General features: G+C 47.0%; 1 protein-coding gene across 1 annotated transcript; it reads right to left on the bottom strand.

Moving 5' to 3' along the window:
- Positions 1–16,073: 16,073 nt before the first annotated feature.
- Positions 16,074–54,286, bottom strand: LOC130484777 (palmitoyltransferase ZDHHC11-like). The gene is made up of 9 exons (XM_056857861.1): positions 53,968–54,286; positions 46,337–46,584; positions 27,195–27,373; positions 25,317–25,418; positions 24,145–24,269; positions 20,665–20,820; positions 19,087–19,208; positions 17,562–17,620; positions 16,074–16,128 (listed from the first exon to the last, which is right to left on the bottom strand). Exons 1-9 carry the CDS (start codon positions 54,284–54,286, stop codon positions 16,074–16,076), a joined length of 1,365 nt encoding a protein of 454 aa, XP_056713839.1.
- Between the last annotated feature and the right edge of the window lie 9,402 nt (positions 54,287–63,688).

Raw genomic sequence — 63,688 nt, forward strand, 5'->3', positions numbered from 1 at the left:
GGGTCCTTGGACCCCTGGTTGGGAACCAGTGCTGTAAATAGACCTTTTTAAATTCTGGGGTCCTAAGGAATCACTCAGTGGGAGTTCAGTGAGTCAATAAGTCAGCAGGAAATGGCCAGAACATAGGCGCATGCCTGTAGTTTAAGAATCTCGGTTATTTATGGGATAAAGTTATAAACTGATCACAAAAATCTAAGGTTTAAGCGCCCACTTCGTTGGTTGGAAGCTGGGGTCCGGCTTATGTTGCCAAAGAGCAGGAGGGTACCATAACACTTTTCCTTATACCTGAATAAATAAATAGGCTAGAGCCCTACTTTAAAATAAAAGCTAAACACAAGGAAGAGGATGGATCATCTCGGAGGAGATCACGCGCCCGCACAACTCCCCTCCCTGCAGCGAGGGCTTAAGAGAGCTTGTTCATGGCAAGGATACTTGAGTCTGTGGATCTTCCATCTTTGAAATCCAGCACTGTTTCATCTCAGCATGCACATTTTTTTTAGACCCCAGCCCTCCAGCGGCTCTCCCCCGGCCGAAGCCGCCTGCTTGCTCCGAAACGCCATCCCTGGAGAGCTGCAGCCCAGATCACGCGCCCAGAGCCCGGACCACAGTGGCACGCTGCTGACGAGCGGGGTAAACAACGCGCGCGCTCTGTCTCCCAGCGAGGCGCCCGCAAGCTGTGGCCCGAATGCAATCAGCCGGTGGCACTGAAGTCACCCAGGGAGAGGCCTGGCACAAATGCCCCCCCCAAAAAACTCCCCCCCTCTCTCTCTGACAGGGGCCATTGCATTGATGCGATGGGGAGGAAGAGGGGACCCTGCTGAAGGATCCACCTCGAGGTTGCCCACCGGCGGGTTCCATCTTCCTGGTCAGGCCAGATGCGGGGGCCAGATGCCCTGCTGCTGCTGCTGCTGCCCAGCTACAACCGGCCAACCTCTGCCGAAACCGAACACTTTTCCCAAAGGGAGGGAGGGAGGGGGGCACACGCCATAGTCTAATGTGGAGGAGACCCTCCTCAATGCGACCCCCAAGGAACCAGTCCCAGTTTCCTGGCGATGTTACGTAAGGCAGAAGCACCTAGAGGCACGCCGGAATCGCAGCCACAGGTCTGGTCCTGCGCCCCCCCTTCCCGCCCCCCGCCCTGCAAACGCACCTTCCAGCGTCACAACCCGGGCCGAAAAGGCGCGCGCGCCGCCCCGGGACCCCCGGGCTGCCTGCAGGGACGAGGCGGACCCGACGCCGGCGATTCCCAGCAGCCGCTCTGCACACCGGGGCGGGGGCGGGGGCAGCCAGTGAAGCAGACCCGGGGGGGGGGGGAACGAACCCTGCACGGGAAGGCAGCCAGCCCCGTCCCCCCGAGGCCGCCGAAGGGTCCCCGGCGCTCCAGCGGCGACGCTCCCTGCAGAGCAGGTCGGACGGCCCGGCCAGCCCCGGAGACGAAGACCCGGACGCGCCCGCCCACCCCTCCACCCATCCCTCCACCCCGCCTACCTCGCGGCTCCCCGGACGAGGACGGGCGGCTCTGCTCCGCTCGCCGCCGCCTCCTCCGCGCCCGGCCCGGCCCGGCCCGCCTCGCCAAGCGGCCCCGCCGGCTCCGGCCGCCCGGCCCGGCCCGGCCAGCAGCGGCACGAGCAGCAGCGCCAAGCGCCCAGCCTCCCTCCGACAGCCAGGAGCCGGAGCCGCCTTTTATATGCCGCCTTTCTCTACCGCTGCAGGAAAAACCAAAGCGCCTTACCATCGCCTTCCCCTCCCCTGCGGGGTAGGCGGGGCCGAGAGCCGCGGCTAGCCCAAGGTCACCCAGCTGGCTTGGTGGGGAGAAGTGGGGAAGCCAACCCGGGGCTCCAGGCTAGCCTGCAAGGGTCAGGCTTGTTTCGGTTCTAACGTCTCATTCTGTCCACGTGCATCCAGCGTGGCCGGCAGTTCCGGGGTCTTCCAGCGGCCAGGAGCCATGCTGTGCAGGCAGGCTGCTGGCATGAGTTGGGCCCGTTCATGTCCCCATGTCATTCCTTGGTTTTGATTCTCTGTCCGGGCTATTTCCCCCTGTCCCTCCCCCCTGTCCTGGCCTTGAAGTCTGTAGCAGACAACGACTGTATTTTGGTTCGCTCGCTCCCTGCTTCCTACCAGGCGCTGTCATCGCTTGTTCCCAAGCCGCTTCGCTTTGCACCTGGGATGACTCCATGCTTAAAGTTCTGCTTTGTCGTTTGAATTTCCATTCGCAGCTTTGAACCTGTGGATTGCTCATGCTGTATCCTGCGGTTCCCGAATAGACGTTTACCTGCTCTTGACCTGCCCGTCGGAGCGAGTGACTTTTCGGGATTGCCGAGGTTGGCTGGAGAACCTCACATAGCCTCTGCCGCATGGGTTGCCAATCTCCAAGTTATGGTCAATAAACGTTAGCCTGCTATATAGTTAGTTATCAAATCCAAAATAGCAGAAAATCAAGCATTCAATAAATGCATGGTACGTCTTTGTTCAGTTTAGGCGTATAGTTAACATACAATTATACAATCATTGTCTGTGCAATACTAGGCAGGTTAAATCATAAACAACTTGTAATTACAAATGTCTGAATCACAATCAAAAAGTCTTTTATGCGAGTATCTCGCCAAACTTGCACCAAGGAGACGTGGATATACTCTCAATAGCGTCCAGACTTGGTGGTGGAAGTAGCAGGTATCTTTCGTTGCTGCTGTTTGGAGTATATTGACTCCTAAGTAGGACGAGTGGCAATAGTAGATCACGTATATATATATAATACAGGGTGCCTGATATTCCCTGTTTCGACCACCTGTACCCTGTTTCGATTGATATTCCCTGTTTCGATCTCTAATGGCCAATCAGAAGCCCTGCTGGGCAAATGCCCCACCTGCCCCTACCTACTTTTAAAAAACACTTGGCAGGTACCAAGAATGGTGTCAGTAGGTACCATGGCACCCATGGGCACCACATTGGGGACCCCTGCTCTACAATCTCACTTGTACCAAACGTGTTCATTGCACCAAACTGTCGGGGGCCTGGCTTGTTTCTGAGCTGAACCAGACTGACAGGATTGAATGCCACCTGCATACATTTTTTAAAAAATCTGCACATAGAGAGCTAGTGTGTGAGGGCAAAGGCTAGGTTACAACTCTTTGACATCTTTTTCTGCGTGGAAGGATGCATGAGCCTCCTTCCCTGGGCATTGTGGTGTGGTACACCCAGACAGATGTTTACCATCACAGTGAGAAGGAGGCCTCTGTTTTTAATTAACTTTGAGGTGGGGGGGGGGCAAAATTCCAATCAGTACCGTGGCGTGCAAGGAGACAGACCTTAAGCCTTCCATCCCATGCCGTTTTCCCCAACCTGAAACAGCCCTAGGGAGCTGCTGTGTTTCTCCCCGCTGGAGAAACTTGTGTCTACCAATGCGCTACCTGGAAGATTCTCTGGCAAGGCAAACAGCGGCTCCGGAGGGCCTTTTCTGATTGGGAACATAGAGTGTGGGGTGGGGGAGCTTAAGCCACCTCTCCCTGGGCATCATGATGCTGGTCTGAATGGGGCCCTCTCACACCTGGTAACTAAGTTCTGAGCACAGAATTCCCAGTGCAGGTTTGGTCACCTGGACTGGGGTAGATGCGAGGGTGGATGCGAGGACAGTGTCCAGTTAAATCCTCAGTAATCCTTATAACAGCGTTGTAAGTTATCATCTCCATGTTGGCTGGCTGAGATTAACTAAGTGGTGCTCGCTTCCAGAAAAGTTTCAAAGCCAAGCCCTGGATCAAGGCCACAGCTGCATCTTTGACAACCCGATCCTGTCCACGTTGAGGCAGAACTAAGTCCCATCCAGTTTAGTGGAAGCCGCTTCCTTTGGAACATGTTTAGGATTGCAGAGAGTCCTGACTCTCAAGTGGAACGCCAAGCCCAGCCCACGCAGCCACTCTTCCACTGCTGGAAACCAGTTAAGTTATACATCCATCGGCCCAGTTTTGAGAGAAAACATCTGCTTTTCTGATACCTGAAGACAGTCCTGAAGCGGTACATCAAATCCTTGGCACCCACAGTGGTATTTAATTGCTTGCTTTCAACTAGATGAATAGAACAAAGTGTTGGCACAGCCAAACACCTCCAGAAAATGTTTACGCCCTTTCCAAATTTACCATAGGTGCACAAGGCAGGGCCAGGCAGGGGGATCCCAACCCAAGAACTTGGATCCAGATTGGATCCTCAAGCCTAATAAGTTGGCCCAGGCGTGGGGAGGGGGTTGCAGTTGTTCCAGTTTCCCCAGAACAGTAGTTTATAAATAGATAGTGATCCTAAAAGCTTTTGCTTTTAGTGCAAAGATATTGAACATTGCTGACAATTCTCCTTTAATCATTGATTTCAAAAGTGTCAGGCCCCGGGTGATCTGACGCAGAGAAAGTCAGGGCCAATTTGTCCGTTGGCAGTAGCTGTCTGGGGGGCTTTTCTGTGTGGCTGGGCCTCATGCCGCCAGAGGGCAGGAACACAGCATGGGCAAATGAGGGGCAGGGGGAGCGGCATTACATGTATCAACGGCATCCACACATTCAGCGTGGCTCTTGCATCGCAGGCCTGCACAATTTCTCACTCAGCATCCAGGCAAGGGCCAGTGCCAGGTTTTGGGACCCTCCTGGGAGACAGTTCCCAGGGGGCCCCTCCCCTCTGCCCACCACCAGGTCTTCGTGGCTCCCATCAAAGTGAACTAGGACTCTCTGCAGGGTATGAGGAAGGAGGGTTTCCTTTGCTGGTCTCAGTTGTGTCACTAGGGCAGGGGGTGGGGAATGGATCTGTATGCACCCAATCCTAGCAAAACACAGGCACAGCTATGAAACCGCCCAAATGTTACTGAACAGCGTTAGAAATGGAGTTGTGAATTACTTTTATTTTTATTTAATGTACTTCCTTTACAGCCCGCTTTTCTCCTTGAGACCTATACATCTTCCAGGAAGTCAGGGGTGCGTTTCCCCTGTAGTTGGCCACAGGGTAGAGTTGCCAGCTCCTGGTGTTTAGAGGTGAATCCTGGGAAGGGCAGGATTTAGGGAGGGGAGGGATCTCAGCAGGGGGTCAGGTTCAGTTTTGCTGCATTTGGCCAAAGGCCGTTACCAGAACTGATAAAAATACCTATAATAGTCATTGATAAAAGTTACATTTTGGTAACAGATTAAAACTCAATAAATAAATCTCTCTAACCCACCAGAATTTATCAAAAGACCAGAGAATAACACAGAACGTTCTTTAAATAAATGTAACATTGGAAGTTAACTGGGAATACCCCAACATTAAATAAACAGCAATTCCACTCCAGATTTACTATGAAACAGAATAAACCCTAATAATTAGGTATCAAGCCCAAACTTTAAATGGTGTTCACAGTTATAAATAGTAAATCCTACTTCTCATCAAAAATCAAGTTTACTCCTCAGTTCTTTTTTTTTAAATATTTTTTTATTTTCCTTCATTTAATATATCCATAAAAACATTATAATAATAGTAATAGAGAAAAACAAATAATATTCTAATTTAACAATCAAATGACTTCCCCCTCTCCCTCTTCCATCTAAAATTAACTTGTATAATCTTTTGCTAACAGAACGAATCCCAATATTATTTTAATTAATCCGTTCTTGTCCTATCCAACATTATAAAATCAATACCTAATATAAAAATTAATACAAACATGAATAAGGGATTAGATCAATGAGTATCCTTTAAATGATCCCGTTAAAAAATGATTTTCACAGTACATTCTCCAAGCCTCCCATTCCCCCCAAAATTGTTCATTATCATTCTGATTTATCTATTCGGTATCACTATGTTGGACCAGCCTGGACCAAATTTTCTTTGCTGCCAAAGCAAATAGAGCAACTTTATGGGAGACTATTGGCTCTGTATCTGCAAGGATACACAGTACATTGGACCAAACTGGCCAGGACTGACTCCAGAAATTTTTGCCTTGGTATAAGATATAATGGACAACCCAACAAGGTAGTGACACAGATTTTCTGGTTCAGAACCTCCACAAATACATAGATGCTGAGCGACTGGTCTTTTGATATAGCGTCCTTCAAGCATAGTTTGTTTGCATAGTTTGCAAACAAATGGAAGTAAAGGCTGACTGTAATTTGAAAAATGTAATCTTAGACAGATAGCGAGCCCTGGAATTATCTTCTTGATCTCAGCAGGATATAATGCCATAGAGTCCACCCTCCAAAGCAGGCATTTTCTCCAGGGGAGTTGTCATCTGGAGATCAGTTGTAATTCTGGGAGATTTCCAGGCCCCACCTGGAGTTTGGCAACCATATGCCAATGGGATCTGTGTCCTCCTTCTGGGGAAGTCTAAGTCATGCCTGCTGGTGAGGAAGGCCAGGGGGTAAATTTGGATGTAGGAATAAGTTCAGTTTGGATGCCTTCAGGAATCTTGTATTGCTTTTCCTTGCCTGGCAACCTCCAGCCCTCATCTGTATCTGCTTGTTTGCTTTTGGCCAGAACCTCATTGCTGAAATTCAGCCCAACAGATGCTGCGTTCCTGCTTTCTAGTACCAGCTAACCAGCTGCTCTGGCCTTTGTGCAGAGATGCCCATTTCAAGACACTGGCTTTTGGGGGAAGGCGCATCTCTTGCCTTGACCTGACGTTTATGCAAACAACCCATTTGGGATGCCTTCCTTTCCATAAAAACAGTGGTTCCCAAACTTTTCAGGCCACTGCCCCCTTGGTTCCACACACTCAACCCCAGCACCCCAGAACCAGGAGTTTGAGTGGTAAAAGGCCTGCTGCTATGCAGCGCTTCCTGGTGTAAACCGGAAGTGATGCGATTGTGTTGGTGTGGCTGCACGCGCAAGCAATCCCCGCTTCCGAGCCAAGCAATTGCCCGCCAATCTAAGCAACCTGGCAACCCTAGGAAGGGGGGTGATCGCGAGGGAAACAGCCATGCATAAAAGGCCATTGTCTTGGTAGAAATAAAAACTTTATTGCATGAAGTGAATATAGAATTTTATTTTCCTGATTCTTTCTGCAGTTTTCCAAAAAGGGAAGAAGGGGCAGATGGGAATGCCTCAGCCCTTCCCCTTTCCCGACATGTTAAGTTATTCAATTGTCTGGGTCATGTTTACTGGTCATCACAGATCTCTTTGTTAAACAAAGCTACTGTTGAGATCATTCCTTATCCCGAGGAGATAAAGCTCTGTGTTTTCTCTCGACATCTGACATCTGCATGGGGCAAATCTCCACGATCCAGCTCTTCCTCCCTTTCAGAAAATGTTTGTTTTATGAGGTTTCCAGCAGGACTTGTTTACTTTACAAAAAATAACGCCCACCTATCTACTGCATGAGTGCCAGATGCCCTGCCTTGAAAGCAAACAAAGAATTCACCCTGATGTCCAAAGGGATGCTTTTTCCAGCTGCTGTTTGTAACTTGTGGTTGCTGCTATCAAAGGTCTAACCAAGCACAGTTACACACTACATCGGCTTTCTATCCCTGACAACCGGGGTTAAGAACTCTGCCCCTTCGCTATCTGTTGAGAAGAAGCCGAAAGGGAAAAAAATAGAGGGCTTTGAAACTGTGAAACAAACCCAACCCCCCTTTTTGACCATTTAATGAAAATTAGGATCTAGCAGCCTATCAAGTTTGACAGGCAGGGAAGGAGATCGAGCAGGGGTCAGATTCTGATTTATTATTAATACAGCATAAGTCAGCAGGGGTGTCCAACATAAGGCCAGCAGAGGCAGCAGCCACCCTTCCCCACTCTCAATCTGGGGTGGTGAGGCATGGCCTGGCCCCACCAAGTGACATTTATATCCGGCCCTTGTAAGAAATGGGTTCGACACCCCTGCGATAGAGACTCTCTCTTCCCTAATACGCTGGAACAAGAAGCGTAGGAAGGATGTTGCAATCCCCACCCCCCGCATATCCAGAGGGGGTGATTACTTTCCCCCCTTCGCAACACTATTCAAGCATGGTTTACTTTTTTTGTCTCACAGCATAGGATAGGTAGGAAAGAGTAATGGGGTGCATTTGGGGATGCCTCTGGGGGTGAGTTCCCTGCCGTTAGTGACCCTCGTAAGAATGGAAAACATGACCAAAGGTTTGGAAAAGTGGGGCAGACCATTAGGACCTGGCCTTTTTCAATATACCCGTCCATCTAAAATAAGTGGCAGCTCCCTGCATTCTGCCACACGTGCAACCAAGAAGCAGGACAACGTGGGACTATGGAGAGGGAGGGGTGGGGCTGTGCCAGAAACTGATCACATGTGTCTCTATGGCTCTTCCTGAGAGCCACGCTAAAGATGATGGTGTCCACAGCGCCACCACAAATGACACTTTGTGCCATTTTAAAGTCATTTTAAAATGCCATGAGGGACCAATCCTGGGCCCATAGTAGGGTTGCCAACTTCCAGGTACACTGATCTTCAGGGGACAGAGATCAGTCCCCTTGGAGAAAATGGCCTCTTTGGCCATTGGACTCTATGGCACTGAAGTCCCTCCCTTCCCCAAACCCTGCCCTCCTCAGGCTCCGCCTCAAAAACCTCCCGCCAGTGGCGAAGAGGGACGTGGCAACCCTATGTGCCCACAGTGTGGCAGGCAGAGGTGTTCTTGTCTACCCTCCCCACTCCTTTAGGCTTGCCAGCTCTGGGTTGGGAAATGCCTGGAGATTTGGGGGTGGAGCCTAGGAATGTTGGGGTTTGGGGAGGGAAGGGACCTCAGCATGGTTCAGTGCCATAGCTTCTACTTTCCAAAACTGCCATTTTCTCCAGGGGAACTGATCTCTGCAGTCTGGAGATCAGCTGTAATTCTGGGAGATCTCCAGGCCCCACCTGGAGGTTGGCAACCCTACTTATCAAGTACCAAATTGTGCTTCCCCTCTGAAGCTGTTAAGGCACTTGAAAAGTTACACGAGGGAAGGGAAACGAGAGTGTCATGCTGCGGCCCTGATTGGGGTTGGGCCCTCCCAGCGTTGTTAAATTACTTTAAAGTTGTAGCAGTGTCCTTGTGGTGGTCAAAAGGAAACAATCACATCTACTTTGGCCTTACAGTTCTCTGGGACAAAATAAACAGGCTGCTGCGATCTCGGACATGGCTAAGAATGGTCCAACCTGCTGCATCTTCCAGACACTACAAAAGTTCATGTTACATTCTGGTAGGGTTGCCAACCTCCAGGTGGTGGCTGGAGATCGCCCAGTATGGTGTAATGGTTAAGAGAGGTGGTTTGGAGTGATGGACTCTGATCTGGAAAACCGGGTTTGATTCCCTACTCTTCCACATGAACAGCGGAGGCTAATCTGGTGAACTGGGTTGGTTTTCCCACTCCTCCACATGAAGCCAGCTGGATGATCTTGGGCTAGTCACACTCTCTCAGCCCCACCTACCTCTCCATTGTGTCCATTGTGGGGAGGGGCAGGGAAGGTGATTGTAAGCCGGTTTGATTGTTCCTTAAGTAGTAGAGAAAGTTGGCATATAAAAACCAATTCTTCTTCTTCTTCTTCTTCTTCTATTATAGCTGCTCTCCAGGCAACAGAGAACAGTTCACCTGGAGAAAATAGCTGCTTTAGAAAGTGGACTCTATGGCAATGAAGTCCGTGCCCTCCTCAAACCCCGCCCTCCTCAGGCCCAAACCCCCAGATATTTCCCAACCCCGAGTTGGCAACCCTACATTGTGGGGAGAGTGAAATGCACATATGTAGGAGGAGAATGGTGTCCATGAGCTCTCCCCTACTTCGACACACGCTCAGCATAACTTGCACACAGTGCTTCACCAGGGCTGGTGCCTCGGTTTGGCATGGGCAGTGGGCACCCTGCTTTTCCCAGGTTTCCCGATCAGATGGAGAAAACCGATGGTTGTGCTCTGGGCTCTTTTCACAAGTTATACTGAGCAAGCAGCGGAGCACAGCCCCACTTTCTCAGCCTGCTCAGCGCCCCTGGAGATCACGTGTGAATCCCCTTCATTGAAACACTGAGACTCTGCCATGTGGATGATCTGCAGAGCCACAGGCCTGTTGTGAGAATGACCAGGCGATTTTGTTTTATGTATTCGTGTAGTATTTCTATTCCACTCGCTCAAAGCGGTTTCTATATGATTCCAAGGCAGTTTTCCACTCTAGAAGAAGAAGAGTTGGTTTTTATATGCTGACTTTCTCTCCCACTTAAGGGAGAATCAAACCAGCTTACAATCACCTTCCCTTCCCCTCCCCACAACAGAAGCCCTGTGAGGTAGGTGAGGCTGAGAGAGTGTGACTAGCCCAAGGTCACCCTACTGGCTTTGTGTGTAGGAGTGGGGAAACCAACCCTATTCACCAGATTAGCGTCCACCACTCATGTGGAGGAGTGGGGAATCAAACCCAGTTCTCCAGATCAGACTCCACTGCTCCAAACCACCGCTCTTAACCACTACACCACGCTGGCTCTAGGCAACTTATTAGAGAAAGCCAGCCAGCTTCACTTCAGTTGTTGAGTAGCATTATGTTCCAGTTCTAGTGCAAAAAGAGTGTCTATCTATCTAGTACTGCTCATACAGCTATAGCCTTGAGCAGGAAATAAAGGAATAAAAATGCCTTACTTCGTGTTATTCTTTTGGTATTTAATTATTGTCCCTATACATTTTGCCACAGACAAGAACAACAGAATCATTTGTATCTGATAGTAGCCACGTCTCCTGTGCCCTCGTACTGCCAGATGCCTGGTTAGACAGTTCCATATTTTTTAAATAAAGGAGTAATTAAACTGGCCCTCGGCTCATTAAATATAGGACACTCCATGATCATATGTCTGATAGTTTGTCATGTGAGCATCTACATGTTCTATTTGAGTACGGCATTTTTTTATACCAAGGAGAGCCTGTATGCAAATAAGCATTTAGTCATAATTTGCTTATAACTTTCAGCATTTTTTCAAACCAGCTGTTAAATAATAAAGTACAGGTAGAGTAACAGCCTTATCTTTACCAGACAGCAGATAGATTAAATGATAGTCATGAGAACAAACAGGAAAGTGTGAAATCAATGGAGTAATCTTATAGAAAAGTATAAATCACAACTGAATAAAAAATAGGTAAGCGTTTCTGTCTTTGCTTTCCACACGGGCAGACTTCTCTGTTTGACTGGGCTATCTAGGAATCTGCCAAATAGTTCATTGAGGATAAGGCATTGTGTCTGGCCAAGAAGAAAAGTATTTGAAAGGTTGGAATGGTTAAGAATTCTAGATAGTCTGGTAGCACTGGAAAAGATGGGGTACTCTGTCCCCAGGAAGAGGGTGCGCATCATGTACCATGCTCTAGAGGAACTAACCAGTCGGTGGTCAAGATCCCTGTAGCCTCCTTGGTTTAAAAGCTGCCTTGATTTAGTCCAGCATAAATGCATTTGAATATATATTTTTCCCTCTCAACTCCTCTTGTCATTCATCTCTGCTGACTCTACTGAGAAAATAATCATTCTATACTTCCCCCACATTTGCTGTGGATGGCAGTGGGCCATTTTTTCTATGAAAGAGGCAGTCTGCAGAATAAAGGCCTTTCTTATTAGTATCTGTTTTTTTTCAATGCATGTGTAATCTCTTTAAAATGCTTGCTATGATTTCTTTATTTACTTCATTTATACCCCATCTTTCTTTCCAATGGGAACCAAATGTGGCTTAATGTTACACTCTCCCATTCTCCATTTTATTCTCACGTCCATGAGGTTAGGCTGAGTGTGTGTGACTGGCCCAAGGTCACCCAGCCAGCTTCCATGGCAGAGTGGGGATTCGAACCTGGGTCTCCCTGATCTTAGCCTGACACTCTAACCACATGGCCTAGCAATTGGTGTGTTACACCAAGAGCCAGCGTGGTATTGTGATTAAGAGCGGTGGTTTGGAACGGTGGACTCTAATCTGGAGAACCGGGTTTGATTCCCCACTCCTCCACATGAGCGGCGGATGCTAAACTGTTGAACTGGGTTGGTTTCCCCACTCCTCCACATGAAGCCAGCTGGGTGACCTTGGGCTAGTCACAGCTGTCTTAGAGCTCTCTCAGCCTCACCTACCTCACAGGGTGTCTGTTGTGGGGAGGGGAAGGTGATTGTAAGCCGGTTTCTTCCTTCAATGGTAGAGAAAGTCGGCATATAAAAACCAACCCGTCTTCTTCATTTCGGCTACCGTTTTCACAGAATGCTCCGTGGTACATGCCATGAGTTTGGGTTTGGGGGCTGCCTTGTTCCACGACGGTTTAAAGCCAGCAGCAGAGTGTGGATTTTTGTCAGTTCAGGCTGAGTCACTTGCGTAACTCTTGGCTCAGCCCAGATCTGTTTTTTATCAAGTAATCTCAACTGGATCCTGGTAAGCGATCACAATGGAGTGCCAAAATGTGTGAGCCTTGCCCCTTCTGACTAGGATAATGGTTGGTGTTGCAGCCTTCTATGCGCTGGAACTTCAGGCAGTTTAAGAACAGGGGCAGCTTAGTGGCTGTGCTACAAATGGTTTGAATTTCACTCGGCAAGGAACTCACTTATTTGGTTTGAATTTCACTCAGCAAGGAACTCATTTAGGTGGGTAGAGGACAGCCACTAACTCTTTTTATTGCCCTGACCTGGATGGCCCAGCTTAGCCCGATCTCATTGGATCTTGCAAGCTAAGCAGGGTCAGCCCTGGTTAGTATTTGGATGGAGACCAACAAGGAAGTCCAGGGTCACTATGCCGAGGCAGGCAATGGCAAACCACCTATGATCGTCCCTTGCTATGAAAACCCTACTGGGTGGCCATCAGTCAACTGAGACTGGGAAGCACTTACTACCACCATACAGGTACATTATTCCTCTGAGAGCCGGGATTGGTTCTTCCTCAGTGGCAAGTCCGGATCTGTAATGGATACAACAGTCCTTCACAGGCCCATTTCAGAAGTTCTGTATCTCCCTTAGTTATTCCTCATCCTCCACTTGTACCGTTCTGTTCGTATGCATTTGGCAAAACAGCCAAAGAGTGGCAGGAGACAGCCAGGGTTTTTCAGAGGTTGGAGAATCTTGAACATTTGCAATGAAGCAACTTACAGTTAGGATCTGTAAGATATGGCACGGTCCCACACATTGCCCATATTTTGTAAGTGACCCATATTTGCAAAACAAAAATGCAAACGTGTTTAATGTCTTTAATAATGTATACGAAAAGACGGCCAAATGAGCATATCGCCATTAGAAATCTTATGCTTTCAAAAAAAACATCTAGAGAATTCCCCTTTGTTTAAAAAAGCTCCCCATTCCCACGTAAACTGCAAATCTGAAGTACCCATCTTGAAAATTTCAGTGGAGAAGATTCAGTTTTAACACAGGACATTAGTACAGACAACTCACCCCATTGTGTTTTGTTGAATTCATTCCTACTATCTAAGCCACCAAAATTGTACAAATTATTATTTAAAAAAGGTGATTTAAAAAAATAAATGAGAAGATCACAATCAATTGCTTACAAAAACTGGTTTTCACAGCAAAGATTAAACTTGAGAAAAGTGACGTCTTTCCCAGTTGGACTCCCGATAAGCAGCCCTTATTGCAGCAACCCTTGATACAAACTTGGCAGAACGCTGTAATTCTGGTCTCTCCCACTGGCAGCCGCAAAAGATTGTCCATATCCAGCGATCTTCCACTGCGTACTTTTGCTGGTCTCTCCATGAGAAGTGCCTCCAGCACAAACGTAGCCATTACTGGTTCCGTCCAAAGAAGAACTTGGAAACAGCTGCTCTCGCCTCTGAGCTGCTAATTCTCCAGCTGTTCAAACCTGGAGTATAAACTGAAGAAGAAGCTCCTCTTAGGGGCCAACACTGAGTGCAGAGAAAGCATCAGTGTGGGCCTCAGAACAACTCCTAGGCCCTGGCATTTGTTACCTGCCCACCCATTGACTCAACAGGCAGCCAGTTAGCTTAAGCCCTGCTGGCTGCCTTCACATATTCACCGCCAGCAGGCGGAAAGCTCGTCACAGCTCTACCTTATCACAGAACAGGGAACTGCAATGTCCAATTTGCACTTTGGTCAACAGCACCAAATCAGTCGTTATCTTGACATCTCAGCATTGCAGAGTCTTCGGTATTAACAGCACCCTCTCAAAGGTTAAAAGGAGCAAGCTTGCTTACGCTGCCAAGGGATGAGCCCCGCTTGTCTTGTCCGACTGTGTCTTGTCCGACTGTGATACAGCCAGCAGATCTCTACAGAACTAGCGGTCCACCACTGCCGAAAAAGTGCTTTGTCACATGCATCTGGTGGTGTAACTCAGTACTGTCCCATTGTGAAATTCCTCTAGAAACTCTTCACAGGTAAGACCATCTCGGTGGAAGCTGGCCATTCTTGATGTGGTTCCTCTAACTGCAGTTATGGGCCGAGTGTTCTACGGAGCAAATAAAACCAAAAGTCAAGCCTTGGCATTATTCCCTGCAGAGATGCTTTCCGTAAAGCTAGAGAGAAGGGCACTCTGCCACCTCTATGAGATCCAAAGGAGCCACCCTTTTGAGATTGCCGTTAGCCCCACCCTGACTCATGACCTTGGGTTGGATTACCCAAGCCCTTGGTGTGTGTGTGTGCCAATTATAACTTGGGAAAATCCTGGAGATTTAAAAATAAAATTAAAAATTAAAAACTAAATATAAACAATCCAATTACCACCTTCTTTGACTTACAGTTTTCTATTTTCTGATTATATTTGCATATCTAACAGTACGTTTCTTACTTACATTCTTACATTCTATTTCTTTTATTGGTTATCAGCTGTATATTCAAAGAATACTTTCCATTTTCAGAGAACGCAGAGGTTGACCTGTTAAGCACTAAAGATGTTAATTTAGCCACAGTTGCATATTCTGAAACTTGTTTGCCCATTCAGTTACATCTGGATATTCCTCTGCTAACTTGTTTGCCCATTCAGTTACATCTGGGTATTCCTCTGCTTTCCACTTTCTTGCATAGACTACTCTTGCCGCTGTCACCATATACCTAAATAATTATTTGTATACTTGTGGCATATTGTTTGGCGAAATGATTAATAACATGCTTTTTGGATCTAGCATAAACTTAATTTTCAGTATTCTTTGCATTTCATCATGTATCATTATCCAGTATTTTCTCGCCTTTCTGCAAGTCTCCCACATATGATAAAATGTTGCTTCTGTATTGTGGCATTTCCAACATTTCCCATGAGAACCCTTGTTAGCCTTTGCTATGTCATTAGGTGTTATATGCCACCTAAAATACATTTTATACCAATTCTCTCTTAACATTTGGCATTCTTAATTTCTTTTGACCATAGATTCTCCCACTGAGTCATATTTATAGTTCCTCCGAGGTTTCGCACCCATTTTATCATACAGTCTTTAACTTGCTCTGTTTCAGCTTCTTACTGTAACAACAGTTTATAGATGGGGAAATCCTGGAGATTTGGAGGGCAGGGCCTGGGCATGGAGTAGCTTGGGGAAGGAGCTCTGTGAGGATATCTTGTCACTCTACGAGTTCAGTTTCTCCTAGATACTGTATCCTAGGATATGCTATATCATAGAGTCTGCCCTATGAAGCTGCCATTTCCTTCACAGAAACTGATCTCTGTAGTTTAGAGTTCAGTTGTAATTCTGGGAGAGTTCATAGAATAATAGAGTTGTAAGGGACCACCAGGATCATCTAGTCCAACCCCCTGCACAATGCAGGAAATTCACACCTCCCCCCCACACCCCCAGTGACCCTCCCTACTCCATGCCCATAAAATGGCCAAGATGCCCTCCATCTCATGATCTGCCTAAAGTCATAGAATCAGCATTGCTGACAGATGGCCAACTAGCCTCTGCTTAAAAACCTCCAAGGAAGGAGAGCCCACCACCTCCCGAGGAAGCCTGTTCCACTGAGGAACTGCTCTAACTGGCAGGAAGTGCTTCCTAATGTCTAGACGGAAATTCTTTTGAGTTTCCACCTGGAGGCTGGCACCCCCACCTATTGCAGGTCTCCTGCAAGGGTCAGTTTAACGTAGCCTTCCTAGATAGAAGCAGGGCAGAAACAATTTTTCTACTTAGTTTTCAGCCTGCCTGGCAACAGATATATACAGATGGGCCCTTTAGGAATCCATGCCACAAGACCTATTCTGAATGGAGGCTTATGGAAGATGCTGGCCGGGCCCAGAATTGTCCACCAGGTAGAACGGGTGGCGCCTAGAGGGTCATAAGAGGAAGGAAGAATTCAACGGTCACCAGGATTCCAGGCGAGCCGCATGCTCACAGACGGAGCAGCCAAGGAAGGTGGGAAGGAGGCGAGGTGCTGCCTGTTTTGGTTCTTCACCAAAGAGAGAAGATGGGAAGAGAGAAGATGGCAGATTGGCTGGCCGAAGAAAGGAACAGAGCTTCACAAGGTGACTGGGACAAGACCAGCACAATAAGATGGGAAATGAATTTTGTAAATAAGATTATTTCTTCTCTCTACATTAACACCATAGGAGGAACGTTTTAAACCGAGGGAAAATGTTACTCTTCTGTTGATCTTTTGTCAGTGAGACATTTTTGCTCATAGTATGTTGTTCCTAAATGTAATCAATGGATTTAATCCCGGTTCAATATTTCTTTGTTTTGAAACTCGGGCCTCACATCAGTCATTCTGCCCCCTCCCAAAAAAAACCCTCAGTGGGCACATGTTTGCCAAGGTACGAAGAGAAGGGGGGTGGGTGGCGGAATGGCTGTCTGGATTAAAACTGAACACACGTGAAGCTGCCTTGGACCCTTGGACCATCACAGTCAGTACTGCCTACTCAGACCGGCAGAGGCTCTCTAGGGCATTTTACCACAGGCCAAACAATCCCAGGCCAAACATTGAGTTCTAGTGGTGGTCAGTTCCCTTTACAGTTCAGTGGAACTGGTTCTTAGTGATTCTTATGAAAATGGATTTAGAATCCAACCCAAAGTGAGATTAATTATGCAATGGTCAAAAATCTGTCAGTCAAGTCTCATGTGGCCCTTTTGTTAAAAAAGGTAAAGGTCCCCTGTGCAAGCACCGGGTCATTCCTGACCAATGGGGTGACGTCAAATCCCGACGTTTCCAAGGCAGACTTTGTTTGCAGGGTGGTTTGCCAGTGCCTTCCCCACTTTTGTTTACTAAGCAGTTAAAGCCTGAAAGGGGAGGAGGCTGAAGTTGGTTCCCTATTCCCAGTTTGTTCCCTATTCCCAGTTCCTTATTCATATTGCCTAGTTCCTGAATGATTTTGAGGACAATTCAAAAGCTCTGCATCCCAAAATATGGATTGGACCACCATATATCATACACCCCCACATTTAAGGTGGTGGTCCAATCCATATTTTGGGGTGCAGAGCTTTTGAATTGTCCTCAAAAACATTCAGGAACTAGGAAATATGAATAAGGAACTGGGAATAGGGAAGGAACTGGGAATAAGTAACCAACTTCAGCCTCCTTTAAAGGAGTGATTCAGCATCAGAAGAACAGCTATTACGGAACCACTTTGTAGATCTTACTACTATGATTTTCAGTATCTCAGGTTAGCATTAAGGCCAGATAACTAAACTAAACTATTGGTTGTCCTTTCCGGCTGCTGACCCTTTGAACACAGGACATGGTAAATCCTAAATTTGTCACTTACTCTGATGCTGGCAGCACTGCAACTTCCAAATGTTTTGGTTGTCTTACTTCAGATAAATCCTAAGAAAGAGGAAACAAACAGGGTGAACTTGTATTAAAAACAGAACTCTTATTAAATATTAGAAAGAATCCAATGGCAAAAAAAGTCATAAACAAGTGATGCAAATCATCCAGTTTCTTCCCACAGGAAGTGACGCTGTATCTTTAACTGTACTTACAACATGAAATCATAAAAGAAACAGAGGATTTCATAAGTCACCAATTGTACATCATAGTTTAAGAGCTTTCTACTTCTTGTTTACAGTTTAAAGTGTATCTCCCTTATTTTCTGGGCAGTCGCCAGGTTTTCTCAGCTTATTATGCATTAATAATCTTATTAATACAACGCAGAATGCCACCAAGGAAAGGTATGGCTCCGTTTTCTTTCCACTCTTTTTCTATTGTATAGATTCTGTTTATTTAAAGAAACAAGTCTACATCCTGAAACAGGAACCAGTCTCACAGTGGTTAGAAAAATATACGTGGTCAAATCCCATCTTTGTACTTATTATAAAGTCCAGAGCCAGCATGGTGTAGTGGTTAAGAGTGGTGGTTTTGAGTGGTGGAGTCTGATCTGGAGAACTGGGTTTGATTCCCCACTCCTCCACATGAGTGGTGGAGGCTAATCTGGTGAACTGGGTTGGTTTCCCCACTCCCACACATGAAGCCAGTAGGGTGACCTTGGGCTAGTCACACTCTCTCAGTCTCACCTACCTCACAGGGTGTCTGTTGTGGTGAGGGGAAGGGTAGGTGATTGTAGTTTTGTTAAGGGCAAAAGTGTCTATGCTAGTGACTATCCACTAGAAAATAAGTAATAATGGCCAGGATCCTATAAACTGCAGAGGGCTTGGGTGGGAACATATATTTTCCCCCTGCAAAAGTTGTGCCAATGAGGGTTGACTCAAAAGCCTAACTCCTTTTGGGCTCAAAAGGCGCCATTTTGCAGGCATCAAGATATGCCTGCAAAATCACTGCTTGCTAGGTAAATGCTGGACTTTAATATGCTATATTTTTAATGTCTCAGAGTTAGATAGTATGAATGATTTTTATACTTTTATAATTACTTTTTTAGATATATTATATCGCACTTGATCAGTATTTAGGCTTGTTATATGTTACTGTAATTGACCAAGTTTATCTCTCAATTGAAATTGCCATATTGTTTTTGTATATCAAACGGTTTACCCTTCCCTTTTTTCCTTTTTGTATCCCCTTAATTATAAAATAAAACTTTTTTTAAAAAAAGATATGCCTGCAAAATCATGGTGGAGCCCCGTGGAACTGTATGGGGAGTTCCATGGGGTTTAAGAAATGGCCACCTCCGGCCACCACGGAACCACCTCCACCCCCACTCAGGAATGGGCTCTTAGCTGAGAAAAACCTCATGTGTTAGTTGGGGCCTTTGTGAAGGAAAGGCCGTGCCATGTTTATTTCTAAAGACTACACAGAGGAGATGCTCCGGAGGACAGAAAATGGCAAGATCTTACCTGTAAGGGTTCCATTCTGCTAGAGCCATCAAATGTTCCTACCACGTTCATTTCTTGAGATGTAGTACTGCTTCTGGGTCGATGTCGAGTCATGTATTCATACGTGCTCAGCTTCTTAACCACTGTGCACAAAGAAGTTATTTGTACTTTTTTTTAGCTTGAAAAAGCCCAAGTTCCTTAGCATGGCAACTTAGAGCGGTGACACTAGGGTTGCCAACCTCCAGGTAGTAGCTGGGGATCTCCTGCTATTAGAACTGATCTCCAGACTACAGAGATCAGTTCACCTGGAGAAAATGGCCTCTTTGGAAGGTGGACTCTATGGCATTATTCTCCACTGAAGTCCCTCCCCTCCCCAAACCCCACTCTCCTCAGGCTCCACCCCCAAAATCTCCAGGTGTTTCTCAACTCCAGGTGCTGGCAACCCTAAGTGACACCAAATTCAGCAGAAGTGCCCTTAATTAGGTACAATCTGAATGAAGTATCCCTTATGCGGCCTGGCAATCTTACTCAAACTAGCAAGACAGCTGTTGTTGTTATGCGTGTGGGGGGGTGCGTATATGCAGGAAGAGCTTCCCCAGCAGCTGGAATGAAAGGCGACATTTGCTTTTCCTGCAAGGGAGTCTCCAAATGGGGCAGTTTACACCCACCCACCCCATGAACGGCATCCTAACTGCCCTTAAGAAAGATCAAGTGAAAGGGGCATGCACCCCAGACTCTGCTAAGATGGCTTGCTAAGAAAGGGAATCCAGCCCTGGAGAATCCATCCTGTGCTTATCTGGAGACCCAACGTCTCTGTTTGTGTCTGGCCTCTTTCTTGGCCCTGTCAGAATGGTGGGAATTGACGTTTATCAAGAGAGAGGACTGGGAAATCAAAGAATGAAGTAGAAAATCTTTCTGCGCAGTGTACTGGTTAAGAGTGGTGGTTTGGAAGTGGTGGGCTCTGATCTGGAGAACCGGGTTTGATTCCCCACTCCTCCACATGAGTGGCAGAGGCTAATCTGGTGAACTGGTTTTGTTTCCCCACTCCTACACACAAAAGCCAGCTGGGTGACCTTGGATAATCACACTCTCTCAGCCCCACCTACTTCACAAGGTGTCTGTTGTGGGGAGAGGAAGGGAAGGAGATTGCAAGCAGGTTTGATTCTCCTTAAAAGGTAGAGAAAATCGGCATATAAAAACCAATTCTTCTCCTTCTACATTTGCAGGTTTTAAGCACATGGGCCTTTGGGCATATTATGCACAGAGGTAGGCATCTGGCTGCATCAAAGGCATGATTGTGTGCAAGGTGCACAGGGAGGGAAGATGTGCTCTTAGTTCCCCACCACACAGGAGGGAGCTGCCCAGGAAGGGCACCCTCCCAGGTGCCCCAGAAAGCTTGTAGACTCACTTCAATGAGGGAACGGCTATCTGGCCTCAAGCTCTCGGGGTTAGTGTTGGGAAGCTAGCTGAGCTGCAAGGGAGGTCAAGAACAACTCGCCAATTAATCGACAGCAAGCTTTGCTTAGATGCAGTTCCACGGTGGGAAACGAAGTAATGCATTTTCATGACATCACGGGCTCTTGGAAGCATTTTACTCACAGAGGTAAAGATGGAACAGTAGCAAATGTCCAAGCAGAAGGAAAGAGGCAAGCCCCAAAAGCAGAGTTAGCACTGCTATAGACATGATTGCGACTGCTGTCGTCTCTGCTGGAGCGACAGGAAGGAAGACCAACCAGGTGTCATTCCCACCAACACCTACGGGAGCGAAAGAGAGAGGGAGGAAAATCATTCCACTCTAGTTCCACATTTCCCCTAGCAACATGGGCGGGCTTTTAAAACTTCTTTTCTATGGGCCTATTTGGCCCTATGGGCAGGCATAACTGAATGAAGGCATTTCTGCTGAAACGTTAGCAATGCGTGACTGATGCCTGGGCAGCTAAAAGGTTTTTGCGAAGGCTTCGTCCAGGACAGTATCACGGTAGGAAATAAGCATGTTAAAAGACTTTTAGAATGGCATGGGGACAACCCTTTTCAACACGTCTGCAGAAGAACAGCCAGATCTGAGTCCAGGACGGAGCACCTTAGAGACCAACAAGATTTTTGGAGCATCTGAGCAACAAAAGACCAACGGAAGAATGGAAAAGAAAAGGGAAAACTTACTTGGATTATGTGCAACTGTAATTTTTAACTGTAGCACATAATTGTTAAATTGAGTAGCAACTTAATAGTATAGTATGTTATTATAATCTTTATAATGAATCTATATATAGATAAAAATGCATTGATACCATAGATTAGAAGAATAATACAAGTAAGAAATAATCATGTAATTTGCTTTTATTTAAGTACTAAGTAATTGCAATGCAGGAGCCAAGGTGGTGGTATTTCAGTTTCTAATAAATACTAATAAGCACATTTACAAAGATAGAAAGTAAGGCTGAAATTTAGAGTAATGCTTTAACAGATAATAGATCAGATTAAATTGAGGCACACTTGATTTTATGTTAGATTTTGTTTGTATGTGTGTTTTTTGTATTTTGTGGGGGGGGGCAAGAGACTAACAGAGGCAAGAGACTAACAGAGGTGGTTTGCCAGTGCCTTCCTCTGCACAGCAACCCTGGTATTCCTTGGTGGTCTCCCATCCAAATACTAACCAGGGCTGACCCTCCTTAGCTTCTGAGATCTGATGAGATCAGGCTAGCCTGGGCTATCCAGGTCAGGGCTTTTTGTATTTTACATAATTTTAAATAAAAATATTAATTAAAAAAAGATTTTTGGAGCATGACCTTCCAAGAGTCAAAGCTCCCTTAATCAGATACTAGAAGGAATGGAGTTCCCTGCGTCCTTATGTAACAGTCTGAAGGGGGGGGGGCTGCATCCTGACTCCCTCCTTTGCAACACCCCTCCCACCTGTTACATAAGGACCCAGGGATCTCAGCTTCTAGTTGTATCTGACGAAGAGAGCTTTGACTCTTGGAAGCTCACGCTCCAAAAATCTTGTTGGTCTCCAAGATGCTACTGGATTCAAACCAAATTTTTTAAAACAACCTATCTATGTTCTGTTCATTGACAGCAGACCCAAGAACTTACGGTTTATTTCTTAAAAACTGAGGTTCAATTCAAGGCAGAATGTTGGACATCTTAATACCGACTTTCTCCTTTGCTAATGCTTTCACCTAATGGAAATCCCCATTGAGACTGAACACAACAAGCTCTCATGCTAGCTAATGGATGGGGTGCCTTTGGTAGATGGCCAGGGAGCAGAAGGGAAGCAGCTGGTACAGTCTCGCCTGGCGGGTGTAGGTTGCTTGGGCTCCCCTTTGCAGAGCCGTCCAGCTGGCCTTTGCTTCCCTGCATCCTGATCCTACCCCTTATAGGCCATTTATGCAGGGCTGTTTCCTCGTGGTCACCCCGCCAACTTCTTTGTGGCTTTGCTTTGATTATGCTTGCATTTTCCGACCATCAGAGATCACCTCGCTCTCCCCATGTGTTTTTCCTGCGTTTTCTGGATGCTGGCTAAACACAAATCCAGAAAATGCGGGCAAAACATGGGGAAAAGTGTGGGTAGAGCAAGGCAACCTCTGACGGTTGGAAAATGCATGCATAATCAAAAGCATAGCCCTGAAGAAGTCGGCAGGGTGACTGTGAGGAAACAGCCATGCATGAATGGCTATACAGGGTTGCCCATGCAGACAGGTGTTCTGTGTAGTTCTCATCAATGTAACACCTCCCACAATCAATACCATTAGCAGCAAATTCTGGAGGAAATTTGTGCGAGACTGACCATGCACTTCTATTAAATGCTGCTGCTGCATTAAATTCAACATTGTTTTCTTTTGAAATTCAAATTATGATTAATATTTTGTCATCAAGTCGCAGCTGCCTTCTGGTGAGCCTGTTGGGTTGTAAAGGCAAGAGACGTTCAGAGGTGGCTGGGCATTGTCTGCCTCTGCGTAGCAACCCTGGACTTCCTTGGCAGTCTCCCATCCAAGTCCTAACCAGGGCCGACCCTGCTTAGCTTCTGACATCTGATGAGATCAGGCTAGCCTGGCCCATCCTGGTCATGGCCATGGAAGGATGCACAACTTTAATTATACCAAAATTAAACACCCATTCCAAACCATTTTCAATACAGCTATTGTAAGGGGTGGGGGCACAGCTCTGTGGCTGAGCATTAACTTTGCGTGCAGAAGGTCTCAGGATCAATCCTCAGGATCAGTCCCATTGGAAATGATGAAGCAGAGGGTGAGGTGAAAGACCTACTTGTGAGGCCCTGGGGGGGGGGGGCACTGCCAGTTAGGCAGAGTAGACTATACTGACGCTGAAAGGCCAAAGATGTCATTCGGTAATGGGCAGCTTCATGTGTGTTCAGGGGAGGTTGGGGAAAATAGTCAAATTAAATTGTGATTAAGAACATAAGAACATAAGAAAGGCCCTGCTGGATCAGACCAAGGCCCATCAAGTCCAGCAGTCTGTTCACACAGTGGCCAACCAGGTGCCTCTAGGAAGCCACTAACAAGACGACTAACAAGACGATTTTATCCTCTCCTTTATTTTTACAGGCACTCTCAAGGGAAGGGACAATTTTACAACCTCATTAAAACCACAGGTAATTTTACCACTTTGTTGGTAAATCCCATACATTATAATGGTTGTGTGGATCAGCTCTAATGTCTATGCATAAAATTTCTGGAACGTTGAGCTGTAATCCCAAGTGATGTTCAGAACCAGAACTCTACGAAATACAGTAGCTTAGCTTGTTAAAGGTCAAACTCAAAGAAACCAGGAGAGCCTTCATTTCAGAAAATACCACCATCCACCACCACCACCTGAATATATACGAAGAACACAAGAAGAGCCCTGCTAGATCAGACCAGTGGTCCATCTAGTCCAGCATACAGTCTCATACAGTGGCCAACCTGTTCCTCTGGAGGGCCAACAACAGGGCACAGAGGCCAAGGCCTTCCCCTGATGTTGCCCTCTTGCACTGGTATTTTTAAGGTTGACTGCCTCTGAATGTGGAGGTTCTACTACTAGACCATTGAGGTCAAAGTGATTTTTAAGTCAGTGGAACAATACTTTCAAACTGAGGAGATGTGCGGAGCTCTGCTGGATTCACAAAATACTGGATGACGACATACAGGACCACCAACATCAGCAGAAAAAGCCCAAGCACAGCCGAAGCCACCGCGTTGAAGAAAAACCTACACATGAAGAGAGTCATGAATATAAAGGTCACCGAAGGATGCACCAGCAAAGGATTATGAAGCTTTTGTGTATAAAAGGTACAATTATTCAACTACAGACTTACAACATTTCTGCTCACCTAGAATGAAAGACGGAGAGCCCTGGGCTCTGTCAGACAAGAGAGTCCAATATCCCAGCATGTGCCAGTCCAATTCAGATTTTAAAGGCTCTGAAAAATGTTTTATGCCTCTTCCCCCCTGGCAATCTTCTCTTTGCAAACTCAGCTCCCCCAGTCATTTTAACATGGCTTCACACTTGCCAGCTTCCCAACACAGTAGGAAATTTATAGGCAGTAGATGTGCCATTATGTGTGAAAATCATGCAATTCCCTTTTTTGTTACGGGCCCTGGCCTGGGTGGCCCAGGCTAGCCTGATCTTATCAGATCTCAGAAGCTAAGCAAGATCAGCCCTGGTTAGTACTTGGATGGGAGACCACCAAGGAATGCCAGGGTCGTTATGCAAAGGCAGGCTACGGCAAACCACCTCTTGCCTTGAAAACCTCATGAGGGGTCGCTGTAAGTTGGCTGTGACTTGATGGCACTTTACACACACACACACAAGATTGGGTGGCTACTGTGGGTTCCAATCACACTGCATCACAACAAGATAGATCCTTGCCCAGTTTTTACACATGATGGCACAGGCATGCACGTTCCAGTATCCTTCCGGAGCAGTGGTTCTCATGCTATATTGCAGGGAATCCTGGGATCCTTCAGAAGCTTCTTGTGGGCTCCTTAGTGAGACAACAAGCTTTATGGGAAGACAGTTTGTCCTCTATTATGGAATCTTCCTCTAAAACAAGGGTCCCCATAAACATAGTGCCCATGGGCACTCTAAAACATAGTGCCCATGGGCACTATGGCATACGCCAACACTTCTCCTGGTGCCCATCACATGTTTTTAGAAAATGGGTGGGCCCAGGTGGATCTTTTGGCCAGCAAGGATTCTGATTGGCTATACAGATTTTTTTTAAAGGTTGCTTTGGCTAGCTGCTATTAACTTACCAGTAATTTTTGCTTCCCACGCAGTTATTTAACCAGTTGCAATGGTGGTCAAAGTCTGCAATACATTTATTGCAGGTACTACAATGTTTGACTTTTGGCCCTCTAGGAGAAAAAAATGCATTAAAGAAATACATTCAGCTGCTGAAAGGCCACATGAACAAATATCATAGACTGATAGCCAGGCTTAGTATTTATATAGCTGATACACCAGGGGTCCCCAACGCTGTGCCCATGGGTGCCATGGCACTCATCGTCACCTTTCCTGGTACTCGCCAAGTGATTTTAGAAAGTGGGCATGGCCAGGTGGGGCTTTTGCCCACCAAGGATTCTGACTGACCTTTGGAGATTTGATTAGCTGTACAGATTTTTTAAAACGTTGCTTTGCCAGCAGCTGCAACCACAGCACAAAGATCTTCACCGTGTGATTTAAGGAAGGCTGCGGCAGCCATTTTGTGGCCGGCCCCACCTCCTGTGGCAGCCATTGTGTGGCAGCCATTTGTGCCTGTGCCCACCACATTGTGCCAGCATTCCAAAGGTGCCCAGAGGCTCAGAAAGGTTAGGGACCCCTGTCATAGACTATGTACGCAGAAGCGATGAGCCACCTAGGATCTGCAACCAGAGAAATCATGTACTAACTTTAGAGTTTAGTCATGTCCCAACTTTTAAAACTGTTGACCAAGTGGAGAACTGCATTGTAAAGGCTAATCACAAGTGCAGGGATATCTGACTGCGGTCAGCAAGTCATCTGGGATAAAAACTGCTGGGAGCTTTCCGGTCTGTTCCTTAAAATCAGGATTCCAAACCGTCTCTCTCCTGCTTTCTGTTCCACACAAGCACATTTGCCAAACCTCCTTTGAGTCTTATGGGCTCCAAAGTCTATCTTCTAATCCAAAGCAGCCTCGCCTTCTATGGCCCAGTACATATTCAGCAGATTGATGTGGTAAATGAACTTTATCTATTTAGTCTGCAAACGTGGAATGCCATTTTTAAAATGCACACCCATATAAAAACCCAGCAAAAAGAAATCAAGCGGGGTGGTGTGTGTGTGTGTGTGTGTGTAAGCCATGCCTTGCTATGCTCAGTTTCTATCATTAGTCCATAAGGTCACTATTGTCTACTCAGACTGGCAGCAGCTTTTCAGGGTCTCTGGCTAGGGTTTCCAGGTGGGAGGCTTTTGGATCGGAGCCTGAGGAGGGCGGGGGTTGGGGAGGGACTTCAATGCCATAGAGTCCAATTGCCAAAATGGCCATTTTCTCCAGGTGAACTGATCTCTATCAGCTGGAGATCAGTTATAATAGCAGGAGGTCTCCAGCTAGTACCTGGTTGGCAACCCTATCCCTGGCAGAGGTCTTTCTTATCCCGTTATCTGGACCTTTTAACTGGAGATGCCAGTTGAACTTGGGACCTTCTGCATGCAAAGCAGAGGCTCTTCCACTGAGCCGCAGCCCTCTCCCCTCTTATTGGCCTTCTCAGTACAGAAAACCTTCTAAGTTACCAAGGAATCTCAGGTTTCCCCACCACACAGTTTAGAGACCACTGATCTAGATCCATCCTCATTTTCTTTTGTTGCCCCTTCTCTTTTCTCATAGATCCTTCCCTCCTCTAAGCTATGGCAGCCGTTTTGTGGCTGGTTCTATATCCTGTGGCAGCCATTTTGTGGCTGTGATGGATGTGGCACTATTGGTATATAGACCAAGAAGGGTTGGTTGGTTCTCCAGACCAGAGTCCACCGCTCCAAACCACTGCTCTTAACCACTACATCTCCCTGGCTCTCAGGAGCTAGCCTTTGACCACCACCCATCATCTAAGCCCACTGCTGCCCCCAAGCAAACATTAGGCAGAGGTGTAGACACTTACAACACTTAAGGGAGGACTTACACTTCGACTTCACAAAGGTAGCAGCGCTGGTTTTGGATCACATGCTTGCATTTGCTGCGGTCAAAAATTGGCATGGGTTTGTTGTAATTTTTCTTGGCCAATACATTTTGATCCGCCGGATCGATCGTGACAGCAACCAGGTGATTAATTAAGTGATACATAAAAAGTAGGCCAATCACCTGGATTATAACAAGGTTAAAGAAAACTAGGAGAACAAGAGGTTGGGCCTTTGTATGCATTTGCCTCTATCAATACCTTCTTTGCAGCTATAAATGACAAAAATAAGGCCTAATAACTTTTGTGGACTATGGAAGATTAATGGTAAGAGACTTTAGGACAGGGGTGGGGAACCTTTTTTCTGCCAAGGGCCATTTGGATATTTATAACATCATTCGAGGGCCATACAAAATTATCAACTTAAAAATTTGCCTGCTATATTTGGTCAAACATTTAGCCAAGAGGCACGACCGGAGACGGCTTCGGGTGTCTGCCACATAGAGCGACTCGCTTTTGAGCTTTGCTGTCCCCAGCTGGGCCCAAGACATTCAGGCAGGGCAGCATCCTTCTGAGCTAGAGACCTACCAGGACCCATGAAGGGCCAGACCAAATGATTTTGAGGGCCTTATACGGCCCCCGGGCCTGACGTTCCCCACCCCTGCTTTAGGACAAGCCAGAATCCTTGTATATTACAAATGTGATGGATATTCTGAAGGTAGTCTTTGCATTTAGCCTAGGCAGGTTGGCTTTATCCCAAATATTCCAATGTATTGTTCCATGTGAAAATACTGGACTCAGCTGTACCATGAGATTTGTGGCAAGAGAAAGAATCCCCAACTATGGCGTGCTTTTACTATCACCAATCAGAATAACGCACCACTACGTTGAAGAAGAAACCTTAATATAAAAAAAATAGCCAAAATTAGAATGCCATATATGTATAATGTTTGGCCGCAAATGTAAAGAAGTCCATCAGAACAGTTTCATAAGGCAAACAACACAGTAAAAGAAGATGGTCTTTTGGAAGTAATCCGTTGTGTCCTCAGACTTCTTCAGTTCCATCTGAATTCTGCCACATACTTACTTAATAACATATATCATAGTAGTATACAGCTTACACATGATGTTTCAGATAGCATATAGCTTACAAGCAGCTTACATGTGTTCCAACATAGGATATCTTACAAGCAGCTTACAACACGTGTTGTAAGCTGCTTGTAAACTATATGCTACCTGAAACATCATGTGTAAGCTGTATGCTACTGTGATATATATTATTAAGTATGTGGCAGAATTCAGATGGAACTGAAGAAGTCTGAGGACAAAACGGATTACGTCCAGAAGACCGTCTTCTTTTACTGTGTTGTTCGCCTTGTGAAACTGTTCTGTGACCATTCTTCAGACTGTATTGATGTATGTATTCTGATGGACTTCTTTACATTTGCAGCCAAACATTATACATATGTGGCATTCTAATTCTGGCTACCTATGTTTTTGTTTTTACTATTACCAAGACAGCTATTGGGTCACCTGCCACTATGGTAATTACAGACACTCTGCCAAACAGCTATAAATTTTACCAGAGAATCAATGGCTCAAATCCAGGTTTGTGCTCTAGTATCAAAGCAGAACATTTCACGTCTATAAATAAAAGGCCTCTCCAGTGACTTTAATAAAAATATGCTTCACTAATTCCCTAGATTCCCCTTTGGGTAATTCAACAGCCTTTAAGAAGCTGAATACTTTGAAACGTTTGTCCCATGAGCTCTGTAACCTTCCAGAAGCAACAGATCTAAATGCTTTCTTTGAGGGTACTAAAAAGCAGCAGCACAAAGATGTGCTAGATCAGGGGTCCCCAACGTGGTGCTCATGGGTGCTATGGTACTAGCCAACACCAAGTGTTTTTAGAAAGTGGGCAGAGCCAGGTGCAGCCTTTGCCTGGCAGAGCTTCTGATTGGCTATTGGAGATTTGATTGGCTGTGCAGATTTTTTTAAAATGTTGTTTTGGCAGCAGCTGCCACCACAGCACAAGGATCTTCACTGGGTGACTACAGGTAAGCTACAACAGCCATTTTGTGGCTCGCTCCACCTTAGGGTTGCTAGGTCCCTCTTTGCCACCGGAGGGAGGTTTTTTGGGCAGAGCCTGAGGAGGGCGGGATTTGGGGACTTCAATGCCTTAGAGTCCAGTTGCCAAAGTGGCCATTTTCTCCAGGGGAACTGATCTCTATCGGCTGGAGATCAGTTGTAATAGCAGATCTCCAGCTAGTACCTGGAGGCTGGCAACCCTACTCCACCTCCTGTGGCAGCCATTTTGTGGCTGCGCCCACCACCCATGTCAGAACTGCAGTGGTACCTGCAGGCTCAAAAGGTTGGGGACCCCATGCTAGATAGAGCAGCATGTGCAAGACTGCAGCTTGATCAGTGCAGAGGGTCTGTAGCTCTGGTTGAACCTGAAGTACCCTCCGAATTAGATCATGGCATTTGAGGAAGAAAACGCTTCACATTCTTTTATGGCTTGTGAAGGTTCCCTGAGCAGAAGCTAATTGTTAGGAGATGATCTTGATACCTCTCCCATATTGGGGCTTGAAGAAATGTGTGCCTCCTTCAGTTGAGCGCAAGAGGCAGGCATGGGGAGGTGTAGGAAGACAACGTTTTGGAGGACAAAGAGGGAAGCAGATGGAGACCGCTTCAAGTTGGCTGAAGCACTGCAGGGCTGCAGGAACTTTCTTGTTCTGCCTTGTTCTGGTGTGGAGATAGCAGATAAGCTACCTTATAGGAGTGCCTCTTTATCTCTCACCATTGGCCGTAGTAATGGGGCAGGGGCCACCTCTCCATATCCCCCTGGGGGTCCAGACAGCAGACAAAGTAGGAATGGACTGTTGGAAGGAATGGACCATGCAATGATGCTTAACACTAGAACGCACATCCTGACTTCAGGGAGAGCAGTAGAGTCAGCAAGGCTGGCACTCCCTACACCTTTCCTTTAGTCCACTCTGTTGCTTCTCCCTTTGTTTACCCAGCATGCTACTCTTAGGAGGTCCTTCCTTCTGCTTACCTCACTCCTTGTCCACCATGAGGGCCAGACATGCTCTCTACAATCTTTCTCCATCCTAGCCTAGATTGATAGCTAGAATCCAGGTTACCATGATCTCGTCAGATCTCAGAAGCTAACCAGGGATTGCTCTGGTTAGTACTTGGGATGGGAGACCACCAAGGAAGTCCAGGGTTGCTAAGCAGAGGCAGGCAATGGCAAACTACCTTTGCTCATCTCTTGCCCTAACCTGGATGGCCCAGGCTTGCCCAATCTCATCAGATCACAAAAGCTAAGCAGGGTTGGCCCTGGTTAGTACTTGGGATGGGAGACCACCTAGGAAGTCTAGGGTCGCTATGCAGAGGCAGGCAATGGTACATTCCCTTCTCTTGCCTAAAAAACCTTACTGGTTGCGACTTGTTGGCACTTTCCACCACCATGGAGCTCTTGCCAATAGAGTGATACTTTCTGAAGTGACAAGCCTCAGTGTGAACTTATTCTTAAGCAGCAAGGGTGTCATTCTGCTGTGCAAAACCAGCTCATGCTTTCAGGTCCTACTGCTTGTTCTGAGCATGTGGTTATAAGACCGTTCCACTTACCTCAGCCTTCCTATTCTAGCCCCAGACCATGCCGGGAGACTACGTTCAGTGCTTGGCCAAGCACATTCCCGGGCGGAACGGCCTTCTTTCTTGCCTCCTGGCCTTCTCTTCAGCCCTTGAATCTTTCCTCAGCCCAGAGGACCTCTCCTTCACTGCCGTGGGCCATTCCCCATGCTAAACACCCCCTTCCCAACTGGCTGGTGCACAGCCACACCCTCCCAGTCAAGCTGGGCCTGCTATCTGATTCTGCTTGTGGGCAGTGACGGGACTTGATGGCAGCGTGGTGTAGTGGTAAAGAGCGGTGGATTCTAATCTGGAGAACCGAGTTGGTTTCCCCACTCCTCCACATGAAGCCAGCTGGGTGACCTTGGGCTAGTCACAGTTCTCTCTGAACTCTCTCAGCCCCACCTACCTCACAAGGTGCCTGTGATGGGGAGATTGTAAGCTATGACAGACTTCTTAAAGGCAGAGAAAATCGGGGTATAAAAACCAACTCTTCTTCTTCTTCATGAACACATGAAGCTGCCTTATACCAAATCAGATAATTGGTCCATCAAGGTTAGTACAGTCTACTCAGACAGGCAGCGGCTCTCAAGGAATAGGTCTTTTACATCGCCCACTGCCAGATGCCGGGGATTGAACCTGGGTCCTTCGGTATGCCAAACAGATGCTCTACCACTGAGCCACGGCCCCTGCCCTGATCATCCCTCTCTGTGGATGATCAGGGCCCGCCCCTCGCCTTGCATCACCCTGGGCTTCCTTGCTATGGTCACTGGGCATGAGACTGTCCTCTGGTCCTGCTGGGGTGTTCCACTACAATCTCCAATACCTAAATATTTGTAAATATAAATACATTCATGAAGCAAATACTACAAAGTCCTCAACACTCTCTCACCCAAAGGAAGCAAAACCCAGGTAGTGTTGCCTGGGTAAGGAATTTCTCACTGCTTGGGGAAGTAAAAAGCATACGACCTCTGACATCCTCATCAAGGGTACAAAAGCGTGGAGGCCATGCAACAAATGCAGCTGCAGAGAAGACATCCTGGGTTACTGTCATATCTCTTTGGCAGGAGCCAGGTGGGATCCAGGAGGGGCGCTCCCAGGCTCCATGCGCCTGCTCAGATGGGGAGCAACTCACTCCACCTGTCACAAGCAAGCTAAGGCCTTTTAGGCATGGCTGTATCCCTCACGGTCACCCCTCCGACAACTTCGGGTTTTTGACTTGATTATGCATGCCGTTTCCGACTGTCAGAGGTCACCTCACTCTCCCCCTGTGTTTTGCCTGCATTTTCAAATTTGTGATAAAACAGGTCCCTGAAAATGTGGGGAAAATGTGCAGAAATATGAGCGAGGTGACCTCTGATGGTCAGAAACGGTATGCATAATCAAAACAAAGATCCAAAGTCGTAGGGGAGTGATGGCAAGGAAAACAACCATGCATAAAAGGCCTAAACCTTTAAGATTCCCCTCCAGCTCTATGCCATTAAAGGTTTATGGAATGGAATGGAATGGAATGGATTCCCCTCCAGCAGCCCTCCACCTTGTCCAGATTCAATTTCTGCTTGTTTAAGTTTACTCATTACTGTCCCCAAATGGTGGACTCTGGCTGGTTAGTTAATGAAAGACACAGCGTTGGTATCACCAGCATGTTGATAACACCCAACCCCAACGTCTAGAGAATCTCTCCTGGTGCCTTCCGTATCAATATTTAATCATGTACATTAGTGACCACGCAGATCCCTGTTATATCACACAGCAGCCCCCAGGAAACTGATCTGACATTAATAATCACACTTAGGGTGGCACCGTATGGGAAAAGAATGAAACCCTTGACGTCCCTGCCCCGGACACCCCAACCAGCTGTTCAAGATGGTACCGTCTCCTGTATCAAAAATCCCAGGATCAACCAGGAGGCATTCCCCTTGACAAACTCCAGACATAGATCACTCAGCAGGAAACATTAACATGAAATCCTTTTCAAACCAAACCGAATCTATACCCATTGAACAAACTGACCGCCACAGGAAAGTCTCCGCATGTCTTTGAATGGGTCGGGAATTTTTATGCTAAAAGCAGTTGTCATTTTCCATTTGAGCCTCCAAGTTTTATTACACACAAAAAAAGTAATGCTTTTCCAGTAGGCACTTAAGCAGGGTCTAGTGGCCAGAAACAGAGCAGCTGCCACCCTTTATTTTAACACATGACCTAACTTGACAATTATCTTCTCACTTCGAGCGGCAGTTTATCATTGCGGATGGGAACAATGCAGGATGCCATTAATACTTCCTAGCAACAATCTTGTGTTTAGTACATAAATAGTGAATCAATTACAGGACTTGTGATGGTTTCCTTTTCATAACATTGGTGGCCTTTGTGACCCCGGTGCCTCATCCTGTGCAGAGCTGGGAAGAAACAAAATGTTTCGACACCCAATAGGACGCGAGAGTGACGGTTTGAAAGCTTTTAAAGAAAAGCAACTGGAGAAAGCAGCTAATAGGCTAGGCCCTTTCGTATGTTGCTGCCAAACACGTTCCAATGGAGTTTTTGTAAAAGGTTCTTGAATTATCAGAATAAAGTACTTTTTATACAGGGGAGATATGTTTTGGTACCAGTGGTTTTGTTTTTTGTTTTGCAAGGGAGGATTCTTCTCATCTGTTTCAAAGGCCATACTGAGGGGAAGGTCTTTGCAGCACCACTAAAGGGGGGGGGTCGCGTGAATGAACTTTCCTCCATCACTATATCTATTTCCAAACCGTGCCATGGAGAAAGCGATCAATAGATCTACAAAATTGAGCTAGAGACAAACTAGGGGAAATTTCTCTACAAACCTGAAGGAAGTTTCAGGGTTGCAGAAAAATCTGAAATCTTTTTTTTTAATTGGGGGATTAAAACTCCCCAAAATAACAGAAACAACACTTGTAGCTTTAAGAAAAGAATGCCTATGGAACTCTCAGTGGCTGTTGGAGGTGGCTAGGCAACCACTGCAATACTGCCAAGCCTTCCAAGCCTTGGTTTCTGTACAGCAAAGCTAATGTGGGAGGGGAGCAGGAGTGGACTGGGAGGCCAGAAGAGCCCTAGAAAAGGTCCTGCCCTCCTCCCCTGATGGAGGAGGACTTGCTGGGTAGAGAGCCAGAATTGACTACCAGAAACTCACTATCTACACAACTCAGCCTGGCATGGCATACACTGTGCAACGCAGCCCAACCAGACTTTTCCCAGAGAGAGGCTGTCGGTGTAGGGAAGGACAGAAAGCTGAAGACATGGGGTGGGGAGGGGGAGATGGGTAGGTTGGCTGGTGGGTGGGTGGGAAGGAAAGAAGGAAGCAGGCCTAGCTGTGGCAGCCACTGTGCAAGTTAGCCAGACTTTTCCCAGAGAGAGGCTGCCAGGGAAAGTTGAAGAGGGGGGAGCAGATAAGGAAAAGTTGGCTGGTGGGTGGGAAGGAACGAAGGAAGCAGGAAAAGGGGAGAACTGCCAGGAATGGGAAAGAGGGAATAGTGGGGATGGGGGACACACAGGGGGAAATGTGATGCCCCCACAAGTCCTTGCATGTCCCCCACTTGTACTACACATATTCCCTACACATCAATCCATATGTTCCTGATGGGCATGGATGCAAGTTGTTTGCCATGCTCACACACGTCCTGCCCTCTTCCCCTCATCTCCAGAGCAAAACTGAAATCTTCCTGGTTTGGAAAACCAACTGGAGCTCATTTCCTTCCCTCTGAAATCAAGGTTTTTGACAAGGAAAGGTACATTGTTTACTCACTGAGAAGGTCCTTTCCACTCTGAAGTAGAAGGTAATCTTGCAGCGTTGGGTGTTTCTCGTCCCATTGCTTGGAGAGGCAGGACTAAAATTAAACTGTTTCCTGTCTCGGGGCGAGGAACGCCCACACGCTTCCAGTTAGGCTACTACGAGCTCATTAGAGACAAGGAAAAGACAGGAACATGATAACAATAACAACAAATTGAAAACAACGCAGTGAACTGGTTGAACATCGACAGAACAGTAGGAAGGACAACATGCCCCCTTTAATTGTAACTGTAAATGACTTGCTTGTGGCTCACGTTGGCTGATGAATGTTGGCTTAGGCTAGTCAGCCACCCTGAGAAGATGACTCCTCATGGGTGGGCACGATGACCTTCTACTTCAGAGCGGAAAGGACCTTCTCGGTGAGTAAACAATGTACCTTTCCCGCTCTGAAGGAAGGTCATCTTGCAGCATTGGGATGTCCAAGAGCCCCTTTACATCCAGGTGGGAATCTTAGACGTCATCTTCTTTAACTACGTGCTGCAGTACCGCCAGCCAAAGGCGGCTTCCGCTGATGCTAAGGTGTTAATGCGGTAGTGCTTAATGAAAGTGGACGGATTAGACCACGTAGCTGCCCTGCATACTTCCTCCGTTGACGCCTGTTTGAATAGAGCCGCGGAGATCGCCGCACTCCAGAAGGAGTGTGCTGTAATTCCTAATGGGGCCTGAAGGCAGCTTGCAATGTGTGCTTCGGTGATGCACCTGCGAATAGTCGTGCTGATAGACTGGCGAGAGATTGGCATGCCCTTGTTAGGTGGTGCTATGGATATAAATAGATATTCAGTCTTTTGGATGGAAGCCGTCCTTGATATGTATATTTGCACAAGTCCAAGGTATGCCAACTGCGTTCCTTGGTGTTGGAAGGATTGGGGCAGAAAGAAGGAAGGTTGATTTCTTGAGCTAGATGGAATAGTGATCGAACCTCAGGGGTGAAGGAGGGATCTGTTCGAAGGACCACTCTGTCCTTATGGAATATACACAGGTCCTGACGTATGGAAAATGCCTTCAGTTCCGACACGTGACAGGCCGAGGTGATGGCCGTCAGGAAGAGGGTTTTCATCCTGAGTAGTCTGATGTGGACTTCTTTCATGGGTTCAAATGGTTTGTTTGTCAGGGCCGTGAGGACTGTATTTAGTCTCCAAGTGGGGAAACGGTGGATGACCAGAGGTGTTCTACTCCCTTGATGAAGGATCTAACCTGAGGGTGTGAGGATATCGTGTACCCATCTATCACTGGACATACAGATGATATGGCTGTGATTTGTTTTCTGAGAGTGGATGGTCTGAAATGTTGTCGGACCCCCTCTTGCAAAAACTCTAACAGTTGAGGTAACAATGGTAGTGTGGGATTAACCTCTTTGCGTTTGCACCATCTAACGTAGGCCTTCCAGGTGTAGTTATATATTCTTTGTGTGGATGGTCTCCTGGCCTGTAGGATGGTGGAAATCACCTCCTCTGAAAGACCCAGGTCTAGGAGCCTAGCCCTCTCAATCTCCACGCGGTTCGACGAAACCAACCTGGATCCGGGTACAGGACCGGTCCCTGCCTCAAGAGTTCTGGGACTACTGGTAACTGCCATGGGGGACAGGTAGACATCTCCATCAATGCAGGAAACCATGGTCTGCGAGGCGAGTTTGGAGCTATCAGGATGATTTCTGCTCTTTCCGCCCTGATCTTCCTGATGACCTTCGGAAGAGTGGGTAGTGGAGGAAAGGCATACATGAGTCCATGGGGCCATGAAGTCAGGAGGACATCCACCTGTTCTGCGCTCGGGTGATAATACCTTGAGAAGAACCGGTGTACCTGTCAGTTCTGCTCCGTGGCAAAGAGATCCACCTTCGGGACTCCAAATTTTTCTGTCACCGCCTGGAAGACCTGCGGATCTAGGTTCCACTCTCCTTCCTGGATCGATTGTCGGCTCAACCAGTCTGCCTCTAGATTGTGGATGCCTCTGATGTGCTCCGCTCTTAGTGACAACAGATTCTTCTCCGCCCAGGTCAGGATGAGGGAAGCCTCCTGGTTCAGGAGCCTGGATCTGGAACCACCCTGCTTGTTGATGTAAGCCTTTGAGGCTACATTGTCCGTGCGTATCAGAACATGATGGTTCTGCAAAAGTTGTTGAAACTGGAGAAGGGCCAGTCTGATCGCTCTCAACTCCAGTATGTTGATGTGGAGTTTGGCTTCTGAGGGAGACCAAGTTCCCTGAGCGAAGGTTCCTGGAGCTGTGGCCCCAGCCCTCTAGACTGGAGTCGCTGAAGACTTGGATGGGAGTCTCGTGTAGGTATGGTTGGCCTGAGGTGAGATTTTGTGCCTTGGTCCACCATAGAAGGCTGATTCTGGTCGACGCATCCAGAGTAATGCGTTTGTCTATCTTGTGTGATATAAGTAGTTGGAAAGGCCGAAGCGCGTTTTGAAGTGGTCTGGAATGAAATCGTATCCAAGGTCCTAAGCCTATGCAGGATATCATCGAACCAAGCAGTTTTGATAGTGCCATGACCCGGTGATGTGGGGCCTTGGCATAGGCCATGGCAACCCTTGCTATCTTGAGAGCCTTGTCTTGCGGAAGATACACTGTGTTTAGAGATAAGTCTATGATTGCTCCGAGATGACAAATGCGCTGGGCCGGAATCAGGGAACTTTTGCCTCTGTGGTCTTCTAGGGTTAGCAGGACCCGATTGGTGTGTTCTGTGGCTAGCGCAATGGTTGGAGCGCATATGAGGTCGTCGAGATAGGGGTGCAGCTGGATCCCCTCCTTTCTCAACGATGCCACTATGGTTATCAGAATTTTGGAAAAGACTCGCTGGGCAGAAGCAAGTCCGAATGGGAGGGCCTTGAATTGTAGGTGGAAGTTGGAGTAATTGAATCGGAGGAACCTTCGATGTGATGGATGAATGGGCACATGAAGGTAGGCTTCCGTGAGATCTATGGTCATGTGAGTGTCCCTTCGTAGAGCTTTGATGATGGATCTTAGTGTCTCCATGCGGAAGTGTTTCTTTTGAATGTAGCGATTGACGAACTTTAGGTCTAGTATTACTCTCCAGTCCCCATTTTTCTTTGGGACCATAAAGAATACTGAGTAAACTCCAGCGAATCGCTCTGAGAGAGGCACCTCCTCTACGGCTCCGATGTCCAGGAGATGTTTGATGGCTCTCACTGATCTGTTGTGCTTGGTTAAGTTCCGGTACTGTGGCGATGTTAAGAACCGGTCTGGTGGTGTTGTTCGGAACTCTATTAGGTAACCGTGTTGGATGAGTTGTAGAACCCAGGCATCCGACTGGGTCCTTCTCCACTGTGGAAGGAATAGTTGTAGTCTTCCTCCCACCAGGGTATCTTTGGTGTCACTGTTTGTTCCCTTTGGGGAACTTGTCGAATTTGTCCCCTTTAAAGGGTTGGTATTGGGGGGGGGGACTGAATTTATTGAATCTCCAAAAGGAACCTCGCTGTGGTGGCCAGGAGGTGCGCCTTTGATCCTGTCTGAATCTGGACAGGGTATGTGATGAACGAAATGTTTGAGGGTATTGGTATTGATTATTTCTAAAATCCTTCTTTTGATTTTTAAGCATGTACTTGTTCTTATCCTTAGTGTCAGTCAACATTTGGTCTAATTTCCCCTCGAAAAGCTTGCGGCCCTTGAAGGGGTATGCTACGAGAATGGCCTTGGATCTATACTCGACCTGCCAGGGTCTGAGCCATATTGCCCTTCTAATGGCTGTGTTGGAAGCCACTGCTCTGGACGCGCGTATCAGGGCATCTAAGGAAGCATCGGCCATAAAGGAAAACGCTTGCAGAACTCTGGAGAGGGCTACCCTCTTATCGGCTGTGGGGAGGAGCTTGATCAGTTTTTTGGTCCAGGCATTAGTGGCTCTGGCCATAAGTGCAGTAGTAATGTTGGCCTGGATGGCCAGGGCTGAGGCCTCGTGGACCTTCCTAGAAAGAAAATCCATTTTTCTATCCAGCATGTCTTTAATGAATCCCCCCCCCCATCCTCTGTGAAGAAATCGGATGACTGAATAGCCGTGACTGGGGCATCAACTACTGGCAGCTCCAGCATCTCCATGGGGTATGGGGCCATGTCATACAGCTTCTTTGCTACACCAGAGAACTGTTTGTTATGGAGGGGTTTGTCCCATTCAGATCTAATGAGATTTTCAAAGTGTTCTGGTAAGGGCTCCTTAAGTACATGAGTATCGCCCTAAGGGAAGTAATCCTTAGAGCCCTTGCACTTAGCTTTGGGCTTGGGCTCTTCAGAGGTGTCTGGCTCATTAAGTAAATCAAGGGCAAAAAGGGCCTTGGCCAGGAGTGACTGATAATCATTGTTATTAAAGAGTCTGGGTTGTTGTTCATGGACAACAGGCAGCTCCTCATCAGATACAAACTCGCCTTCCTCGATCTCCTCAGAGGGGTAAGTCCGGCTAACTGAGGAAGCATCCTCCCCCATGGTCAGATCTTGCCTATTGGGATTGGATTTCATAGCAGCCTTGGTTAACCACTGTCCGTTGGATTGGGTATGGCTGCACCCTGCTCCCTGCGTGGGTTCAGAATAGTCAGAGGATTGAGAAAGTGATTCTATGTCTCTGTCAGGGTTTTGGGCCGATAGCACCAGGGCTTGGAGCTTTTGGAAATGGCCTTCAAAGGTATGCTGAATCATTGGTTCTTGTAGGTTATCCGGGCTGTGTAACCGTGGTCTTCCACGGTTACATGCTGAATATGCTGAATCAGTTCATTAACCCTCTTTTCAGTCAGCTGGGTATGAGAAGGGGCCCCTTTCTTACTTTTAGCCGTCTTGCTAGTCCTTTTATCTTTGCCTGAGGAACCGGCAGGGACCATGGAGGTCGAGGCGGCACTCATTTTGCTGTGTCGTTTGCGCCCCAATCTTTTCCCGCTCTTTTTGGCACCGTTCGAGCCCGCTTTCACCGCCACCGGACCATCTGCGGCTTTTTCGTTGGCGGGGAGCGGGGGGGCTTCTCCCTGCTCCCTGTCCGTTAGTCCGCTGGAGCGGCCAACAGGGGGGCAGTTTTGGTTTGTCCGCTGAAAGCAGCATCGTGGTCTGCGTCTGAGAGAAGTTCAACTTCCTCAGACCGGAGCGCTGTGGCGGCCATTTTAGGTCCTCTCCTCTATTTTACAGCGCGTCGGCCGACAAGGCAAGCAGCGAGGCTGCTGCGAAGGGGCGAAGGCTGGGAGGACTGTTGGTTTTCCAAACTCTAAGGAATGTTTACTATCTGTGAAAAGGCTAGTGAATGCTAATTTCCAAGTGACAATAAGCAAGGACGGATGCTGTTTATTTGACTCACAAGGCAGAGAATACGAGGTTCTTTCAGTAGGTTCTCATTTTTCTTGGAAAATGTTGCAGATCAGATAGTGGACTATAGTGATTTTGAGGACAGTGTTATTTCTGATGAAAATAATTTTTGTGAGGATGAAGGTGATGATGTTGATGATGAGGAATCAGAATACTTCACTGCTTTTAATGAAGGATTGACAGAGCAGAAGGCTGCAGATTGTGATCATAAAGACTGCTTGTTCCATTGGCATGTAAAGCTTGCCCACAAAAATTTTAAGTCTGTGAAACAATTGCTGATTGATTGTGAAGTGCCAATAATTGTATGCTCTAAAAATAAAGAACGTTGTGATACTTGTCTCAGGGCAAAAGGGACTGCTCCTAGGCATGTGCAGAGGCCAAGCAATGTTAAGGCAGAGATTTTAGAAGAAATACATTCTGATTTGATTGGCCCACTCAAGCCAACAGCAGGAGGGGCAAAATATGTTCTGCATTTCATAGACAGCGCTTTAAGATTTGCATACGTGTATTGGTTGAAATCAAAGACTGAAGTAGCTGAAAGATCGCTCTGATGAGGAATAAGCACAATAGAGGAATACAATTGCTGTACACGGATAATGGGACTGAGTACCTTAATAGTGAAATGAAAGAGATTCTTGAATCTGAGGGAATAGAACATGCAACATCAGTTGCTTACACCCCTAAGCACAATGGATTGTCAGAGAGATTTAACAGAACTCTGAAGCAAAGTGCAAGATGTCTTTTGCTACAGGCAGGCTTGCCTTACCCCTGCTGGGGAGAATGTGTAAATACAGCAGCCCACCTTTACAACAGGACAATTTCAAGTGCTATTAACATGACTCCATATGAGAAATGGAATGGCAGGAAGCCTAGTCTGAAACATTTGAAAGCATTTGGATCTCGTGTATTTGCATACATCCCAAGGGAGAAAAGGGGGAAAATGGATCCTACTACAGAACTTGGAATTCTTGTAGGGTACCATCCCTATACAAAAGGATACAGAGTGATGGACCTAAAGACTTATAAAGTACAAGCTTTGAATGCAGTATACATAGACGAAAGAGACATTAATTTGTCTATTATTAATAACAACTTTGATGATCCAGAGGTTTGTGAAGAGGAAACCAGAGAGATTCTATTTACAGCATGGGAATTCAATCCACCTGCTCCTGCGAAATGTCAAGAGACAGCAGAGACAAAAGGGGTTGATCCCGGTGCTGATGGAATAGTCCAACCCTCTCAGACCTTAAGGAGATCTACAAGGACTACAAAAGGAATACCAGCAGAGAAACTGAGTCTCTTCACTGGAATGGATAGCCACGTGGAACCCTCAAGTTGGGACGAACTGCAAAAGTTGCCCGATGGGGAGCGGTCAAGATGGCTGAACGCAATCCAAGAAGAATTAGACTCACTGCAGAAAAATAATACTTGGAAACTAACCAAACTCCCACCTGGTAATAAGGCAGTGGGATGCAAATGGGTCTTCAAGATAAAGAAAAACGCTGATGGAACTGTTGACAAATACAAAGCAAGACTAGTTGCAAAAGGATTTACCCAGAAGTATCAGAAACTTATGCACCTGTGATTGGACACATGGCTATAAGGACTTTGCTGAGTATAGCCGCCTCTAGGAATAAAGCGGTACTGCAACTGGATGTCAAAACAGCTTTCCTAAATGGTGACTTATCAGAGGAAATATACATGGAACTTCCACCAGGATTAAAGGACTGTGATACTAAAAATCAAGTTTGCAAACTTGAAAAGACTTTTTATGGACTTAAGCAATCTGCAAGAGCATGGAACCACAAACTTACCTCATTATTGGAAGCTCAAGGCTTCAAACAAGGAAACATAGAAAAATGTTTATTCAGAAGGAAAGTGGATGATCGATGGGAATACATACTGACCTTTGTGGACGACATTCTTATATGTTGTGATACTGAAACAGCTGTAAAGCAAATTGCAGACAAACTGAATGAATCAGTAGAAGTGAAACTACTTGGACAAGTAAAGAATTATCTTGGAATGGAAATCTATAAGCGGATACTTGTTCTACTTTGGAGAAAACCTGATCTTCTGGACCAGCCAGAAACAGCAAATTGTAGCAACATCTTCAACAGAAGCTGAATGCATAGCAGCCAACAGCGCATGTATAGAACTAGAAGAGATAATTGAACTGCTACGTGACTTTGGAATAGATGGACTAACACCTGCTACAATTTTGAGGACAATCAAGCATGCATAGCACTACTGAGAAGTAACTAAAAAAAATGAAAAAGACTTCTTCGACTCAAGATGGACTCAGTGAAGGACAAAGAGGGCTTGTAAAAGTGAAGTACTGTGGAAGTAAAGAGATGGTGGCTGACATTCTGACGAAGCCACTGCCTAGACAACAGTTTGAATATTTACGTGATGCATTGTGTTTGCATGTCTGAATGTAACAGAACCTCGAAAAGGGGATTGTTGGGGATTAAGTGGCAAACTTTGTTACATGTCAGTCAGTCAAGAGTTAATGTTGAATGTATAGATGCTGACCAGCTCAAGGAAATGATGTAATGTGTTAATTAGCCAAATGGTCAGCAGAGTATCCATTGCAGACGTGTTTGTTTGTCACGTACACAAGAAATCTGTATTTTACTGCTTTCGTATTTTTCCTTTGTGTAGAAGCGAAAGCAGTATCCAGTTTGAGTTTCGATTCCAGCCTGTAAGGATGGAGAGGCAATCTTGTCCTTTAAGAATGCCTACTCTAGAGTAAGCTTAGTACCTGCCAGAAGCATCTGGCAAGGTTAGGAAACTTAGCAATGTAGAAAAGATTATTTGTTTTACCTCCCAGTGAACCCTACCCTTGAGTTTAGCTAGTAAAGATTGTTTTTACTAAGACAAACGACTTTGTTTCTTTTGTGCGTGTGTGTGACTGATCTTACCTTTCAATAAGCCATAACCACGATCCTATCCCTCTGAATGGTAGCAGTATTAATTAATAACCCCAACAAGTGGTAGCCTCAGTTGGTTTGGGTTATTGGCTATTGAAGTAAAGTCACACCGCACACCTTTTGAGTTGGGATTTTTCACTGGAGACGAAAGGATTTTACAAACGCCTAAAGGAATTTTTCCCTGTGTCGGAGTCGCCAGCCTTGTCTGCAACGGACGACAGGAAAACTCAACCCCGCGCTTGTATCCTGAGGAGAGGAGCCCCGCGCTGCAGAAATGAGCACAGACCAGGGAACCGTGAGTTCAAAGGGGACCCAATCCGTAGCAATACCACACATCAGCCAAACTTCCTTTCCGGTATGGAAAAGGACAGTTCAATTTGCTTTAACTGCAATTGGGGTCAGCCACGTTCTTGACAAAGACCCACCCACAAATAAAGATAGTGTGGAATATAAAAACTTTAAGAAAGCTGATGCGCAAGCTATTTGCCTGCTGATTAATGCAATCACCCCAGATTAATCCAACATCACTTTGAATCATAATACGGCAAAAGAAATGATGAATGCGCTGAATGAAAAGCATGGAGTTTTATCTGATAATCAGAAAATGACCCTCAAGGCAAACCTATTCTCAAGTAGAATGCCCGGAAATATTACTCGCCTCCATCACCTTAAGAACATGCAGGATTTAGAATCACAGGTGAAATTTGCAGGAGGGGAAGTGACTGAAACTGACTTTCTTACAATATTTATTGGGAGCTTGCATCCAAGGTTTAACGCGGAAAAGCAGAAACTCTTGGGCAGAGAGAATTTAACTCTTACTAAGCTGATTACTGCTCTTAAGCAATTTGAAACAGACCGGAGCCGAGAAGATGAACTATCTCATGGAATGTCTGTATTGCGTGTAAATGAGAAAAGAGGAGTTAAATGTTTTAACTGTGGCAAACTTGGGCACAAATCTTTTGAATGTAGACAGAGGGATTCAAAAGGCAGAATTCCCCCCCCCCCTCGGCCAAGCCAAGCGGAAAAGCCTGCCAATTCTAGACAAAGGCAGGACAGGCAACAGCGCCAGTCAGCCACAAGAGGGAGCCAAAGCCAAAGCCAAGGCAAAACTAAAAGACCACATCAGCTTACAGCTTTAATGGTGAAAAATGGATCTAGGAATGTTTTATCAGCTAGAAATGATTCAAAGCGTGTACAAAGGTTATTGCTAGACTCGGGAGCGGATTGCCACACATGTGGGATAAAGGAGGCATTTGATTACATGGAAGCATGCAATGAAACGCTCATTATGGCAAATGGTGAAAGATATATGTGTACTCAGAAGGGAGAAGTTTCAGTTTCCATCCAAAGCCTTTGTGGAACTGTTATGGATTTAAGGCTGCAAAATGTGTTTTATATGCCAAACTCTAAGGAATGTTTACTATCTGTTAAAAGGCTAGTCAATGCTAATTTCCAAGTGACAATAAGGAAACCGTTTAATTTTAGTCCTGCCTCTCCAAGCAATGGGACGAGAAACACCCAACACACGTCCTGCCCTCTTCCCCTCATCTCCAGAGCAAAACTGAAATCTTCCTGGTTTGGAAAACCAGGGAAAGAGGGAATAGTGGGGATGGGGGACACACAGGGGGAAATGTGATGCCCCCACAAGTCCTTGCATGTCCCCCACTTGTACTACACATATTCCTTACACATCAATCCATATGTTCCTGATGGGCATGGATGCAAGTTGTTTGCCATGCTCACACACGTCCTGCCCTCTTCCCCTCATCTCCAGAGCAAAACTGAAATCTTCCTGGTTTGGAAAACCAACTGGAGCTCATTTCCTTCCCTCTGAAATCAAGGCTTGTGGCAAGGAAAAGAGCTTCCATTTGCCCCAGCGCCTGAATGTGGACATCACAGCATACTGGTGGTTTATTGAAGGCTTCCCAAACTACTAATTGCACTCTATGTGCAAAGGGGGGAAGGAAGCAGCACAGCAAAAAAAGACATATTGCGGAGGAAATGGAGTTTGGGCATGACATCTGAACAGAGTCTGTAAAGAACACAAGCCTATTGGGAAGACCTCTGTCCTAGCCATGCAGTGCCCAATTTGAATCAGGGTCATGGTGCACAAAGTAGGGTTTCCAACTCTGGGGTGGGAAATTCCTGTAGATTTGGGGCTGGAGCCAGGGAAGAGCAGGGTTTGGGGAGGGGAGGGACTTCAGCAGGGTATAATGCCATAGAGTCTACCCTCCAAAGGAGCCATTTCCCCGCAAGGGAACTGATTTCTGTAGTCTGTAATTCCAAGAAATCTCCAGGCCCCACCTCTTTGCCAATGGCAAGATATTTTTTTTGGGCAGAACCTGAGGAGGCCGGGGTTTGGGGAGGGGAGGGACTTCAATGCCATAGAGTCCAATTGCCAAAGCAGCCATTTTCTCCAGGTGAATTGATCTCTATCGGCTGGAGAAGTACAAGCTTTTGGAAATAACCGAGCAAGCTTGCATAACAGTCCCCCCAATCCCAACACAAACCAAACAATTCCCTTTTCATATATCAGCTTTGCAAATAAGATAGGGTTGCCAACCTCCAGGTAGAGCCTGAAGATCTCCTGGAATGACAGCTACAGAGGTCTGTTCCCCTGGAAAAAATGGCTGCTTTGGAGGGTGGACTCTATGGCATTATACCCCACTGAGATCCCTTCCCTTCCCTCCCCAAACCCCACCCCTACCAAGCTTCTATAGCAAATCTCCAGGAATTTCATAAACCAGAGTTGGCAACCCTAAAATAAGGCATACTTAACCTCAAATTAAGCCCCGCTAACTAAAGTGGGACCTCTGAACATATTAAGTGGCTCTGCATCTGCTAAAACAAGAAGCCTGCAAAAGTGTTTACAAGCTGGCCCTAAACCTAACCCATCCCCTCATTATGTCAGTTTTTGGCCTTAAAGAAACAAAACAACCCCCCTCCCCTCCCCACAAAGCTACTTTTATGAAGTTCACCTGACTGCTCACTCAGAGTTTTCATATTAATTCAGAATATACATTATAACATATTATATCAGCACATTTACAGGGCATGACCTGGCCAAATTTAACTAGTTCTAAGTGGGGTTGCCAACTCCAGGCTGGGAAATTCTCCAGGCTGGGAGATTTGAGGCTGGAGCCTGAGGAGGATGAGGTTTGGCGAGTGTTGGGACCTCAGTGGGTATAATCCCATGGAGTCGATCATCCAAAACAGCCATTTTCTCCAGGGGAATTGATCTCTGCGTTCTCCAAGATCAGTTGGAGTTCAGGAGATCTCCAGGCTCCATGTGGAGTTAGGCAACCCTAGTTCTAAGTCAAGGGGAATGGAAATAGCTGAACATTGGCAGGATCATGCTCAGACGCCGCGCCCTCCTCAGGAAGAGGGACAGCAGGGGAACCAGTCCCTTCCGACTCTTCCTGCGGCATAAGCAGATTCAGCCCAGTGTTTTTTCGACGAGTGTTTGGAAAGGATACAGTGTAGGCCACATACTTCCATCCGTGAGGGAGAAGAGGGATGTAGATGCCAAAGCCGATGATAGCCAGGTAGGCATAAAGCCCCAGGGTGACTACCTGGAAGGAGTGGAGAGGCAACGACCAGCCATTCACTCGGGAGTGCGGCGGGGCCAGGGTGAGGCCGTTGTGTCCGTTCTGCTCCTCAGGTCCCGTCCGCCGCAACTTCTCATCAAAGCAGATCATCTGCAAGACAGAAGCCCAAACCCTTCCTTGAAAAAAAATGGCTTCTACCCTCAACGGACCTATAGAACCTCACCTGTGGAACATGCCAGGGATTGGGAAACCGAGGCGCAGCCCCGCTGCCTCACCCATTATTATTAATAAGTTTATTAATACAGTCGACTGACCAATCTTGTGCCAACACATCAAAATTTCCAGACACAATAGTTTTGCACTGCAGAATCACAGACTGGCCGTACATATAAAGGTATAAGGCCAATAAAAGCAACCTCTGGTTAAAATTATCACATTAAAATTGACAAAAATTGTAAAATCTTGTAACAATCATTCCCTAATAAAGCTCCGCGTATTTTAATAGCAACAGCGCAGAACTTGGCAGTTTGGAGCGTAAGCTGAGGGTCTTCTCTTAATAGGAGCTTCTTTGCCAAAAGCTCAGCTGACTCATCAGGGAATTTACCAAGTGTGTGTGTGGGGGAATGCTGCCCCACCCATCCGCAAAGGCCCTGAGGAGGGTCACTTTGCTGTCCTGTCGGCCCCTGCACAAACGAACCTGACTTTGCTACCTTCCCTGACAAGGAGAAGGCCCTGCATTTATCAAGCCTTCAAGTGTCCAGGGAGCGAAAGCCTTTCAGTCCTTACGGGGAGGAGGAACAGCATACCATACAAGAGACTGACAAGGCCTGCAGAGGCCCAGAGTATTAAAGAGAGTGTGCTGAGGTAAAGAGCGTGCTGAGGTTTGTGGGCTTCCTAGAGGCACCTGGTTGGCCCCTTATGTTCTTATGAGACACAGCTACTTTACATTTATTAACAAAGCTCCTTCGACCCGAGATCGTACAACAGCATTAAAATTAGTTACCCAGTGCTAATAAACCATACTGGGTTTGGTTTATTGCATATGGCCAAAAGCCATTACTGGAGTTATAGAGATCAGTTTACCTGGAGAAAATGGCCGCTTTGGCAATTGAACTCTATGGCATTGAAGTCCCTCCCCTCCCCAAGCCCCGCCCTCCTCAGGCTCCGACCCAAAAATCTCCCGCTGGTGGCGAAGAGGGACCTGGCAACCCTAGGCCTAATGCATGCAAAATAATTGCACATGGTCGATAGCCTCAATCTTACCAGTAGAACAGCTACATAAGCTATCAGAGAATGGAGTTCCCCTATAGCAGTGGTTCCCAACCTTTTTTTTGACCAGGGACCACTAGGACTTTTTTGTTCGGTGCAGGGACCCCAAGGTTCAAAATAAAAATTCAGAGAATTTGAAAATAAACTTTAATCATAACTGTTAGTTAAACTTTAAGCTTAGAATAATATTTGAATATGTATTTTTATAATAGAGAACTTTTAATTGAAAATATTAATTTATTATGGGTTTATAACTTTGTTTCGCAGACCTTAATTTAGTTCTCGCGGACCCCTGGGGGTCCACGGACCCCTGGTTGGGAACCAGTGCCCTATAGCGTCCACCCAGCTCTGCAGTAGGCAGAGCATTCAATCTGCCCGTCATGAATGCATGCCGGCTGCTTGGGACGATAAGGTGTTTTAGATATAGCAGAAGGTGAACAGGAGGGGATATTCCAAGAGCCAGAGAAGAACAAACACGCCGGGCACAAAGTTTGGTACTAATTTTATCAAACTGAAACAGCTCCTAAAAAGGGCCATCGACATTTCCTTCCAAGCTTACTTTGAGCAGTGATTTACTTTATACCAGGGGTCCCCAACCTTTTTTGAGCCTGGGGGCAACTCTGGAATTCTGACACTGTGTGGTGGGCACAGCCACAAAATGGCTGCCACAGGAGTTGGAACCAGCCACAAAATGGCTCCTGTGGCTTACCGTCAGTCACACAGTGAAGATCCTTGTGCTGTGGTAGCAGCTGCTGCCAGACCAGCGCTTTTACAAATCTGCAGAGTCAATCAAATGGCCAATCAGAAGCTTTGCTGGGAAAAAGTCCCACCTGGCTCCAACCACTTTCTCAAAATATTTGGCAGGTGCCAGGGAAAGTATCAGCCGATGGTGTGGCACCCATGGGCACTATGTTGAGGATGACTGCTTTAAGCAGTCTTGGAGAATTCCAGCTTTACTCACAAAAAACAACAGAATGCTGCCTGCAGGAGTGTTAAAAGTGCAAACTGAAATCTGAACGGCAACACATGTCTTGCAGCTAGAGGCACAAGAGTACCACCATCGCTTACACATTACTCAAAAACAGTGCTTGAGGATTCTCAAAGACTTTCACACACGGAGAGCCCTCCTCCCCCATAAATTATGTTATTCCCACAAAATGGGGAACCACAGGAAAATCCCCGGTCTCACAATGTCCCTCTCCAGGATTCCATAGGCTCTCAGGGGTTGCAGAAAGCCAGTTTGCCCAACTCCTGCATTGGATTCGTTTTTAACTGGATCCCAACCGGTGGGATATAGAAAGCAACCAATCAAAATCTGAGCCAAGCTCACCCCGTTGTTAACCTCAGAAGGGTAATTAACTCAGCTGAAATCTTTGGGGTCCAAACTGCCAAGGCTGGGGTAGACAGCCCCCAGCATGCATGCTAAACAATGGCATGATAAATATTTTTCCTTGGCACATAGGTAACACACATTCAGTTGGTCAAATATCATAAAATAAAAAAAACACCAAATGCATTTCGCTTCCGCCTTCCTCACTGATGCAATAAGTATCATCAAGCTACCAGCCTCTGATGAATACAAGAAACAACAGATAATGACTATATACAAATGTATCCACAAATATCAAATATATCAGAAAATGTCCTCATGTTCAATAGGAATTGTAGACTTGTAATTGAGTTGAAAGTATACAGAATTCTAAAAGTCTGCATTTATAACAAGGCTTCTTTGAAGTCCTCCCACTATATATGAGATGGGAGGGACATAACCAGGTCAGAATGGATAGGATAATATTTGTATGGGCATCAAATAATATTCAAGACCAAACAGGTAGGGTTGCCAAGGTCCTAGAGTTGACAAGTTGGAGCGTGTCCAGAGGAGAGCGACCAGAATGGTCAAAGGTCTGGAATCTATGCCCTATAAGGAGAGACTTAAGGAGCTGGGTTTGTTTAGTCTGGAGAAGAGAAGGTTAAGGGGTGACATGATAGCCAATGTTTAAATATTTGAAGGGATGCTATGTTAATGAGGGAACTAGCTTGTTCTCGGTTGCTTCAGAGACTAGGACACAGAGTAATGGATTTAAACTAAGAGAAAAGTGATTCCACCTAAACATTAGGAAGAACTTTCTGACAGTGGGGTGGGGTTCGACGGTGGAATGCGCTGCCTCGGGGGGGGGGGTGGAGTCCCCGTCTTTGGAGGTCTTTAAGCAGAGGTTGGATGGCCATCTGTCAGGAGCGCTTTGATTGTGGGATCCTGCATGGCAGGGGGTTGGACTAAATGGCCCTTGTGGTCTCTTCCAACCTTGTGTGATTTTGTGATTTTTACAGTTCTCCTGGAATTACAACTGACTACAGAGATCAGTTCTCCTGAAAATGGCAGCCCCCTCCAAAGGCACCACCCCCAAATCTCCAGGAATTTTTCAGGCCAGATTCGGCAAACCTAAACATAGGGCCAGATCTCCTTCCAAGCAACTGAAACTGAAATATCCTGAGATGCTGGAAACACTGCTAAGGCCAGCAGCATGGGAGAAGACAACAGGCTTATCCTCACCTCCTGGTCCCACACAGCCGCCAGAAGGGTCAGAGGCAACCCCCCCAAGATGTTAGCGGTCCTGCTGGGCTCCAGCTTGCTTCCAGAGTGTCTGGCCAGGTACAGTCTTCTCCTCTCCCCTTTTGTTTGCCAGCACAACAACAGCTTCACAGGTAGCTACTGCATTCTGAGGGGCACACAGTTCAAAAAGGCTGCCTAACCCCATCTCATGAGATCTCAGAAGCTAAGCAGGGCTGGCCCTGGTTAGTAATTGGATTGGGAGACCACCAAGGAATGCCAGGGTCACCATGAAGAGGCAGGCAATGGCAAACCACCTCTGTGTTCGTCTCTTGCCTTGCCACCTGGTTGGCTACTGTGTGAACAGACTGCTGGACTTGATGGGCCTTGGTCTGATCCAGCAGGGCCTTTCTTATGTTCTTAAACCCTATTACTAATAGGGTCACCATAAGTGGACTGTGACTTTCCACCATCAACCCTGGTCTAGGCCAGTTCTGGCAGCTTTTTGGTGCCAGCACAATTTCCACAGATCCACTCTGCTTTCCATTTCCACATGGCTATGCCGCCTAAGTGCCCATTTCCTGCAGGGTAGCTAAGGGTCAGAAAGGGGAGCCACTGACCAGTGTCAAAAGTCAAGTTGGAAGCATTCATGCCCACATTGCACTGACATTACAGGGATTCACTTCACAGAAAACCTGCACTGGATCATGCTGCATAACAGAAAAATGCACACACACACACAAAAGAGGGGTCACCTGGGGTAGTAAAGGGAAGGTAGGAGAGGATTATGAGAAGACAAAAGTCACTGGAAAAGACAATCATGGTAAGAAAAGTTGAGGGCAGCAGGAAAAGAGGAAGACCCAACAAGAGATAGATTGACTCAATAAAGGAAGCCACAGCCCTCAATTTGCAAGATCTGAGCAAGGCTGTCAAGGATAGGACATTTTGGAGGACATTGATTCATGACTTGAAGGCTGAACACACACAGGAGAGGATTATTCAAATCTTTCAAATTCTTCTTTGGCTTGTCACACAGAAAGCAGGCCAGCTAGAAAGGTATTTCCCAATGCTTATTTATATATTAGCACCAACAGTCCATCCTGACTTGGATGGCCCAGGCCAGCCTGGTTTCATCAGATTTCATATACTGAGCAGGGTCTCGACTCCCCCAGTATCCTGCCAAGGTGGACTGCCCCACAGAGTCACTCTTCTCCCCTGAGCACCGAGGGGTACTCCCTACACTGGCTGTTCAAACCAGATCCCAAACTCAACTCCGTTCCCGTCCTAGACTGACCGACGTGAACACCAGAGGGGGGGAGGCTGCCACCCATAAATCGAACCCGACTCCCTTACCTACTCCGTCCACTCCGCCGGCTCCCGAGAGCCAAAACGAGCCGCTTGTGCAACCCCCCTTCTCACCTCCGGACTCCCCCCCCTACTCAACCAGACCAAGTCCCACCTGCCTCTCAGGGTAAGATGGATCTGCCTATTTCTTTTCTAGACTCTCTCCGTTCCCACTGCCAAGCAGAACTCGCTGCTCATACACTCCCTCCTTCTCTGCTGGAACGAGGAGGTTGTTGGTACAGAGACTCAATACTTTATGTGCCCAAGGGGTTGTGAAGGGAAGTCCTGCAACTAGCTCATGGTGCCAAAACCGCGGGGCACTTTGGGTTTCTGAAAACGCTCCACTTATTACGCAGGCAATTTTGGTGGGCGGGCATACCAATGTGGACTCCTTCATCCGCAGTTGTCCAGTCTGCGCCACTGTCAAATGATCCCAAGGGAAGCCCCCTGGACTATTGCAACCGTTGGAAGTCCCTTCTAGACCCTGGGAAGTAATTGCTATGGATTTTATGACTGATCTCCCCCTCAGTGAGGGAAAAACAGTTTTGTGGGTTATTACCGACTTGTTTTTTAAACAGGTGCATCTCGTCCCGTGTGCTGGTATCCCCTCCGCCCCAAAGTTGGCCCGCCTCTTTGTGTCACATGTCTTCCGACTACATTCGTTTCCACGCAAGATTGTGAGCGACAGTGGAAGTAGTTATGTTGCCAAATTTTGGAAGGCTTTCCTCAAACTGGTTGGGGTCGAACAAGGTCTCTCTAGTGCTTTCCACCCCCAAACTGATGGACAAACTGAACGTGTTAATGCAGTTTTGGAATGTTATCTCCGTTGCTATGTAAACTACCACCAGGATGATTGGGTTGGGTTGTTGCCTTTTGCTGAGTTTGCTTAAACAATGCTGTACACCAATCCACAGATTTCAGCCCATTTCAAACTGTATATGGCCAGGATTTCAGTCCTATTGGCCATATCGATGTTTCGGGGGTGGAGGGTGGTAAAGATGTGGCAGCTTGGGCAGACGCGATTCATACCACCTGGCCCTGGCTAGTGAAAAATCTGGAGCGGGCTAAACGTAAATACAAGGCTCAAGCCGACAAGCACCCGTCTCCTAGTCAGGACTTTAAAGTGGGAGAGTTGGTCTACCTGTCAACCAAAAACCTCCAGTCCACCCGCCCGTATAATAAACTCAGTGCCAAATACGTGGGTCCCTATCCCATTTCTCAGATCATTAACCCAGTAACCGTGGAACTCTCCCTTCCAAAGACTCTGAGGCGCATCCATCCAGTTTTCCATGTAAGCCTCTTAAAACCTCATGTTGCATCCTCGCAATGGCATCCCGAACCACTTCCGGAACAACCAGTGATGGTGGGAGGGGAGGAGCATTTCGAAGTTGCTAAGATCCTGGACTCTCGTATTCGTCACGGCTCTCTCCAGTACCTGGTTCGTTGGAAACACTTCCCCCCTGCCTATGACGAATGGGTTCATTCACGAGATGTTTCCGCCAAGCACCTGGTGCGCGCCTTCCACATTGCCTACCCCCACAAGCAGTCCCCCTTGCAGAACGGGAGGGGGCCCTAAGGGGAGCAGAATGTCAGGCCTGCTCTCTGTGTCTAGAGATAGTTTCATTTTCTCACAGGCTCCCATTCAAGGACTGTTTCCCTAACGATCGCATTCCTTTTCCCTTTGAAGCTAGCGGGTGCCCGTGGGAGCCTGCCCTGTTGGACTGGGGGTTACCATGCCAACCTGTGTTATCGTGATTAGAACTATTCCCCCATATATTCTGTTGTATGTTCCTGTTGCTCCATTCCTACCTTTTTATTTCTGCAAGCTCTGAAGACTTGTTTGTTCTCCATTAAAGTCAACTCTTCTTTGGACTGTTTGTCTGCGAGTATTGCTTGTGTGAGTGCAATAAGAGCAAGTGCTTACATTAGTACTCAGATGGGGAGGAAGCTCAGGGTCGCTACGAAGAGGCAGGCAATGGCAAACTACTTCTGAATGTCTCTTGCAATGAAAACCCTATGGGGTCACCATAAGTAGACTACGACTTGATGGCACTGTTAAGTCCGCGTAGGGAGGACACATGAGGTCGAGACGGAGTTCCAACACAACGCGTTTATTGCAGTTCAGAACAGAACTAGAGAACACAGTAGAAACGGCCCTGCTTATATGCTCCTCTGGACGCCCGCGGCCACTCCCCCCCTGATCCGTGATAGGGGGAAAGAACCCCGGGGTACCAATGGCACGTGCCGGCTTAGGGCCAATGGCACGCGCTGGCTTTGGCCAATCACGTGAGCAGGGCTTTGGAGCCTTCGCCCAAGACTCAAGATCCAACGTTCTCCTGCATATCCCCTAACTATATACATACACAACACCCCTCCCCCCTAAGTCCTGACAACACACGAACAAACATAGTCCTTAAGGTGGCTCGGCTGTGATCTTGTGCGCTGTGAGCGGTGTGGTGCTGGAACGGGGGCTTCCGGTTGCTCGGCAGCTGCGGGCCTATCATGTAGCTCGTTGGCGAGGTCGGCCTCCGCTCCGTCTCTGGGCGATGCGGCCTCATAGGTCGGTAGCGTCCAGTCGGAGGTGGCGGATTCCGTTGCGACAGGCGCGGAGTCTGCGGGGTTGGGGTCCGGCGCCGTTTCTGGAGCAGCGGTGTGGCCAGGCAAGTTGGCTGGGCGGTGGAGCAGCTGCTCAATGTGTTGCAGCAAGACTTGCCCATCCGGATTGGCAACCCGGTGGAGACCGGCAGGGTCTCGATGAGCATCACATTGAATGCCAGGGAAGGGTTGAGGTCAGGGTCGGAGTCCTCCAGTGGCAGGCGGCTGAGGGCATCCGCGTGGCCAATTGACTTCCCGGGACTATGTGTAAGGCGAAAGTCATTTGCATTCAGGAAAATGGACCAGCGGAGCACTCAGGGCGACAGGATCTGAGGCGTCTGTCGGTCCGGGAGGAAGAGGCCCAGGAGCGGCTTGTGATTGGTGACAATCTCGAACAGCCGGCCGTAGACATAGTCATGAAACTTTTTAACGCCGGCTATGACGGCGAGGGCCTCCCGGTCTATCTGGGCATAGTTGCGCTCCGCCGGTGAAAGGGTCTGGGAGTAGAATGCGATCGGTGCCTCCCGCCCATCAGGCATCCGGTGGCTAAGGACCACGCCGATGTTGTAGGGCGAGGCATCACACGTTAGTACCACCGGCAGCCGCTCATCGAAGTGTACGAGCAGGCTGGTTTCAGAAAGGAGGCCCTTGGCGCCCTCGAAGGCCCGTTGGTGGGCTGCGCCCCAAGACCACGGAGTGGCCTTGTCAAGCAAGCGGTGGAGGGGCTCGGCTACCGACGCCTTGTTGGGCAGGAAGGCGTGGTAAAAGTTCAATAGTCCCAAAAACGCCTGGAGCTCCTGCTTGCACTGGGGTGGGGGGGATAGCTGGAAGGTCCGCGGGCCGCGCATGCTGAGGAACAGCAAGAGCTTCTTGCTGCCATCTGTGACATCATTGGCGTCCATGAAGCATGTCACCCGGTCGGTGTAGCTGTCCTACTCGCTTGGGCTGGCAGAGTCGAACGGTTCCAGTGAGCCTCGGGTGGCCATCAAAGCGAGGTGTTGCGTCTCTTGGTGTGTCGTAGGATTTCAGCAAGGCAAACCGGACTGCCTACCGATCACTGTAAGGTCGCGGAAAGCGAGGCGTTTTCAGCGAGAGTGATTTCGGTATCAGAGCTGGGCTGCCTACCAGCCTTCATCGCCACTGTTAAGTCCGCGTGGGGAGGACACACGAGGTCGAGACGGAGTTCCAACACAACGTGTTTATTGCAGTTCAGAACAGAACTAGAGAACACAGTAGAAACGGCCCTGCTTATATGCTCCTCTGGACGCCCGCGGCCACTCCCCCCCTGATCCGTGATAGGGGGAAAGAACCCCGGGATACCAATGGCACGTGCCGGCTTAGGGCCAATGGCACGCGCTGGCTTTGGCCAATCACGTGAGCAGGGCTTTGAAGCCTTCACCCAAGACTCAAGATCCAACGTTCCCTCCCCCCTAAGTCCTGACAACACACGAACAAACATAGTCCTTAAGGTGGCTCGGCTGCGATCTTGTGCGCTGTGAGCGGTGTGGTGCTGGAACGGGGGCTTCCAGTTGCTCGGCAGCTGCGGGCCTATCATGTAGCTCGGTGGCGAGGTCGGCCTCCGCTCCGTCTCCGGGCGATGCGGCCTCATAGGTCGGTAGCGTCCAGTCGGAGGTGGCGGATTAAGTTGCGGCAGGTGCGGAGTCTGCGGGGTTGGGGTCCGGCGCCGTTTCTGGAGCAGCGGTGTGGCCGGGCAAGTTGGCTGGGCGGTGGAGCAGCTGGTCAATGTGTTGCTGCAAGACTTGCCCGTCCGGGGTGGCAACCCGATGGAGACCGGCAGGGTCTCGATGAGCATCACGTTGAACGCCAGGGAAGGGTCGGGGTCAGGGTCAGAGTCCTCCAGTGGCAGGCGGCTGAGGGCATCCGCGTGGCCAATTGACTTTCCGGGACGATGTGTGAGGCGAAAGTCATTTGCATTCAGGAAGATGGACCAGCGGAGCACTCAGGGCGACAGGATCTGAGGCGTCTGTCGGTCCGGGAGGAAGAGGCCCTGGAGTGGCTTGTGATTGGTGACAATCTCGAACAGCCGGCCGTAGACGTACAGTACAGAACAGAACTAGAGAACACAGTAGAAACGGCCCTGCTTATATGCTCCTCTGGCCGCCCGCAGCCACTCCCCCCCAATCCGTGATGGGGGGGAAGAACCCTGGGGAACCAATGGCGCGTGCCAGCTTAGGGCCAATGGCGCGCGCTGGCTTTGGCCAATCGCGTGAGCAGGGCTTTGGAGGCTTCGCCCAAGACTCAAGCTCCAACGTTCTCCTGCATATCCCCTAACTATATACATACACAACAGGCACTATCTACTATCAGCCACAGCCCATGAAAAGAATAATGTTGTTTTCTGTTATAAAAGTTTGTTTGAATAACATGCTCATTTTTAACAGAGATCATGAAACAAGACAAGATGTTTTCCATCCTTTTCATGCAGCTTTTTCATACTTCTTGCCACAAATCTTCCCCTGCCATATTTCAAACATGAAATAAATCCTCATGGAAGATTTATATCATCCTGAAATATCAGCTTTCCTGCTTATAAGTAAATTGCTTATGGTGATGATAAACCTACCACCTTAATCTGGAAACCAGTTATCATGGTTCTAGGGCTAAAGAAGTGGGAATAACAAATTCCTTTTCAGGATCTAACCTAACTTTGTCATTAACATATTCACTTCCTTTCTCCCTTGTCTTTACATTCATCCAATATTCACCAAAGAACTCCAAGGAGATTTTAAAAGTGGCTCTCTCCCCTTTACATAATGACATTAGAGCATTCAGCAAAAGCCCAACCATTTACCCTCAGGGAATGAGGGTTTTTCTTAAGAGAGGGTTTCTTATACAGAATGCTAACAGTGCTTTTAGAACTTACATGTATGTTATTCTCTGGTCAACTGCAGACGAAGTTATGGGCGGCTTCCAATATGCACATGTTATTACACAAGAAAAGAAATATTCCAAATATAATCATGTACCTAACAACAGCTTGCATGCTTTGCAACATCTCCAAAAGAGGATTTCTTGCACAGTTTGGTGGAAATGAACTGGAGGCAACATCAGGGGAAGGCCTTGGCAGCTATGCCCTGTTGTTGGTCCTCCTGAGGAACTGGTTTGCCTCTGTGTGAGGCAGGATAATTGAATAGATGGACCACTGGTCTGATCCAGCAGGACTATTCTTATGTTCTTAACGCACAGTCAAGGCCTAAGAAACATGCTTTCCTGACCAATCTATCTTCTGAGGTTAAGAAGCTCTTCTTGGGTAACCAGCCCCAACCTCCTTCTATTGTTAGCCTGAGGTGTCCCTCTAGCTTGGCTAAGCCTTAGTATCCCAGCATGGGAAAGCAACTAGGCCTTATAGGTAGGTTTGCCAACCACCAGATGAGGCCTGAAGATCTCCCAAAATTACCACCAATCTCCAGAAGATAGAGATCCCCTGCAGAAAATGACTGCTTTGGAGGGTGGATTCTATGGCATTATATGCTGATGAGGTCCCTAACCCCACTCTCCCCAGACTTCACCCTAGTGTTGCCAGGTCTCCCCTGGCCACCAGTGGAGAATGGGAGGGTCTACCCCCCAAATCTCCAGGTATTTCCCAACCCACAGCTGGCAGACTTACGTAGGTGAGGTATGAAAGCAGTAATATCATACCCAGGATCTTTAAAAGAAAATATCTTTCATAACTCAGTTTAAAGATTATGTAAACCAAAACACAGGCTTATGGGAATTAATCAGAATACAACTGAGATGGTGCAGATTACTAGAAGGAAATCCAAAAGGAGAATAACTAGCTAATCCTAAACTGACAGGTATAAGAACATAAGAAAAACCATGCTGTATCAGACCAAGGCCCATCTAGTCCAGCAGTCTGTTCACACAGTGGCCAACCAGGTGCCTCTAGGAAGCCCACAAACAAGATGACTGCAGAGCATTATTCTGCCTGTGTTCCACATTTACGATCCAAACAGGCCCTACTTCCTAAAGTGCACATTTTAGAAGATAACTGGTGGCTGCAAACTGCAAAGAGAAAAAAAAAAGTTCTGAGACTAGTCAACGTTTTTACAGCCTTGTTCCTCTCACTCTTGAAATTTCCCTTGCTTGGACTGTATGTCCCCAAACGCCAAATGGAACACATAAAACTGTCCTAACACTCTTTGGCAAAGCCTTTTGTATTAAAAATTGCATTTTGATACCATTCGTCCTTTAGAACTTGAGAGAGGATGGCTAGCAAATCCCAATAAATAAGATTTAAATCTGTTCAATTTTAAAGTGCAGAATAATGTTCATTTTTATAGAATGCAATATCAGGAATGCAATATTAGACTTCATTCACAAAGGATTTTTATGTATTACCCTAGTCACACATATCTGGAGTCGCACATCTAGAAATATGGTCTTGGAGCAGGGTCCTCCAGGAAGTTCTCCTGAGTCCTGATTTCCCATTATTTAAGTCCATGTATCCACAAGCAGACAACTTTAGGCCAAGAGAGAACAGTCCTAATTAACCAAGAATGGCAATATTGGTGATACAAACACACCGCTAACAGCAAAAGAACTCCTGTATACTCTTTAACGTCACACCGGAGCAACAGATTCCTTAGGTTGGAAACATGCAGCCTGTTTTGAGCCCCCGCAGCCAGAAGGATTCTCACAGACTGGAAGCTGCGTAGGGTTGCCAGCTCTGGGTGAGGAAAAACCTTGAAATTTTGGGGATGAAGCCTAAGGAGGGCAGGATTTGGGGAGGAGAGGGACTTCAACGGGGTACAATGCCATAGAATCCATCTTCCAAAGTGGCAATTTTCTCCATGGGAACTGATCTTTATCGCCTGGAGATCCCAGGAGATCTCCAGCCACCACCTGGAGGTTACCACAAGAAAAGAAGGCTCAGTGCTGTAAGGATAATTGGAGCAACCCAAAACAGCACTATAACACTATAAAGCAAATAAGTGAATTTTATAAAGTGCAAAGTGAATAAATATATACAGCATATACAAAGGGAGTACAAACAGATACAAAATTTACAATAACAATCCAATAAGTATGACTTATCAAGAGGATGCCAAGGATCCTGATTCAACAGGTAAGTTCAAGTAATCAACCAATTAAGGTATCATTTGATATTAGAATTTTTTGAATCATTCAAATTCTTTTTAGGTTGCAGTTATTGGAACAAAGCCACAGGAAAAAGATGTCAGACGTGTTGTCTAGATCGGGACCACGTTTCGCATATAGCTTCTTCGGTGACCTGTATCAATAATAGATATAAATATAAGTGCCTTAGTAGGTGTTGTCTCATAGAGACCGCAAAGATTTGTATCCAGGTCTCCAAAAGGACAGAATAGTCAAGGAAAGATAAGGATATCTTTCCTTGACTATTCTGTCCTTTTGGAGACCTGGATACAAATCTTTGCGGTCCCTATGAGACAACACCTACTAAGGCACTTATATTTATATCTATTATTGATACAGGTCACCGAAGAAGCCATATGCGAAACGTGGTCCCGATCTAGACAACACGTCTGACATCTTTTTCCTGTGGCTTTGTTCCAATAACTGCAACCTAAAAAGAATTTGAATGATTCAAAAAATTCTAATATCAAATGATACCTTAATTGGTTGATTACTTGAACTTACCTGTTGAATCAGGATCCTTGGCATCCTCTTGATAAGTCATACTTATTGGATTGTTATTGTAAATTTTGTATCTGTTTGTACTCCCTTTGTATATGCTGTATATATTTATTCACTTTGCACTTTATAAAATTCACTTATTTGCTTTATAGTGTTATAGTGCTGTTTTGGGTTGCTCCAACCACCTGGAGGTTGGCAACCCCAAAGCCATGAGAGTGAGCTGGCCCTTGCACTAGCAGAAGTTGCAGATGCTCACTGAGGTTAGTTCTGCCAGCCAGAGACCACGCCAGGAAAGATAAATTGCCATGCTTTTGGAAATGCTGGGCAAGGGCCCTTTCTCTTACCCTGAAATAAGCATTCAAATGAGTGACCACCAGGCTATCCCGGAGAGAAGAATGCGCACATCCCTCCTCTTAACACTCTGGCTGCATTTTTGCCATCAAGTCACTGCTGACTTATGGCGACCCCTGTATCGTTTTCAAGGCAAGAGAGGTTCAGAGGTGGTTTGCCCTTGCCTGCCTCCGTGTCACGACCCTGGTATTCCCCGGAGGTCTCCTATCCAAATACTAACCATGGCCAACACTGCTTAGCTTCCAAGATCTGACGAGATCGAACTAGCCTGGGGCTATCCAGGTCAGGGCTCCACAGTGCCTAGTCATGTTTAAATGCCCTTACATGCAGATGGAGTTGTACACACAGCAATGTTGTTAGCACACCAAAGCACACTCACCCAGGCCATTGATTGCTATTTTGCCAGCATTACATACAAATGCGGCAGCAAGTGGTGTAAATTAATTTAACATGATCAGGAGTACATGGAAGGCTTATTGTGGAAAGGGCTAGCCGACAAATCAGGAATTAGTTCTGTTTGAAGTGCTAGTCTTTTCTTTCATTGCCATCTAAAACATGGCACAAGATCAAATGAATTGCTGTTCAGGCATGGAGCATACCCATCAGAGAAACAGATGAACACATGCATAAGTATTTCAACAAGATCTAGGTGGTTTCCACATTGGGACAGGCTTGTGTGGTTTCCCTGTTGCTGCTGTAGCAATGGGGCTTCCATGTCATCACAGTTTCCCTGTCCTGGTCCCTCGGCAATAGCCATCCCCTGCCCTCAGGCCACTGAGACTTTTTTCAGTTTTTAAATGGCAATTGATTATTGCTATATCAATATAACAGTATAACAACGTGCATATCAGGGTCTCTGAATCCCCAATTTTCATTTACAATAGAATAAGTCTTATGCCTTTCCCCTTATATCTGCACAATGAAAGGGATAGAGACTTACTTCTACAAAAAATAAAAATGAAAGCTGGGAATTTAGAGAACCTGATAACAGTATTATAAAAATTGTAAAAATATTCAATTGCCAATTTTAAAAAGTGGGGAAAAACGGGGTCTGTGTGAGTGCGGGGGGGGGGGGAGGAAATTGTAGTAGGAGCCACAGGGACAGCATCAAGGAAATATATCAGAAACATCACCCCTTAACAGCCCAGAATCTCAAAATGATTTCCATGCACACGGATTCACATCTTGCAAAGTGAGTGTGTGCGTGTGATGGAAACAGTGTGGCAACCAGTTTCTGAGAATGTGAGATTTATGAGGAAGGTACACGATGCTACAGTTTCTGCATCTCACCCGAGCTGTAATCAAAGCAGACTGCTGTACTCACCCAATATCCAAATGCACAGCAGCACTGAAAATAACGATAGCAAAATCCCACGGGTTGATCATACGGTAACCATATGCCTTGATAACCTGTCTTGGACTTAGATCTTGGCAAGCAGCAAATGTGGCCATGACAGCGCAGAGGAGAGTCCATCAGATCCAAAAGAAGAACTCCCTCATCAACAGAAAGCCATCCAAGAGATGGAAAAGTGGCAGGATTTTACTGGGGGCTCAATCAGATGATCTTAAGGGGAGGGGAGGTTTCAGTCACCAGTCCTGCCCAGCTGAAGAGCTTTTCCAAATGCAAACGGCGTAGATAAATACGATGACAAGTAACATCTGCCTTACTCAGAGTGTAGAAAGAAGAAAAGGAGGAAACCACAAGGAGGAAGTAACCAGCCCTGGTGACGGTTCAGAAAGCAGAGACGCAAGGGAGCCATGTGGGGAGAGAACACAAAGGGACCCATCTGGAGTGATGGTTTTACACACAAGGCCCTCCCTCTCGGAGGTGTTGATCCTCGTTTCTTAACTACCTGTGGCAAAAAACCACGGAAGCTTGCTGCGTTACCTTGGGCCGGTCACACACTCTCAGCATAACTAGGGTTGCCACGTCCCTCTTCGTCACCCGCAGGAGGTTTTTGGGGTGGAGCCTGAAAAGGGCGAGGTTTGGGGAGGGGAGGGATTTCAATGCCGTAAAGTCCAGTGGCCAAAGCGGCCATTTTCTCCAGGTTATCTGATCTCTGTCGGCTGGAGTTCAGTTGTAACTGCAGGAGATCTCCAGCTATTACCTGGAGGCTGGCAACCCTAAGCATAACTTACCTCACAAGGTTGTGGTGAGGATAAAACGGAGGAGAGAAGACCAATGTAAGCTGCTTTGGGTCCCCACTGGGAGAAAAGGGCAGGATAAAAAAAAAAAAAGACAATAAATAAATAAAAATGGGCCAGCTCTACCATACTCTGCTCCAGCTTTAGGTGGTGGATCCAGGGTTAGTGTTTCACTGCCCTGATCCCCCACCAACCAACACTTCCTGTTCTGAAGTCATCGCTGTTGTACACGTGTTTTTTCCATAGTGGCTCCCACCTTGTGGAATGGCCTGCCCAAGGATATCAGGAAAGAAGAGTTGGTTTTTATATGCCAACTTTCTCTACCTTTTAAGGAGAATCAAACTGGCTTACAAGCTCCTTCCCTTCCTCTTTTCACAAAAGACACTTTATGAAGTGAGTGGGGCTGAGAGAGCTCTGAAGGAACTGTGACTAGCCCAAGGTCACCCAGCAGGCTTCATGTGGAGGAATGGGGAAACCAACCCGGTTCACCAGATTAGAGTCCGCCGCTCATGTGGAGGAGTGGGGAACCAAACCCAGTTCTCTAGATTAGAGTCCTCTGCTCTTAACCACTACACCACGCTGTCTCTCAAATAGGCAGGCAGGAGAAGAGGAGAGGGCGCTACTGCTTCCCCCCAGATCCGAAGAAGAAGAGTTGGTTTAGAGTCCACCACTCTTAACCACGCCTCTTAACCACTACACCACACCGGCTGGACAGGTGACTGAGTGGGGGGAGCCTTCACTGTTGAGGTGGGGAAACCAACCCTGTTCACCAGATTAGCCTCCGCCGCTCATGTGTAGGAGTGGGGGATCAAACCCGGTTCTCCAGATTAGAGTCCTCTGCTCCTAACCACTACTCCACACTGGCTCCCTCTCTCCTGGCCTTCCGCAAACTATGCAGAACTGATCTATTCAAGAGGGCTTTTCTGCACAGGTAATAAGGCTGCCCTGCACAAAAGGGTTCACAAACTTCCTTGGATAAATGGTTGGGACTGTGGTCCATACTGCTGCATATAGCTCATTATAAATAGGATCCTAGTATGTAATCGTTGTACTGCTTGATGTGTCATGCTATGCTCTGCTTCAGTTCTTTCTGGTGGTTCCAGACTACTAAAATCCTAATGTATTGGTTACTGAATGTCCCATTTTGTTGACTGTACCGACTCACTCTGTGTAATCCCCCTTGTGAGAAAGGCAGACTATAAACAATGTAAAAAAATAAAATGAGGAAAGGAATGGGGGCAACATTGCCTCTCCTGCCAGGACCCCATGGGAATAGCAGGCAGGGCACAGGGTGTATTGCTACGCCACAGCCTGCAGAACTCAGAGATCAAAAGACCTGCCCGTCGTGTTTAAGCATCGGAGGCAACTGCATTTGCATGCTGGTCCAG

The sequence above is a fragment of the Euleptes europaea genome, chromosome 11 (assembly GCF_029931775.1).
Source record: "Euleptes europaea isolate rEulEur1 chromosome 11, rEulEur1.hap1, whole genome shotgun sequence".
Classification (NCBI taxonomy): Eukaryota; Metazoa; Chordata; class Lepidosauria; order Squamata; family Sphaerodactylidae; genus Euleptes; species Euleptes europaea.

Coding starts and splice junctions, on each gene's coding strand:
- LOC130484777 (XM_056857861.1), bottom strand. CDS start 54,286: ATGGGCAAGTCTTGCTGCAACACATTGAGCAGCTGCTCCACCGCCCAG. Junction 46,585..53,967: donor CTTAAGGACTATGTTTGTTC/GTGTGTTGTCAG, acceptor TTTTTTTTCAAG/GAAGGGTTTGGGCTTCTGTC. Junction 24,270..25,316: donor GTGGGAAGCAAAAATTACTG/GTAAGTTAATAG, acceptor CTTCATGTGTAG/GTTTTTCTTCAACGCGGTGG.